The sequence below is a fragment of the Arachis hypogaea genome, chromosome 1 (genome assembly GCF_003086295.3).
Source record: "Arachis hypogaea cultivar Tifrunner chromosome 1, arahy.Tifrunner.gnm2.J5K5, whole genome shotgun sequence".
NCBI classification, from domain to species: Eukaryota; Viridiplantae; Streptophyta; class Magnoliopsida; order Fabales; family Fabaceae; genus Arachis; species Arachis hypogaea.
In genome coordinates, this window is record NC_092036.1 from 16648286 (window position 1) to 16720374 (window position 72089).

The 72089-nt window shown below is 33.5% G+C and overlaps 4 protein-coding genes and 1 pseudogene across 9 annotated transcripts; 4 read left to right on the forward strand and 1 right to left on the reverse strand.

The window, feature by feature from the left end:
* The first annotated feature begins 8026 nt into the window (after positions 1–8026).
* On the forward strand, positions 8027–11939 carry LOC112799433 (uncharacterized). Of its 4 annotated transcripts, XM_072196222.1 has the most exons (9): positions 8027–8592; positions 8749–8801; positions 8899–9146; positions 9382–9443; positions 10077–10178; positions 10325–10382; positions 10679–10750; positions 11287–11371; positions 11564–11939. In XM_072196222.1, exons 1-4 carry the CDS (start codon positions 8375–8377, stop codon positions 9436–9438), a joined length of 576 nt encoding a protein of 191 aa, XP_072052323.1. In that variant the 5' UTR covers positions 8027–8374; the 3' UTR covers positions 9439–9443; positions 10077–10178; positions 10325–10382; positions 10679–10750; positions 11287–11371; positions 11564–11939. The 4 variants fall into 4 exon arrangements, with proteins under 4 accessions (XP_072052323.1, XP_072052322.1, XP_025697474.1 ...); XM_072196221.1 differs by lacking the exon at positions 10325–10382; XM_025841689.2 differs by lacking the exon at positions 9382–9443.
* Positions 11940–15941: 4002 nt separating this feature from the next.
* Positions 15942–17762, forward strand: LOC112799470 (protein IRX15-LIKE). Its single transcript, XM_025841691.3, has one exon. The coding sequence runs from the start codon at positions 16248–16250 to the stop codon at positions 17193–17195; it is 948 nt and encodes a 315-aa protein (XP_025697476.1). The 5' UTR covers positions 15942–16247; the 3' UTR covers positions 17196–17762.
* Positions 17763–30068: 12306 nt separating this feature from the next.
* Positions 30069–35568, forward strand: LOC112799486 (homoarginine-6-hydroxylase 2-ODD-C23). 2 transcript variants are annotated; one of them, XM_025841693.2, is made up of 12 exons: positions 30069–30256; positions 30540–30655; positions 31371–31489; positions 31866–31929; positions 32130–32197; positions 33253–33311; positions 33405–33573; positions 33719–33738; positions 33850–33896; positions 34450–34530; positions 34631–34720; positions 35164–35568. In XM_025841693.2, exons 1-12 carry the CDS (start codon positions 30223–30225, stop codon positions 35293–35295), a joined length of 999 nt encoding a protein of 332 aa, XP_025697478.1. In that variant the 5' UTR covers positions 30069–30222; the 3' UTR covers positions 35296–35568. The 2 variants fall into 2 exon arrangements, with proteins under 2 accessions (XP_025697478.1, XP_025697477.1); XM_025841692.3 differs by having other exon boundaries at positions 30079–30256; positions 33253–33573.
* A 1621-nt stretch (positions 35569–37189) lies between these two features.
* On the reverse strand, positions 37190–42443 carry LOC112799522 (uncharacterized). 2 transcript variants are annotated; one of them, XM_025841696.3, is made up of 5 exons: positions 42137–42443; positions 41054–41109; positions 39476–40036; positions 39277–39383; positions 37190–38182 (listed from the first exon to the last, which is right to left on the reverse strand). In XM_025841696.3, exons 3-5 carry the CDS (start codon positions 39893–39895, stop codon positions 37414–37416), a joined length of 1296 nt encoding a protein of 431 aa, XP_025697481.1. In that variant the 5' UTR covers positions 39896–40036; positions 41054–41109; positions 42137–42443; the 3' UTR covers positions 37190–37413. The 2 variants fall into 2 exon arrangements, with proteins under 2 accessions (XP_025697481.1, XP_072052335.1); XM_072196234.1 differs by having other exon boundaries at positions 42105–42382.
* A 19851-nt stretch (positions 42444–62294) lies between these two features.
* LOC112735556 (seed linoleate 9S-lipoxygenase-2-like) lies at positions 62295–63034 on the forward strand (annotated as a pseudogene).
* Positions 63035–72089: the final 9055 nt, after the last annotated feature.

Below are 72089 nucleotides of genomic sequence, written 5' to 3' on the forward strand. Positions count from 1 at the left end.
TTTCTAAAAGCATGGTTCTGAAAATCGGACCGGACCGGCCGGTTCAACCAGAAAAACCGGAAACAGGTCAGTTAACCGGTCCGGGTAAGCTCAAAAACCGGCTAGCAAAAAACCGGTAAAAACTGGTCGAACCGGCCGGTTAACCGGTAAACCGGTCGAACCGGCCAATTTTTTAACGGTTTTTTATTAAATTAATATATTTAAAATTATTTTTAGCTTTTTTAATAATTTTATTTAATATTTAATTAAACCGGTTGAACCCCGGTTGAACTCCGGTCGAACCATTGAACCATTGAACCAGTAACCTCACCGGTTCATTGACCAGTCCGGTTCTCGCAACCTTGTCTAAAAGCTTAAGTTTGAGTTTCTTGAGTAAATATGACCCCTAAGAATATGTCTGTGATGGAGACATCAACAGACTGAAAGATGTTTAGGATTTAGTAACTTAGTCAATGTGGTAGGACTTAGTGACTAGACAAATTAAAGTTAGGCAATTTATATATATATTTAGTTAGGTATAGTATGACTTGATATTTTGTATAATTAATTGTAACTATTTGTACTTTAAATTAAATAAATAAAATAGGTAACTATTAATTAATACGTTAGTAAAATTAATAGGTAATTAATTGACGTCATGCCCAAATGTGACAGTCAGGTTAAAATAGTGTAACATGAATGATTTAATCTTTTATATTTTGCTTGATAGTCTGATCTTTAGTAAGTGCTATGAATATTAGCAATACAAATTATATTTGTACTATATCTGTTATATTTATTATCGATATTTATCTACTTGGTTTAGAATTTTTAGTAATGATTAAACACAATTAATGATTTAGACGGATTAATATGCGGGGGTAAATGTTATGGATATTGCAGAGACTACGGTTACTATTGCCATGCCGTGTGACCCTGGGTATCCTCTCGTCGGACAGCCTATTGCCTTATATTAGGGAGGTGGGATTTGGGCATGTAGTAGAGTTGAGGGATTTTATGTTTGACAATTCTTTGATCTCAGCATTTGTCGAGTGGTGGAAGCCCGAGATCCATAGGTTCTACCTTCAATGGGATGAGGTCAGTATTACGCTCTAGGATGTTGCCTATTACATTGGTCTGCGCACTAATGCAGAGCCAATTGGGAATTGTACCAGAGATTGTGATAACATGGACGCCCCACGTGGGAGTGGGTTGAGAATTTACTTAGCGCCAGGCCGCCACCATAGTCAAAGGGAGGAAAACAGATTTTTGGGGTAAGGATGACTTGGCCGAGGGACATGGTTTCATACATTCCAACTAGGGCAGCCCCGGATACACTCTATTAGTATGTCCGGTGCTACTTCATGATGCTTATCGGGGAATTTCTGTTCACGGACAAGTCTGCTACACTTGTCCCTTCGAGATGGTTGCCGTAGCTGCACATGTTGCCAGGGCGTGTCGACATGAGTAATGTAACAACTGGAATAGACCGCAGTCTCATGTACGCGCGTTAAGACGAATGCAATATGAAGTTTGAGACCATCCATCCACTGGCTCCACTTCCTTGACATTGAATACGGATGCCCTACAACTCACAGTGGATAACTCGCATCATCGACAGGCTCTCTCTGTTCTTCTTTGTAGCTGCCAATAGCCGCTGTGAGTATATCTGTCCACCCTGTAACTAAGCATGTGCTTCGCAACCTTTACGCACAAATAGCTGTTGCAACCTCTCATACGTTGCCCTAACTATCGCTGCCATCATCCTTCTAATATTTCTTCTAACTGCTTTACTTAAAGAGCTATCATCAACAGTATCCGCAGATGATTATTGTCCACCTAACTAAACTAGGTAAACAAATAATTCCAATAGATAGACATTTATCCAACGGTTGTGCCACACACTTATAAGACATATGTCCTCGTCATCACATACCTGATACTTATATCAAAAAATATAAAATATTCTCAAAACCTCGACTATATTAAAAAAATACAAAAACAAGAATCACAACATCTACAATATACTTTTTTGTAAAACAAAATGTTATCTACTTCGGTCGGATATCGGTAGTAAATTTCTTTCACTCTTTTTGTGTGTTGTTGTCCAATAGAGTGCAATATTAAATTTTTTAACATTGTTAAACTGTTGATTTTGGCTGTCATGTATGCAATCACTGGTTGAGCATATCTAAATACGATAGAACCTTCTTCATCATACTTTATTTTATCATCATAATGAATGGATAACAACGAAATTCTAGACATTATGAAGAGTTAATCAAGAAGATGAGGAATATCAAAGAGAATAATGAGCAACTCGAATTGAGATTGTGTGAGTATTTATAGAGGAAAAATTTAGAAATTTACCGAGAAATGACAAATTCCATATAACTCATAAAGTTTATTAGGGGTACGGCAAACTTTATATAAGTCATAGAGTTTGTCGGGAGTGCAGTAAATTTCCTTTAAATACCAAAAAAAATTATATTCCAAAATTAAAAATTCAGATATTTTTTTTGAGAAATAATTTTTTTAATTTTATAGTAAAAAAAATCTTTAATTTTAAATTACGGAATAAAAGTTCAACGATTAAATAGAAGCAATTGAAATTTTTAAAACGAATTTAAGACTCAAGACAAACTTTAGAAGCCGATTTAAGTATTAGCTCGAGATTCCGTCATTTTTATTTTTTATGAAAAATATTGTATTAAAGTGATTCTCAAATAAGAAGTATACGTTTTAATTTAGGGTTACTATGACTAGTATCAATGTGATTTTTATTTTTAAAAAAATACTGAATGTAGTAAATACTAATTTTGCCTTCATTGTTCATATTTTATCTAAATTTTATGATTATTGTGTGGTTTTAATTTTATCTATGATATTTTAATATATTTTAATTATACTTTTAATAAATTAAATAACATATAATGTGACAATCTTATTTGATGTTATAATATATTTAAATTATACTTTTAAGGTGGACAATATATATGCTAATATAATCTTACTTTGACCTATCACGATATCTCAATATATAATTGTCATTTAATTCCATTAATAGTATTAATTCTTAAAAACATATTTAAAATATATCTAAAGTATTAGAAATGAAATTGAAACAAATTATATGTTATATTAAAAGTATTTTTAAAGCTATTTAAAAACTTTATGCACACAGAAAATATACTTTACTTTTAAAATTATTAGCATATTTCTATTTTTTTTCTTCTAATTATTCAGTTCGTTGGTAAGAATAACTTGTGGTAACCTTAAGTTTATCGCACCAAATTAAAAGAAAGAAAAATATAACTCACAACTAGAAAATGGATAAATACAGACAGATTTACAAACAGATTTAGTCTTATTATAGATGGATTTTTGATTACTGACGAAATTACCGACGAATTTTGTCTCTCTGTAAAAGCTCTGTCAGAAATTATTTACCGACGGATTTTTTTCCGTTGAAAAATTACCAACGGATTTTTACTAGTTATCGACGGATTTTCCCTCTGTAAATTCTCTCTCCATTTCCTGAAGGCGACAAACTTACAGACGGATTTTTCGTCTGTAATTACAGGCGGATTTTCAGACGGATTTTCTGTCTGTAATTACAGACGAATTTTCAGGCGGATTTTCAGACGGATTTTCCGTCTGTAATTACAGACAGATTTTCAGACGGATTTTCCGTCTGTAATTACAGGCGAATTTTCCGACAGATTTTCTGTCTGTAATTACAGACGGATTTTTCGACAGATTTTTCGTCTGTAATTTAAACTTTGGAAAATCATACTTACAGACAGAAAATCCGTCTGTAAATCCGTCTGTAAGGTAAAATGCAATTTTTTTTACTTTTTCTAATTACAAAATAAACTTGTTTTCATACAAAATAAATATAAATTTTTATCTAATTTATATTCGAATAATTACAATATTTCAAAAAATAAACAAATTCATCGTATTAAAAATAAACAATATTTACAATAAATTATTCAATATGAATTGAAGATACAGCTGAAGTGATTTCATTTGTTCTAGGGTCAGCACTTTCTAAAGAAACGCCACAAGGATCTTCTTTAACCGGAAGGGCAAGAACATTGAGTGAGCTCCTAAAGTTTCCTATTTATTTAAAGCATCTAAAGTTTCCTCTTTAAGATCATTACTAGCTGTAATACTAGTCTTCCCAAAGCCAGACACCGCGAATTCCTTTTCAATGAAGCAAAAGATCTTCCTGGCTTGACAAGACAAATAGGCAAGGTCACCAGAGTCCAGTCTAATGCCAACTGCTTTGTATCTGCACCACAAAGCAACTAATATTTTATTTTAGGGGGTTGAGGATGCTTAGACACTATTCGAAAGCCAAAACCAGTCTGCAATCCTTAAAGTGAAAACAAGGAATGCTTAGAAACTAATCAAAGCCAAAACAAATCTGCAATCCTTAAATCAGAAACAAGAAACACCAAGGCATAATAGAACATATTAGCTAATAATGAAGGAAGTAATTCATGGAAGGAAAATAAGAAACGAATAACAAAATTGTGTGTCCAGATTAATCAAAATTAACAGGGAAAACTAACAAACCACAATATGAAACTTCTAACCAAGTATTGACAATAAAAATGAAGGGGAGGAATAATCAACTTCGGACATACCCTAACTCATTGAAAGCTAATGCAACTGCACAGAAGTTAGGGATTCCACTTTGTATGACCTGCCAAGAAATGCAAAGGTGATTATACGGAGAAACATCTAAGCTAAACTAAACCAGAAGTAATTCAGAACAGCGAGATTTGCACACAAGGATGGAACATTGCTGGCCAAAGAAATGTTGAGAGATTATCATTCCTATTTCCTGTTAGCAGGAAATAGAGATTTACTAAGAAAATATTAAATACTTACATCATAAGTGTCTACAAGGGCAAGAAAGTTATTAGGAAATGCCAATGCATATGATATGAATGCTGACAGCTCACTTTGGTTGGTCTCAGCAAAAACACCCCATAATGATTTTGAGCGCTGCAGGGTGGGAATACAACACACATTATACACTCCAGGGTGGGAACAACCGAACAAGTATTTAGAAGGGAAGAAATAGAGATATTTAAGAGGGAGAACCAATAGTTATGGTGATGCTTAACCAAATAAAGATACAGGTCTGCAAAGATAACTCAGAACACAACAATTAGAAAATATTCAACTCGGCTTGTTAATCAAGTAACTCTAAATGACTCGCCTTATCAGTGCTGCAAAAACAATTGCGGAAAATAGAAAAATTAAGTTTGCAAAGACTTGCATGGTACCTGAATTTTTCTTAGCCATGCTTGAACCAAACTAACAAAATCTTTACATGTACTTTTACTAACTTTTTTACGAAGTGATTTGTCTTTAATCTCATCAAGGGTCTGCAAATCACAGGAAAAATAAAGCACTAAGCAAACATAGCATAAAGAAAGTGAATCAAGCTATAACAAAGTATAAGAATAATGATAACATAAAACCCATAAGGATATGAACAAACTCTAGAAAGAATCTATATCACTATAATCAGATGATCTATCTTATAATTTCAAGTTTCTCTAACAACTCTATTAGTGGTATCATATATAAAAGCTCACTTTTTACTCAAATTAGACCACCACATTTGTCACTTTTGAGCTACTTTTGAGTTGTCTATTAGTGATATCTAGTGATTATGTCACCATATGCCATAACTCTTTCACGCTTAACAGCTGCTTCTTCTCTCTGATGTATCCTTCCAACAATCTCCTCCATGGTTTCAGAACCACTACACCATTCAACCTGTAATTTGATACATTAACTGAATTGATTCAAACAAGTTCATGTCTCTAGAATAGTTACTTAAAAAGAAGAAAGCAAATCCTTAAGTTACCTCCAGATCATGCAGCTTTGCCTCAAGTTTAAGCTAATTTTCTAGTTTTTTCCGCCTGATCCTGTCTTCAGTCACTATATAGATTCTTCGAGCTCTAATCTCAGTCTGTATCTTGCTCCATGAATGAAGGTAAGTTATAGCAGTATTGGCTTGCTTTTTAACCGAGTAACTCTGTGTTACAATCTGCAGTTTTATGATCCCTTTCAAGCGGCGTAGAGCCTTTCTAGCTTGAAAAGTTTAAAAGTCAGCATCCACAATAAATAAAGAAAAAACCAGCAGATGATATTCTCAAAGCTTTACCTTATAAGCCCGGAATGCAGTCTGGATTCTTGTTGCAGCAAAGTTTCAACTGACCCAATATTTTCAGCTTTAGCACCATTTGCTAAGTCACTAGAGTCTCTTCTTGTACAATCATTTGAGTTCAGTGCACTTAATTTCGCTGAAGCTAAAGTACCCTGTCTCAAGTTGTGACCACGTATGAAGATAGAATCATACTAGTTAGAATTTTCCCTCACATGATTTCAGGGGCATATTGCAGTTACAATTGCTTAACTATTATACAAGACTTCTAAACCAACTTTGGTTTTGAATTCCTGTCATCATAGTACTAAGATATATGGAAATCAATATGCAGAAACTAATTTGGTTTCTCAGTTCTCACCAAAGCATTTGAAAAGGTGATAGGGATTGCACTGTACCTTTCCTTTCTTGGGTTTTCTTTCTTTCGATTTTCTTGAAATTAATGTCTTAAACCAATCGCCTGAACCCATTCTTGATGTATGATAACTTATCTCAGATCAACATACTCCTGGGAGTATTTTTATAAATACAAGTCATTAGCATATTCCTGTGTATTGTTTGTATTCAGGTTCAGAAAAATTTTACAGCTCTCAAGACATGGAAAAAGTATGCATAAAAACATAACAGATGCTGAATTTTATCAGTATACTTTAAAAGATTAGAATAGCATAAATCACAGTTTCTTGTAATAAGCACAACCATTAACAACTAAACTATGAAACTAATACTTTGATCTAACAAACAGAACAACAAAAATACGGATCAAACAAGTGCTTGCAAAAGATATGGCATAAGTCAAGTATAAATACAATCACTAGATATCACAGGCTGCTTTCATTGCGAAGCCAATCGAATTTAGTGCTAATAAAATCAAAGTGACAATTATGTTAATATATTTAATCATCCATCACACAAAATTGAAAAGGACATATTCAGCAAAAATGAACACAAAGTTAGCGAACAATGTCAAATAGAAATATAGAATACATGAATTCACAAGCCATAAGCTACTTGAACAGAGCATAACAGAACAGATTCAATGTTCGTCCAAGCAAATGATTCAAACGAAAAGTTTCGATTGCAGAAAAAAAATCAAAATCAGAGTAAACCCGCAGATTCGAACGAAGCACAAAAGTAGAGTATGATAAACCTAAAACTGGCACAGAAAAATTGAGCCCTAAGGTTTATCACAAAGAACAAAATCACAAAATCAGGATATATATACCTGAAATTTGAGATGGTTACGAGAAGAACTGAGAAAGCGAGATGAGATTAGATGGAAGAGGTGCCAGAGAGAGCAGATGCGATGAGAGCGGCGACAGAGAGAGCTCTCTGACGATGGGAGTAGACGCGACGAGAGCGGCGGCGGAGGGATCTCGTAGGACGCAAGGGATGACAGAGAGAGATTGTGTGATGCCACTACCAGAAAAAGGCCTATGGCCACGCTTTTTTCTTGCTACGCTTTAAAAGCGTGGCCAAAAGTGGTCAATGGCCACGCTTTTACGAGGGTGGCGATAGATTAGAGATTTGGCCACTTTTTTTTTTGCTACGCTTGAAAAGCGTAGCGAAAAGTGTCTACGGCCACGCTTTTATTAGGGTGATGATTGATTCGAGATTTGGCTACACTTTTTTTCGCCACACTTAAAAAGCGTAGCCATAGAGAGAAACAGGCACGCTTTTAAAGCGTGGCGATAGAGTTTCGTTATAGTGACATTTTAAAAGCGTGGCCGTTTCATACAACTCTTTTGGCACGCTTCAAAAGCGTGGCCAAAAAGGTTAAATTTTTTTTTTCAAAATAGTTATAATTAATTAATTACATTACACACCACGTTTGAAACTCTACCTCTCTCCTATCCTAAAACTCTTCTAACCCTTTGTATTCACCTTAAAATGAAAAACTCTTCCAAAGAACCCTAAACTCTCCGCGACCCCAGCAATCCGGAAAACATCGCCGGTGCTCCCTGTTCCGGCATACTAACCTAACACCCACAACACTCCCCTCCTTTCCCCTTACAATAGCGCCGCAGCCCCACTCCCCCTTTTCCCCTCTCTGGCGCACACAACACAATACACACATGCACCACCTCACCCACGCCGAAGAGGAGAGCTCGAGGAAGGAGACGCCGCCTTGCTGCCAGCTCCGTTGAAGACCAGCCCGCCGCCGCTGTCGACTCAAACCCGAGAGAGAGAGTGTGTGCGACGATGAGAGAGGAGGTGCTGTCACCAAACGCGTCGCAGCCGCTGGAGGAGCTTCGCTCTTCGTCGTCGCCGAGGAGGGGAAAGAGGAGCTGCTCCCGTCGCACCAGTCACTGTCGTGCTTCTTGGTTGCCGATGAAGGAGCCGCGAGAACCGTTGCCGTCGCGAAGGAGGGGGACGCGCGAGAGGGGAGCCGTCAGTGTTGTCGCCGTCACAGCTGTTGAGTAAATCTTTGTGCTTTTTCAGTAAACCTTCTATCATCATTTTACTGAAACCATCTTACAAAATTTTACTAATAGCAAGTTCAAAATGGGTCTACTAATTTTCATTGAATGTTATGTGCTGTCTGAATTTATGTTTTATTGTTGAATTTTTTGTAGTTCTCAGGAAATCCAAGGAAATCCAAGTTCTGGGTTGATTCTTTTCTGGTTCAGTAAGATGAGTTCTCAGGAAAAGCCTCTTGATTGATTTTTTATGTCTTATCTTTTTTATTTCCCTACTCTGACATATCTTTTGATTTGCATGATTAGGCTGCAAGGGAAACTGGTGCACTTCAAGAAGCAAAGGACAAACTTTAAGAAACGGTGGACTTTTTAGACCTGATGAAACCAATGCTCTGCAGGGTAAACTTGATGAAACCAATGCTTTGCTTGTCAAGGAGCGAGAGAATGTAGAGAAGGTTACCATCGAAGCAACTCCAGTTATCCAAGAAAAGGAGATTATTGTTGAAGACACTGCAAAGATTGATGCACTAACAGTGGAAGTTGAGAGGCTAAATGTAACCATGTTCAACATTTCAAATCTCTTACTATAGCAAAGATTGTATTTGTTCTATTTTATTATTAGTTATTATAGCAATTGGATATATCATGGAATTAATATATTTAGAGTGACAGATAATTAAAAGAGAATGGAAAAAGTAATTAGTATATAGTTATTACTTGTTTCAATTTATGTGGAGTTTAATATGGTGAATAATTAGGGATTAATTTGATTTAATTTGTGTGATTAAGGGACCCAGAATTTGGATGGTGAAGAATCTGAAGATGCATCACTTCTACTTTCTGTAGCTAAGGCATCACTTCTTTAATATTGATGGTTATATCTAGTTTATTAACTTACTATTTTATTGTCAAACTTTTTTTTTTGGAGACTAAATTGTGAATGTGTTGAGATGCTAATTGTCCTTGCTATTTGATTTAGGTTTTGCATTAACGATCCTTGATTCTGGGGGATTGGGGGTTCTTAATCCTTTTTCATTTATATCAGTTTCATTTTGTGAAAAACTAAAGTAGACAACTAACTGAGACTTGGGCCAGATGCTTTACTGTGAATTCTTATCCAGATATGTATTACAGGTTTAGACACAATAGACAATACTAGTAATAGTTGAAAAGTACAAATTGGGAAAAGTACAAATTGTTTCAATTAAATACAAAGCTAATAGATAAGATACTCGTATTTATATGCCTAGGTGCGACGAGAAATCCCTTGAGAATTCATTTTGCTAATGTGCTATGGTCACTCGCGGATATAAAATAACAAAGTCACTTGATCCCGTTGCTGCAAGTCTCAGTAGTGATGCTTTAGCTAAAATTATTTATTCAAGGCTTTTTGACTGGTCATTTCTCTCTGTTATATGTTCTTTCTTTTAGGAGATATTCCTCACCTTTTTTTATTGAACTCATACAAATATCTCTTGTTCCAGGATTATGGACAAGGTTAACAATTCTATTGGGAAAGATCCAAATTCAAAGAACTTAATCGGAGTCTTAGATATATACAGATTTGAAAGTTTCAAGACGAACAGGTGCTTAACTAGCTAAGGAACCTAGATGCTCTGTGTGTGTGGATAATGATGTGAAACTTGATCAAGTTCTTAATTTCTTATGTGTGGATTCATATCATTAACTTTTTACTTAAAAAAATTACACTCTACTAATTGTTCTTATGCAGTTTTGAGCAATTCTGTATCAATTTGACTAATGAGAAATTGCAACAGCATTTTAACCAGGTTTAAATCTGTCTTTTCTCCAAATTTAATCACTTGGTAAAATATTTCAATTGACTTAGCATTTGTACATGCAAGATAATGGAATTTGACATAGTTACTGTGTTAATTTAGTTGTATCATGTGCATGAAGAGTCCTATTATGTGGACATAAAATTTAATCTTCTTTGGAGTGCTTGTCAAAGCTAACTCTTTAAATCTTACAACACCCCAGTAATTTTCTGGCCCAAAATGAAGAAGAGCAAGATCCATTGATGTTATACTTTAAAACTTTCATGCTCACTTCAATTGGAATGCAGGTGGGGATTTCTTCTGGAGCTGCTGTAGCAGCAGCTGCAAAGAGACCTGAGAATGCAGGAAAGCTTATTGCGGTAAGTGCATTCCCTCAAATAATAATAAAAATCAACAGATGGATGTGTTACAAGGAATTTAATCTGCCTCAAAAAGGACATATGTTTACTGAATTTACAAAAACATCATACAGATTTATATACGTATGGTTCCTTTATTGGAACGTAGTGTTAAGTATCCATATGCTTGTACGGTAGCATAATGTTATTTTTTTGCATGGAAGAATATGCTTTTGTCCTGCTATTTTGGGTGACCAAGTTTCTTTTATATTGTGTTGTGTCTCCATAACTTGCTAGTTGCAATTTTTTAGTTTTTAATTTGGGTAGAACCTTTCAACATCATGTTTTTGTGATGTTTGTCCCTTTCTCACCTTTTTTCTTTTGGTTCATATTACAAATTTACAACAACTCACTCACACTACACACTTACACACTTACACACAACCCTATAAGGGGTTTACCGTCTGTTTGTTCTTTCCTAATTTTTGGTTTATATCTAACATTTAAATGGATCTGTCAATGTGGTGTCATTTACATTATCTGAATATTTTCTGCAGAAATTTTCCATTCAAGCAAGAAAAATGAAATGCACACTAGCTTCACTCATTGTATAATTAGTACAAGAGAAAGCACATAAGTAGGGTAAGCCATAGTTATGAATTCTTTTTATACAGCTGCTGTTGTCTATGTTTATCTATTACTTGAAGCCACTATCACTTGGATTTCCTTTTCTAGGCTTGAGTTCTTCATTGGACTAATTTATGCATAAGTTAATGGTCTTTAACTTTAGAATCAATAAAGTTCTTAATTTAACAGTGTGCTTGAATTGTATAGAGTACTGTGAGAAGTATGCTAAAGCTGAAGATGTAGGAGCTGCACCAGAAGAGAAATCAAGTGATGATGAGGAAATAAGTGAAGATCAATATGATTCAAGTGATGAACAGGTTGCTGGTAAAGCAGATCCTTAGCTGCTTCAAGTGATGAACTTGGAATTGTGGTCAAAGGGGGAAATGCCCCTTATTGTTGTTCAGTTTCACGTCAATGTAAATAATGTACCATTGATTTCCTGATGCAATCTTAGTTTCTTGTTGTGGCTCTTTCAAATTGATGCATTGTGCTTTTTAGCTTAGCATGGTACTACCATAATATGCACAAATACTCTTCCTGTAACTCATTTAATGCAATGTTCACAACTATTCATCTTTTGATCTTTGAAACTTGTAGAAAAGGCTTCAAATAAATTGATTGACAATTGTTGTTTCTTGACTGTGACTTAGTCATTGTTTAAATTTTACACTTATCTATGAATTTTGTAAGATTTTATTATGAAGATTAAAAAAAAAACAACAGAACCTGAATAAACTTATAGCCACACTTTAAAAGCGTAGCCATATTGTACTGCAATCATCAAAAGCTACGCTTAAAAAGCGTAGCGATATCTCTAGCTATTGGCACGCTTTAAAAGCGTAGCGTTATCTCTTGCTGTTGGCACGCTTTAAAAGCGTAGCGTTATCTCTTGATGTTGGCACGCTTAAAAAGCGTAGCCATATCCTAGCTATTGGCACGCTTTAAAAGCGTAGCCATATCTATCACATATGGCCACGCTTAAAAGCGTGGCAATAGATAAAAGCGTGGCGACAAAAAAAGCGTGGCGGTAGATCACCAAAAGCGTGGCGATAGAGCAACCGGCACCCTTGCAGTTGTGACCCTTTCAAAAGCGTGCCGGTAGCTCAAAAAGCGTGGCAAAAAGCTATCGCTACACTTTTTTTGACTTTTGGCAACGCTTTAAAAGCGTAGCAAAAAGCTTATTTTCTTGTAGTGTGCAAGCGGCAGCGGCAGCGGCAATGGCAACGGCCGCGGCAGAAGAAGCAGAAGTAGCAGCCACGGAGAGAGAAGTAGCTCGTGCCTGGGAGAAAGGAAGAAGCTCGTGTTTGATTTGTGAATGGAGCACGAAACACAGTTTGAATTGGGGCTGCCACGGGGAGAGAGAAGGGATAGGTTAGGTTTACATTAATATTTTCAGACGGAAAATTTAAATTACAGACGGATTTTCTGTCTGTAATATTTTAATAAAATGCAGTGTTTTGCCTATTTAAATACAGACGGATTTTCTGTCTGTAATTATTTTTTATGAAAAAAATTAATTTTTCTGACAGAATTATCGACGGATTCTCTTTTCCATCTGTAATTTATGCTAATCCATTTTTTTTTTGTTTTTCGACAAAAAATTCCTCTAAAATTTTGTCTGTATTTTCGTGGGATAAAATCTATCAAAAATTTTCGTCTATAATAACAAGTTTTCTAGTAATGACTCTTCAAAAATTCATTCTCGCATTCTAGGCAGAATGAGATTAGTTTTATATATACCAACTCTGAAGTAGTTATGTAAAAATAAAAAATAAAAAAAGAAGGAAGAGAAGAAGTAAATGGAAGCAGTTGCTTACTATTCCATGAGGACAGCATTATGGTGTCCATAGTCCATATAATAGCGTCATGTGTTGACTAATTATGAGGCACGTGGCTGAAAAATATGCTTTAAAAAATCTTATATAGCGAACCTTGATGCCTTTTCGATCGGCTGTTTGGTATGCAATATAATAATAACATTTAATAATGTAAAATTGGCTAGTATAAGATCTCAAATAATTTCACCAGTTACAGGTAAAACTTTAAAAGAATAATGTTGTTGTCAATAATATTATTTCTTTAAAATATATATAAAGTATTAACATATATATAGCATACGTACTCTCCTTATGTTACATAGTATAGTATATATTTAAGATATTACTTTATAGCTTCACATATAATGGATTTTCTAATAGTGAATAAATTTATAAAAAAAAACATATTAATAATAAAAGTATATATATTAATTTAGACCCTCATACCTAATACAACACCAAATCAAATATGACCTGATATTATTAAATTATAATAAAAATATAATAATAATGTATGTACTAGAATAATCATGAGCATATATATGAATAATCAGTAGCTAAACAAAGACGATAATCATCACATGTGTTTCAATAAGGGGGAATCAATGTAGGTACTTAGTCTCATTCAATGGTAGCTATTTGTTTAAGAAATAACCAATATTCTAGGGGGGAAAGGGGGTGGGTTATTACGTAGGGAAAAAATCTCAAATCAACAAGGAAAAGCGACTTGTTGCTTGTAATTAGTTAATGGGTCGCTATGTGTGCATTTGCCTGAGTTCCAACCACCCCCCAACTCACAAGTAGTAGTCGTACTTTGTCTCTTCCCTAACCCCATTTTGGCTCAGCATAATCCATCCTTCATTAACAAATTACAATCTAATTAGGCACTAATTAAATACAAAGATATCAACCACACATGAAGAAAGGAAGACATCACCAAGAGGCAAGAAAAACATTATTCAGTCGTAACACATTTAAACATGGATAAAACAATATATATATTAGATGGATAGGAAACAAAACCAAATTTGTCTCGAGACCTTCTTTTGTCTTTATATTTTTTTTCCCGAAACAATTACTAAATAAGATTTTAATAATGATACTTGAATATCATCATTATCCTCATCATATATTATTATATGGGCACACTACACATCCATGTAATCATATAATCAAGTTGGCCCAAGTTCAAATAGAGTCACGCGCATTAATGACGAGTGAAAACAAGCACCCAAAAACTCTTCATTAATTCGGGCTCATTATGAAAAAACGTCACTTCTTTCTCAACACGAAACCGCTACACGAAACCGCTCCTTCTCTTCGAATCTCTCTCAAAATCACTCAAACTTCAGTCACGTTCTCTGCGAAAACCACTACTGGAGAAGAATCGCAAGAAGATTTGCAAGGAACAACTAGAAACGAACGAAAACAGCAACAGAGATTCACCTTCCTCCTCCTCCTCATTCTCCTCCTTCTTTTTCACGTTCCTTCTTGTTCACATGTTTTCTTCTTATCTTCATTTTTTTTGTTATTGCTGCTGTATTTTTTTTTTGTCTTTTCCTCTTTCTCTCCTTTGTGAAGAAGCAGTAGAAGGTGAGCAGGAAGAGTTTTGAATTGTGCATAACAAAAATGAAATGAAATGGCCAACTCTACTGAATTGAACATCATTCATGTGCTGAACAAAACGTCATAAATATTTAATCATCAAGAAAAATATTTCTACATGCACAAGGACTCAATTGAACACACTAACAATCAAGTAAATCAAAATGAGCAACTCCACTGAAGCGAGCAACATTCATGTGCTGAATAAAACGTCGTAAACATTCAATCATCAAGAATAGCATTTTTCCATGCAAAAGAAGTTAACTGAACACATAACAATCAGGTGAATCGAAATAGTCAACACCACTTAACCGAATACCAATCATGTGCTGAATAAAACGTGATAAGGATTCAATCAGTAAGAAAAATATTTCTGCATGCACAAGGACTTAACTGAACACATTAACAATCAAGTGAATCAAAATGAGCAAGTCCACTTAACCGAGCAAAATGTTGGTGTTGTTGGTGATGATTATAACGAAAGAATCTGCGTGCGCGAATTTGAAAGAAGAATGAGGAAGAGAAAGGGGAGGAGAAATACTATTCTTGTTGATTGAAAGTTGATCACCATTTATTCACCACATGAACATTTTTTGGTTCAATGGCCTTTTTGATTTTGATTCACCAGGTGAATGTTGTTCGATTTGATGGCCTCCTTTTACTTTGTTCAGTATTTAAGATTATTGTGATAGCATGCAGCAATCATTTTCTAACTGTCTCAACGTAATAACTTCATTCAACTGATTTGAAGTTGAATTATTCATTGTTTCCATTCAGAAGTGTAGATTGAAGAAGAAAACAAAGAAGAAGAAGAAGAACGACGGAGTTTATTATGTTGAATTCAATGCAGATCAATAATGAATAATGCGAACAGAGAAGAAAAACGCGAACAGAGGAAAACAACGAATTTTATTAGGTTGAAGAAGAAGAACGCAAACAGAAAAAAAGAAGAAGAACGAAAACGCGAGAAGAGAACAAAATTTGCACACTAATTAAAGAACCCAAAATAAAAAAAAAAAACCCAAAATTTGATTATTTGCGCACTAATTAAAGAACCCAAAATTTAAAAAAATTGATTAAAAGAATGTTGATCAAAATACTCTTATTATTTAATGACTAAGTTATAACGCAAACACTTCATTATTATTATATTTAATGACTCACTTTAATGACACAACACAAACATTTAAGCTCTAGCTTTAGTTGTTTTCAGTTCTAGAGAGCTTTGAATCAGCGTCACTGTGAATTGTAATGCAAGGTCACATTCAACAATTTTTTTTTTTTCTCCCTTTACATTACCTCAATTCCCTCTTTTGCAACCCCAAGTTTTCCACCACTTCTTTAAAACCAAACCTTCTTCCCCAATTCACCCTCAGAGCTCATAACAAAGACTCTAAAACACAAAGAAACAAGTTTCAATAATTCTAAAACCCTTCCTTCTCTTCTTCCTCAAATCTTCATTCAACACCATGAAGAACACAAACAACAACAACAACAACACAAAACTCATCCTCCTCCACCCTTACATCCAGAAACAAGGAAGCTCCAATCGTCTATGGCTCCTCGCTTTCATTTCAATCTTCACACTCGCTTTTCTCGTAACACTAATCTACACAAGAGAAACATATTCAATCACTGCCACAACCTCACACGTCATAACATCTTCAACACCAATTAGCACAATCAATGTTCCTCTTCCTTCCACAGTCATCAACACTCTTCTCCACTACGCTTCCAAATCCAACGACACATACCACATGCAGTATTCAGATCTCAAATCAATCTCCGATGTCCTCCGAAAGTGTTCTTCACCATGCAACTTCCTCATTTTTGGCCTCACTGGTGAGACTCTGCTCTGGAAAGCCCTCAATCATAACGGAAGAACGGTTTTCATCGACGAGAATCGCTACTACGCTGCGTATATCGAAGAGAAGCACCCAGAGCTCGACGTTTTCGACGTGCAATACACGACGAAGCGAAGTGAGATGAAGGAGCTTATAGCTTCGGCTAAAGAGCAGGCTTCCAATGAGTGCAAGCCGGTGCAGAATCTTTTGTTCTCTGATTGCAAGCTTGGCCTTAATGACCTTCCAAACCATGTTTACGAGGTTGATTGGGATGTTATCTTGGTGGACGGTCCCCGTGGGGACTGGCCTGATGCTCCTGGCCGGATGTCAGCGATTTTCACCGCTAGCGTCCTGGCCAGGAGCAAGAAGGGCGGGAACCCAAAGACTCATGTCTTCTTGCATGACTATTTTGGGGAAGTTGAAAGGGTTTGTGGTGATGAGTTTCTTTGCAAGGAGAATTTGGTTGAGGCAACCGAGACTTTGGGACATTTTGTGTTGGAAAAGATGGATGAGAGGAGTTTCCACTATTGCAAGAATGATAATAGCTCATCGTCTCCTTCTACTTCTTCGTAAGGCTCAGGGGATTATTTTTTTTCAAGTAAATACCATTTTCAATTTATATTTCTATAATTTGAAAATTTTTAATTGGTCTTCAACCATCTAAGTAAATGGTCTATGAAACTTCTATAAATGGTGACATATTCAAATGCGCTTAGTTCAGTAACAGAATTATTTAGACCTATTACTTGAATGGTTAGATAACAATAAAAAAATTTTGAATTATAAAAGAGCATTTTATTCTTCGATAAATGGTTAGCAACCGAAGAAAATATCTACTCTTCTTTTTCTTCTTCATCATCAAATTTAGTTTAATAATGTCTCTCTCGTCATGCACACATTGCTATAAGAAGGTGCTCGGAATCATCATGGATCGTCTTAGCCGCAAACTGGTGGATTTAAAAAAATTCTTCTGGGTATTTATGATTTTTTTTTCACTACTGCATTTTGTTACTTTCTTTCTCTGGTTAAGGCTTGTAAAAAATAATTCTTTTTTGGCATTTTTTTTTCTTTTTACCTCTTCATTTTATGGCATTGAGAAATTATATTTTCTTCAATGAATTCAAGCTTCCAAGTTCCAAATTTCACTTCAGAAATCAGGTCAGAGCATATAGTATACTTACATTAGCAAAAGGGATATGTTGGGGGGAAACAGAACTTACTTAAAAAGGATTTTGTTTTGTACTTAATCCAAAGTAACTAATCTAATAGGTTTAACTTGTACCAGAAAACAAGTAATAAATAGGCTTAGTTTTCACACCTAATGGCATGGTTAATATTTCTTGCGTAGGTGAAATATTGTTAATAGAGTATCTAACAATTTTAGGTGTCAAGACCAATCTAGATGTTTAGCTTGTGTTTTCAAAGGTTAAAAATAAATTGTGTTATTTGCACTTTTTTTTTGGCACATCCTGAATTATTTACACATTTTATTTTTGGATATAAAAATAAATATAATCAAAAAATAAAATTATTAAATACAAAACAAATGATAATTTGGAATGCACCATTATATTCTAAAGTCTGAAGATTTAAAAATAGCGTTGATATCTAGGTACATTGTATTAGTCGTGTGACTAACACGACTCATGCAAAATTAAGGTCACTTACATGGAGGTGACTTCAACAACTATGATTTTAATTTGTTTTAAGAGAACGGTGAACTTCAACCATGTACCATGAAGACTATCATCTAGAAATTAAGAGAAAGAATAAAGTAGTATTTTGATTTTTAATATTTGAATTAAATTTTAATTTTATTTTTAATGTTTTAAATATTTTATTTTAGACTTATAAAGTTTTAAAAGATACTTTAAATTTGACATGAAAAATTAGTATACTGAAAAACTAATAACGTTAAATTTTAATACATAAGTAAAATTGATCTACCAATGATCATTAATATAATTTTTTTTATTTTGGAGCATTAATAATTGATTACTAGGATCACTACAAGAAATTCATCATATACCGTCAAATTTATCGGTGAAATTATTAAAAAAATTCATCGGTCAATTTATTGGTCTCGGATTTAGCAGCAAACAAAATTAGACACTAAAATCCTTGCCAGCAACTCAGATTATAAAATATGACGGTAATTTTTGGTAAAATTAGCGACAGATTTAAATAATTTCATTGATTGGCAAAATTATGGAAGTGGTCACCGTCAAAAAATTTTTTACGGTAACTTTGACACTACAAATTTTAGTTTAGTGCCTTATTACCATCAGATTTATTCCCTTTTAAATCTAACGGTATATATTATTTTATATTAATTAAATTAAAATTTACTGACAAATTCAATCGATGATAAATCTGACAATAATCTTAAATTTTACTTTATTTTATTTTTTGAATATGTTAGAACTTGATCTACTAGTCAATAATTAATAGTCAAGTAGTATTTTTAATAAAAACAGTCAACTATAATATTAAATAACAATTATACATAATAAAAAGTCAAAGAGATAAATTACCAATATGTCAAAAAATGCAAACAAAATCCAAATCACTACGAATTTTGATAATTATCGTTGTCATCTCTCCTTAGTCCTGTTGAGACGCGGTCTAGGTGGTGGTGTCAGTTCTTGTTCTGGTGTCAGTGTAGAGGACAAGGAGCCCCCTTTATTAGTGACGCTGCCACCAGTGTGCATCTGGTTATAGTGCACCGCATCTGGTGTCGCATCCGCTAAATCTGCTCTAGCTTCTGCCTGATGGACTCTATTTTGCATCATGAGTATTCCTCTCTACCATGCATATGAGCATCTTGTTATATACCTCTTCTCAACCAGATGTAGCCGGTGACCCTAATCCTGAAAGCTCTAGGTGAGGGAGTGAACCTGCTCCCGCAAATTGACGTCTTCGGAATCTGTAGGGTTGGTGGCTGAGGTAAACAAAGCCCTCAAGGTCGAGGTGTGTATGTTGATAGCAAAGAAGAATTCTAGCTTGTAGACACAATTTTTGTATAGCTAGCGAATTCGGTCTGACACCACACTGAATTTAAAACTAATTTCAAAGCTAGCTTATTTGCCTTATAATGGCTCCGGGGAATTTTGGCTTAGACTTAAGGTCCAATTTAGGTAAACAACTTAATTAAGTTTCTTTTGACAAAATAGCTTAAACAATAAATGGCTATATTAAAAGTAGCTTATAAATAAGTTATTTTGTGTTTAAATTTATAGCTTTAAAAGTGCTCACTTTATAAAAATGTGATAAAAAGTAGTAGTATTATGAGAGAAGTCATTTTTTTTAACTTCTCTATAAGCTCATAAATAGCTTCTTAGAAAGCTGCAATTTGATTTTGAAAATTGCACCAGACATTAATACTACTACTTTTCATAAGTCAAAAGTTCAAAAAAGTTACTTTTGAAACTTTTCAAACGGGTCTTTAATATTCACCATTCTAACACAAACAGACAATTTCGAGTGAACACACCGTTCAAACAATGGTTATACTGTAGATTCTAACCGATTATAAAATCCCTTTGTCTTTATCTTAGGCTCTTTCCATACTATTAACACCGATTGCATTAAATACTGTCTCATTATATCTCTCTTGGTTACCCTCCCAATTCAGCTCTTCCATGTTCACTTTTCTGACCACCCTAATTCTCCTTTATTGACCCTCAGACCTAGTGGAATTTAGTGCGTACTGATTGATTCTGTACTCGTTAACTTCTCCGACTTTTGTCCACACGCAATATCTTTTGTTGAACCCATTACGGTAAAGGTGAAGGGTTATATCTGAAGGTTCTAACCACTTAATCAACCAACACTTATAGCATGGACACCTAGATACCCCTTGATATCTAATGTAACACCCTAATATTCAAATCCTTATGCTCGAGTCATAAGTCAATGATATTACGGTGGTACGACTCTCAGGTAGATTTTTAATATATAAATATAGGTAATTTCGACAAGAGTATTAATCGAGAAGTCTGAAAAGAGTAGAAATAAAATCACGAAGACATATTAATCACGTTTCGACAACAAAAAGATAAATCGTGAAGCCGAAAGCGATATACGGACAAGGCATAAAGAAGATTAAGAGATAGATAACAGATATATATATATATATATATATATATATATATATATATATATATATATATATATATATATATAAAATATAAGTAAATAGCCACTAGTCGCGACCCGCAAAGTTTAGGCCGGCTAGGGTACAGTATGAAAGTAGTTGACAACAGTATATCCTAATCTCTCCCAAAGAAAACATGAGAGCCTCTATAGGCAAGTTCAAAAGAGTTCAATACATAATATAATCTTTTCAAAACAAAGGTGGAGAGATTCTAAGCAAAACACAAAGTAGAGAAAATAAAGATCTTCGCCGTCTCTCTGACGAACCACAACTCACTTCTGAGCACCTGGACTTGTATCTGAAAAATAAGAGATATATAAGGAATGAGAACCCCAGGCCCATGGGTTTCCAGTACGGTAAAAGTGCCAAATAAATACAATGCACTGCAATAAAAACTCACTAAGCATCCTAAACTTCTTCCCCAATTATCCACCCTAGGTTCTCGCTAATCTATGAATAGGCAACTATCATAAGGGAGTGCTAAATCTAATTCATGTTTCAGATGTTTCCAAACTCGCTGACTCTTCCACGAATCAGACTCAGAATCGTAAACAAAACCATCACCAGTTGTTCTGCCTCAACAATTCTATATCAATACATCATACCCTCACCTGGAGCTAGTGAAACCACATCACTGCGTCTACCCAGGGAGCCCAAATTATCTCATTCAATAATCATCATCATCATGAAATCGCATCATCAATTCATCTCATCAAGAACAGCCCACAACATCCACCGACACCAGCATGAGGGGCCTCTCAGTTGTACAAACACAAGCAATACAGGCAAGTAATACACAAATAAGATACAAGTAGAACAAGTAGCATATAATCAGGTAACATAGCATATATGATGTAAAAATCCAAAACAAATAGGCAAACCCAAATAATTCAAACATATGCAAATGATTAATGCGTGCCCTATGGCTGATGATACCATCTGTCGGTTATCAAGCCTACCTGACGTGTCCAATAGCTAACCTGACGTGTCCAGTAGCTAACCCGGGCACAGTCTCTCTGTTGCGTATTAATATCATTAGAGGGAATATGTGCCATGTCACCATTAGAGGGTATATGCGCCCTGTCGCCATTAGAGGGTATCTGCGCCCTGTCGCCATTAGAGGGTATCAGTTCCCTGTCACCCTTACAACCAAAGAGAAAACACAAGCATACTCACATTCAATATTTTCCATCATTATTCATTTATCATATTCGTTCATTAATCATATATGCATTTATACTCAGTCATAATCAATAATGGTTTTGCCGTAACCCGGTAATAACTCAGTCATCCGGCTCACAGTTCAATCTAGAACTAGCCAATTTATCAACATGGCTCCGTCGTACCCGGTAATAACTCAGCCATCTGGCTCATGGTTCAATCAAGAACCAGCCATTTATCAATAAATATAGCCCTTCGGCTCATGGCATACACGGTACTTCCACCGTCATCCTCCATATCTCATATAATCATTTTTGATCATCATTGATCATAACTTTTCCCCTTACTTCATTTGCAAGTTACCACATCCCCTAGCTCCTTTCTCATTGCTAGGCATATCATAATGATTTAATACATAAGAGGTGAGATCGGAGGCTTAGAAGTATGAGATTTGGCTTTTAAAACTCAAAAATCAACTTTGGCATGAAAACAGGGCCACGCATACGCGTCCTCCACGCGTACGTGTGGATGGCCACAATGTTCATCGACGCGTATGCGTCGCCCATGCGTATGTGTGGGTGGAAAAATAGCAAACGGATGCGCACGCATCAGCCACGCGTACGCGTGGGTGCATTTGTGCCTCACGCACAAAACTGGCACAACTCTGGTATAACGCATGCGGGGGCATTCTGCTAAAAATTTTTCTAAGTTAAAAGCTGAAAAATTCACATATTAAACCCCCAATCTTTCAACGAACATAACTTCCCCGTTTTAAATCATTTTTCGCCCGTTCTTCGAACGGCATGGACACCCCGGATCCAATTTTATTTCTAAATAAGTTTGGCACAAAACGGGGATCCAGAATCCAAGTTATGTTCCGTCAAAGTATGTCCAAAAACCATATTTTTATACAAAACCACAAAGTGCCATTTTCAAAATAAGCCATTTTCAACCCTTTTCAAAATCAACCAAAGCATGTCAATTTTAACCGTTTTTGAAATCAATCAAAATATACCAAAATCAATATCAAGCCTCCTCAACTCATACATTAATACCTTACCACAATTCACAAAACCGCTATATAACCATTTTTACTCATTTCAAATAAATGGCTAAATTATAAACACAATAACATGTCATACATCCTTCCTCATTCCAATTTTCAACAATACTATTTCAAATCAACCATCATTATACATAATCAATATCATACTCACTATCACATGGTTTCACCCACAAATCAACCTTAATCATTCCTCAAGCATATATCACAACATACATATCTCTCATGCATCATCATACCATCAAGGCATCAATAATCATAATTACATATATGACCACATAATATATCTCAACCAAAACCAAACATACCTCATCTACATAATTTCACTCAAAATTACCAAATTCCATACTTTAACTCCTCAAACCTTATTATTCAATAACTAACCCAATCATTCATATATTCGTTATCTGAAATTCATCCAATCACTTGTGTCATCATACAATGCACACATCAACTTACCTTCCTTACCTCTTTCCGGTCTCCGGCCCAAAATTCATGGCCTCCGGCCCAATTTTACAATTTAAATGCATAAACCACAAATCAATACTCATTACCCAATACATCAAATTCTCAATACACCAAGAATACAAGGGCACACAATTCTCAACTCAATCATTAATTCACATTACATACCAACTATGCATATTAGCATCAACCATTTACACAATCCAAACTTAATCCTAGGGGCATCTAGCCTAGGAATTCTCACACACCACATGGTACTTAAATGAAACTTAAACCGTACCTCTTGTAGCCAAACTAATTGAGCCTCTTCTATGAAAGTCTCCACCAACCCTTAACTCCAAGCCTCACCAAAGCTCCACAAGCAACACCAACCTCCCAATTGTGCATCAAAATCACCAAATACACTAACATAACCAATTTTACATACATAATCAACCTAGGACTCATAAAATGATAAATCAGAAGGGTTTGAGTACTTCTTACCTCACCCCATATGAAGTAGGGATAGAACCCACTTAGAATCCATGTTGGAGTATCCCTAAACACCCAAAATCACAAGATTTCAATACTAACTACCCAAAAATATTTAACAGTGGAGAATTTCAAAAACTGGACAGAGATGAATGGAATACTCACCACAAAAGTTGGATAGAATTATAGAGAATGAGAAGAGCGACGCATGGCCGTAAACGGCCCGTCAATCAGAGCTCCGTAGCTCAAGTTATGGTGGTTTAAAGATCAAAGAGAGTTAGGTTTTCTCTCTTCTCTTCTCTCTTCTCAATTCAGCACCCCTCTTCTTATTTTAGGGAAAAATGAACTGAAATGCTCATAACTAATGTTTATATATGTTGGGTCTTAGGTCCACTTAGGCCCGATTCACTTATTTTTATCCGTTGGCCCAATTTTGGGCCAAAACCCTTTAAGATTAGCGCTCTAAATCGCACTTTAAATATCTCTACCTCCCTTAATTATAATTCCTCATTTCTTAATCTTATTTACTCATAATCAATTTTCTCAGCTGCAGTACCAAACAGATCTCAACCAGTACTGCCGATCAAAATTCCACAGCGCGCTTTTTACACAAAAAACTATGTTTTCTGACTCGGGAAAATTCACTAAATCCAAATATCATATTTAAATTATCAAATTTCTAATTGCCAAACCTTCCAACCATATTCGCTCCTATTTAACTTATTATTTAATTAATTTCGGTTAGACCGGGTATTACACCTAAACGGTTTCATGTTGAAGACATACACAACAAATTATTCAACCCCCTGAAAGAACTAAGGTTTTAACACTCTCCCCTCCGGTTGACCGTTGTTCCTATCATACATGCACAAACGATGACTTGAAATCATTTTGCAATAAACAAACTAAAATTTAGCCAACAACACAATTTATTAAATTTTTTAAAAATTTTGATAGAATTTTGTCTATAATTAAAATGCTCTACCAAATATAATTTTTATTTTTTCACAAACCAAATATGTCTTTAAACAATTTTAACAAAAATTCAATAGAATTTTTCCTTAATTTTGATACCTCTACCAAAAAATGTTATCAATTTTCATAGAGAAAATAGTTATAGACATAAATTAAAATAAATACACATTTAATAAAATATCAAATACTAGTCATTCTAGTGCACGTCCCTTTATTATTCCACAATTTTCAGCAAAAAAAGGGGTTCGAAAAGACACCACTAGGTAAGGGTGTTCATGGGTCGGTTTGGTTTGCATTTGAAGTGAACTTAGAATTGAACTAATTAAATTGTAATTAGTTCGATTTATTTGACTTTTTATTTTTTTTGTGTATCCAAACCAAACTAAATCGATCAAGAACAGATTAATTCAGTTTGAATAATTGAATAGCCAAACAAATAGAAATTTTAAAAAAATAGAAAAATGATAAATTTGAAAAAAAAAGATATATCTATAAATATGATAAACATGTAATATCATCTAAAAAATAAAAAATATTTTAACAATGACAAAATCCAAATAGCAAACACATGAAAATCCAAACATATTAAACCTCAAGCGCATCAAACTCCAAACATATTAAAAACTAAAAACAAAAATGTAACAGTAATAAGCCTTCAAAGTCTTCACTCTATAATCTTTTATTTCATCAACCAAGCATGTTCAATGACGTTAAATTTTTTCACTTTTCAAACTGCAAAAAAAAAACATAATAGAAACATCAGCTACTCAAAATTTTTACAATCTATACAGAACAACATAATTTGGTGATTTTTTTCAAGAACTCATAATTCGTCACTAACATGTATTTTAACAAGAACTCAAAACTTCAAATTTTAAAATAAACCAACTGAACAAAGTAAAAAGAACAACTTTAATTTCTCATAACAAACCAATTGAACTAAAAATTGAAGAGAGAGAGAGTATAAAAGAAATGAAGACTTAAAAGAAGTCTAACTCCAAAAATATCTCTACGATAAGAAAAGAGATTTTTACTGGAGTGTCCTCCATTAAATTTATTCAGGATTTGGACAAGTATCTTGGGGTCATGCTTAGCCATTCTAGGGTGATCTGTGTAACTTTTAATGATGTCATAGATAAGATTTGGGGTAGACTTGGGGTAGACTAGCAAGCTGAAAAGGGAATTTACTCAACTGAATAGGTAGACTCTGCTTGGTTAATTCTATTGTAGTTATTATTCTCACATATCAGATGTAGGTTTCTATTTTTTTAAAAGGATCATAGATAAAGTGGAGTTTATGATGAGAACTTTTTTTGAAAAGGACAGACTGATGAAAGAGGATTGAATCTTGTTAGTTAGAAGGTGTTGGTTATTCCAAAAAAAATATGAATATTTAGGGATTAGAGATCCTTATTGTGCGAATATTGCTCTTCTTGAAAAGCTAGTTTGAACTTTTTTCGATCATCCAAGTTATGGATTCAATTGTTGGATACCGAATACCGATCATCTCAAGATGACAGTTTTGGTTATACTAGGAATAAGGGCTCACATTTGGAAGAGTCTTTACAAGGCTTGAAAAGTGTTGAAGGATGAATTTGTTTGGTGTATTGAAAATTTGAATTAGAATTTTTGGTTTTTTAGCTAGAAGAGAGAAGGACAGTTATCTAATAAGATGGATTATATTCACATTTCTGATTCAAACCTCCAGATACAAAATATATGGTTAGTTGGTAGGTGGCATTTGGAGACTTTTTATTTCCTTCTATCTCAGAATCTGAAAGGTAACATTCTTTCTTATAATCCAGATGTGCAAACAGGTCCGAAAGTGGGTTGGTATTGGTTTGGAAGTCTACAAATTACACAATGGTTACTTGTAGTTGTGTAAGCAACTTTTTGGTTGGGAGAAACGGAGGAATTGGCTTTGACTTTGGCGCTAACTTGTTTCGAGAAAGCACAAGTTTTTTGTTTGGCTGTGTCTTAGGGAAGCTCTTCCTACTACAAGTTTTCGCTTTAGAAGAGGGAAGTCATCGTCGAATAGGTGCTCAAGATGCCTTTTTAGCAAGGAATCGGTTTTACATTGCATTCAGGATTTTTCAAAAGCTCAGCTTGTATAGCACATGTTGGATATTTTTTGTCATCCTTTGGATTTGAATAACTTGTTCTTGTATCATAGTAGAGAACATCTTTAGGATTTTGGTAGATATGGCGAATAAGGAATAATGACATCTTTAATTCTCATGAGACTTCGCCTCGGAAAAAATATTTTGTCTGGATTTAGCTTTAGAAAAAGAGTTTAGGAGTATTTTTGAATTACAATGTATGTCTCTTCCTTCTATTCTAAGTAATTCTTAGAATCATCCATTTATAGGTACTTTTAAGATTAATTGTAATGCTACTTATTCTGGTTCTGGTAATATTGTTGGTTTTGCTTGTGTTATTAAAATTGTAATGGGTGTTAGTAAAGAGGGTGTTTAGGAATGATTGAGAGTAATATTTTTCAAGAAAAATTGTTTGCTATTTGGAGATGTTACGTTATCTCTTAGCCTGTGTTGTGGGTCAACCGGATATTATTTGTGAGACGAATTGTGTTAATGCATTTAATCTTGTTATTAATCATCAAGATGATTTTGGGTTTATTGATCTATTAATGTTTAAAATAAAAGATATCATACGTTGAAATCGGTGTGCTGACTTTCGTTTGGTTATGAGATATGTAAATACGGTGACGAATACTATGACAAAGATGTCAGTAAGATTATAATTTTATCAAGTGAAACTTTTTTCTTTTTAAAAGAAGTTTAAAAATAGTTTTAAGTAGACTGTCTTTTATTTAAGTAGTTTTTTATTTTTTTGTTTAATTTATTTAAATAAAAAAAATTATCCTTAATGATACAATGTGTACATCAATAGTGTGTGCGGGTGGTGGAGAGGTTCTTATATCAGCATAACTTATTCTTCCGCTTACAATAATGAATGAATAATGATCTTGTTTAGAATAATCTTGTTTATGAATTATTATGTGTTTTTAATTATGAATTATTGTACTTGTTTCTATCTAAAGGTTTATCTTTTCATACCAAAGACGACAAACGTAATTGATCCCAAATACGTCAACGAATCACGCGCCCACTCCATAACATTATCTCAATGCAATAGTAATTTACATAAAGATAAACGTATTAAGTGATGGGAATGATCGATCTCAAGTAGGTATCTTTATATTCAAATATTATAATATGATCCAACAATAATGAATTTTTTTTACACGCAAAAATAAGATAAATAAAAAGAGAGGTAAATAAACAAAAGATATTGTGTTCTATACTTTTATTCCATATTAGTTTGATTTCTTATTAATAATTGTGTTAGAATAAAAATAGAAAACAATATAATGATTCATAATATAATAATACTTTATGAATAAAATAATAGTTTTTACTGAAAAAATAATTCTCCTTTCAATAAAATTTGTTAAAGAAATTATATGATAATTGATTTTGACACCATTTAAATTTGTATTTTACTCATATATAAATAGGTAAAAAAATTTGTGTATCATTCTTTAATTTGTTTATGTACTATTTTTTATTATAATAATTTGATAGTATAAGACCAAAGAAATATCAATCATTCTACTATTTCTTAATTTGTTAATAAATTATTGAGGAAAAAATTGAACTCATTATGTTTGTTCAAAATTTGTGTTTTATCGAGTTAGATGGTGGATGTGTATCTATATCTAATATAGAAATAGAAAACAATCAGTTAGGGGTGACAATCAGGTTAGTTCATCCCATTTTGTCATGTTTTATGCGGTTAAAAGTTTGTTATTAGGTGAATTGGCCTGTTTCATCCTATCTAGTGATGAGTCAATGTCGAATTCTATCTTGTCCCGCTTAACGGTAGATTAGCAAGTTGATGGGCTAAATCTGTTAATTTTTTTTGTTTTTTTTAATTAAATTTTTTATTTTTTATTAATAAATAATTAAATATTAAACAATATATATAATTTCGTAATTATTTTAATAAATTTATTATTTTTAAAGATATAAAAAATTTATAATTTTAAATTCACAAATATTAAAGTCTTTATAATTCTAAATATGTAATAAATATAATCATCAACCAAATTTTTTGAAATAAAATAATTAAATTAACATTGTAAAAAATAAAATAAACATTGTCCAAAACATATAATTAAACATCTTCAAATCTTCAATCAATCAAATATAGAACATAATCTAAATATAATTTAAAATATCTTCAATTACAAAAAAGAACGACAGATCCACCACAAAAATTTATCCCGCCAAAATTTGTGAGTTAGGAAAATTTTTAATTATAGCGATTTTAAATTTGTAACCCGACCCGCCTTTTTAACGAATTACGTAAAGCAACTCGCTGAATTTCGATCTATTTATCACCCCTAAATAGAAGTGAGCAATAAGATTAAATTTCTGTTTTATTTGACTCATTTTACACTAGTCCCTAATGCAGAAGATACCCATATTAAACCCGCCTGGATTCTAGAATAGAATACAAGTAATATTATCATATTTATAAAATAATATAATATTATAAGACTAGTAAAATTTATTATTTTTTATATTTAATTAATTATATTTTGAATTTTAAATGATAAATTTTAATAGTATAAAAATAAAATATTAATTTAAAATATATATTAATTAATATTAATAAAAATGATTAATTTTTTAGTATTTTTTAATAAAATATATTTGTAGTTTATTATTTGTGTAATTTTATTTTTTTTTAAAATGTGGTTTTATTCACTTTTTATTTTTTATATTAAATTTGATAAAAATATTTTTAATTATGAACTGTTAGAATGTTAACTTTAAATATGATATTATTTAATTTAAGATAAAAAATCAGATTTTGTTTACTTTAAAAGTATAAAAATTAAACTATCTGATTTTTGGAATAAAAAATATAAAATTTTAAAAATATAAAAAATTTTAATATTTAAATATATTACCCATTTTATTTTTATAGATGAACAAATTAATCGTTAAAAAAATACTTAATTTGAAACTATAAAAATATTTTTTATATAATAAAATTAATTATTATATATATAAATATAATTTCATTAATTTTTAATATATATTTTATATTAATAACTTATTTTAATGATTAAAAGAAGAGGACGCATGCATGATTATAGGTGCCTTTGATGTGCATTACTCCATTTGTCTCTCTTTATAATAAGCAGGCAATTGCCACCGCAAAGCTTGCATTGTATCACCGACCTCATCCGCAATTCACAGAACACACAAAAGCCAGCGATGGCTACGGACTTCAGTTCAATTCCCCTAATTGGTAAAACTTTCATACCAGTTCCATAGCCATCATTCTCGATATTTTCAACCAATCATATCTTTCGATTTCATAGCTTCATTTTGTGTATGTAGATAGAAATTAAACATAAATAATTATAATAATTTCGCTGATGGTTTTAGTTCAGTGTCCGTGAATCAAGAATTTTGAAAGTTCAATTTTCATTATAACAAGTTATTAATTATGTTACAGTTGATTCAGAATTATTTACTTCATATACTTATGAATTCAGAGGATAAATTTAATTTCTTTTTGTTCTATGTAGATGTTAGTGCCCTTTTAGCCAAGTGTGATGACCCAAAAATGGGAGAGGACCCTGGTGTTCTTGAAGTTGTTAGACAGTTGGATAAGGCTTGCACTGAGGCTGGGTTCTTCTATTTGGTATTTATCTTATATTTATTTATTTTTCTTCTTTTATTCTGTAGCTTGCTTTCTTGAAATATGAGATAAATTGGTAGGGTTCTCTACATCATAACGATTTCTGTGTTAGAATTGCTTATTTTACATTGACGGTAGGTTCAGTAGTCTTTGATGTGTAGATTCCAAATTTCTCTAGAATAAAGATTTTATTAATTGATCATTAATAATATTGCTTTGGAACTGAAATGAACAAAAAGAAAAAAACGTTTAAGCAATAGATCTCATATACTAAGTTAACCTAACCAACTTGGGTTGGTCAAGTTTTTAGTTCACTCGTCTACTTAAGCAAGTGTCAGAGAGTTAGAATCCCGCCTTGTGCATGAGCAACTCATTAGCTAGCAGCAAATCCTTAAATAAAGCTTTAATTTGCGACGGATTAGTATTTGGCCTATCAGGCTAAGTGATACCGTGGAAAACCAAAAAGGTTAATAATATAATCCCACAAGGATACATTCAAGGCAACTTCTAGTGAAGCTATTGTCATTTACAAGCATCTGAGTAAATAGAGTTCATATTAAATCAATAGAGGGATTAATTATTATTTGATTTTCTCTAAAAGTTTATTTTCTTGGCAATCCAAGGCAAGATTTTGCATTCCGGTTTTCTCCCTTGTCATCTTTAATCATTATTATTTTGGTTATTGTTTTGCTTAAATTCTATGGTCCTTGATTTACAGAAAGGTCATGGTGTTTCTGATGCTCTCCTTAAAGAAGTTAAAGACATAACTCGCAGATTCTTTGAACTACCTTGTGAAGAAAAGACAAAAATCAAAATGACTCCGGCTGCAGGGTTCAGGTTAGCCTGGATGCCGAGTTCACTTTATTTAGTTGTTAGATATAAGATCAATGTATTCGCCTTTGCCTAATAGCTTCTTCACCTTCTGGAAGTTAGTTCGTAACATGATATCAGATGTTTAGAACTTCGATGATTGATTGATCTCAAGATTGATCCTAGTTGTCATTTTCCAAAAATTGCACACAGAGTTTCAGCATATGGTTGGGTTGACCTATACCTTCTGTTCATCCGTATGGATCTTTCTTGAGGGGGCGCATCATTTTTAAAACCATCTATATGTATTTATCTAGCAGCATAAAGTTTGACATAGTTGATTTGTGACATTTTATTTATATGCATCACAGCACTTGCTATAAAAGCCTAACTTCTGATGCAGAGGTTACCAGAGGGTTGGAGAAAATATAACTAAAGGCACACCTGACATGCATGAAGCAATTGATGTAGGTATTACTAAGAATATAGGTCTATGTCAATGTTCTTTAGAGTCAATTTTGATCTTTTCTTTTCCCTAAATTAAATCTCCACTCTTTCATTTGATCATATTGTTTGAAGATAGATTCCCTCACTATACCATATCATTTTCTTTCTCTGATTGCTAAGCATAGTAGCTCTACTGATTGCTACATTTTTTCTTTGGCAGTGCTATAAGGAGGTGACAAGGGGCATGTATGGAGATCTTGGCAAAACTATGGAAGGATACAACCAGTGGTATGTGGAATCATGTTTATTTTTTATCTTTTTATTTTTAATAATGCCTGCTTCACTGCTTTAGACGAATATCATGCCCAATAGACATAATTTCATGTATGCTTTTGCTTCTAGTCGCATATATCTTATGGGAATTTCTTTGGTGAAGAATAAAGTTGGGTAAAGAGTAGAATTGGCAGTTGGGTGAAGAGCAAAGATTTTTCCTAAATTTATAGAGAATTTGTGAGAAGAAGACCGACAGAGTACCCAGTCAGGAGGGTGGATGAGATAGAAGATGGACAGGGGGTGAAAGGCAGAAGAAGACCTAGGAAGACCATCCATGAGGTGGTCAAACGAGATCTACATGTAAATGGTCTCTCTATAGACATGATACATGATAGAGTTCAATGACGTCGTTTGATCCATGTAGCCGACCCCACCTAGTGGGACAAGGCTTCGTTGTTGTTGTTATAGAGAACTTGTGCATTGCACATGATATATATTTTGTGACTTTTTCTATTATAAAGGAAGCAATCTTCACTCTCATTGAAAGGTACAATGCACCATAGCATTATCGATATCTTATTAGTCAAGATTCGAATATTGATCAAATTAGTTTCATTCTCTTAGGATTAACTTTGCATGAATGACATTTGATACATGTCTCTCATATCCAAGCAATAGAGTATTGCACTTGGGAGTACTAGCATTTAGTATAGAAGTCCTTATGTGATAATAACAGACAGTGAAGTACCAAAATTACCCATGAAAGAAAGATCATGTCACTGACAAAATCACTTATAGAAGAACACAAACTCAAAAGCTTAAAGAAAATTATGGATGAAAGATCATGTCATCAACAAAATGGTTCTCCTTTTTGGGATAGATTTGTTAAACAAATCAAGTCTATTGGATATATTGGCCACCAGATTTTTGTTCTTTTTTGGCTAACATTATCAGTAACATCTTTTGTGATAATTTTGGTACTTCGCTCATTAAAATATCACACTTATGTCTTCTTAAGCTAATATGCATTCCAAGTTCTAACCCTTGCAATTTTTTTGTCCATCATGCAGGCCTCAAAATCCTCCAAAGTTCAAAGTTATTATGGAGGAATATATTAGTATCTGCACAGGCATGCTTTCTCATCCTTTTATTTCTATTCCCATCATTTTGTTTCCTGGGTTAGAATTTTTCATTCTTATGATGATTCTTTTGGTAAGAGCAGAGCTTGCAAGGAAAATTATGCGAGGTATCGCTTTAGCACTAGGAGGATCGCCAGACGAATTTGAAGGACAGAGAGCTGGGGATCCATTTTGGGTAATGCGGCTTATTGGTTACCCGGGCTTAACCACTACAAATGGAACTCATGAAGCTATGAAAAATGACATTGGATGGTAATGTAATTATAAAATTCTAAACTGAGGTTGCGAACTACTTGCAAGTTACTAATTTAAGTTTTTCATTTCCATTACATTATTGATGTATTTTCTGTTGATGTTTACTTTTTTGTCTTTGTTTCTTTTATTTCATGAAATCCAGTGGAGCTCATACTGATTATGGTAGGATATATATTTATATATCTTAGCCTTCAATCATGATTTATTTAGATTATCTGTTAATGAGTAATTGTCAATTGTCAATTAATGATCTTAAGATGCTGTGCCTAATAGGTTTATTGACATTGTTAAACCAGGATGAAGATATAAATGCTCTCCAGGTATTCTTGTATATAATTCCTTCTTGATTTTAGATACTGATAATCTTCATTTGTTGCATACAATTCCTGATATTACTTCTGTTTCTCACTATGAGCACTCTTTTACTGAGTTATATAACCTTGAATTCAAATTTTATATGTAGTTTCTGTTTAAATGTATATGAATTTAGTTAGAGGTGATTGATTTCGTCGAAGTTTTAAGTTTCAATTTTCAACCTATGTTTACTGCTATAACCATTAATTAAATGGTTTAACTAACATGTATCCTGAAGACACATTTTAAGGTTATATATCGAGAAAGTTTTGTTATTGAAAATACAAAATATTGAAGTTTTTAATGCGTTTGTTGTGTATTTATTAAAAGAAAAATTTTTAAAACTTCTACTAATAGTAATCTTAACATGTGCCTTACTAAATCCTTAATTTAATTCTAGGTTCACTAAGGCTCTTAAATGGATTCAATTCCCTCCAAAATGAGAAAATGTGGGGTTAAGAAAACTTAAATCATGGTTGCTTTTTGTTTCCCATTGTTTATGCTATGATATTGTTGAAGGTGAGAAACCTCTCTGGTGAGTGGATATCAGCACCTCCAGTTCCTGGCACATTTGTGTGTAACATTGGTGACATGCTAAAGGTAAATTTTCACGCTTTTAATCTCTTAATCAAATCAATACTCCATGAGAATTGAGACATAGTTGAATAATATCTGATCAAGTATGGAAAAATTACGGCAGATATATTCCAATGGTTTATATGAGTCAACTTTGCATCGGGTGATAAACAACTCTCCAAAATATAGAGTCAGTGTAGTATACTTTTATGAGGTTAGCCCCTATTTTCTATACTTCGTTCATTTGAAAATATTTGTCACTTTTTAAGATGTTGGTATATTTATAACTTAAACTATAATTCAATGTATGTGTAAATATAGTATCTGGGTAATATAGGGAACAAATTTTAGTTAGCCAAAGTCAATATTAATTAAGTTTTCTTTTTCAATTCCAAAACTCATTTTTGTAGGAGCTTTAGTATTTAGAGTTTATAATTTAGGCCTTCAAGTTGAGGATTTATTGATATAGTGTCTAGACTTTTAAGATAAACAAAATAATTTTGAAAAGGTTGTTGATATTGACTAAAAAAAAGATTGGCTCCTTAGTATTACTCTTCTGAATATACCAAAAGTTAAAAGTGACCGATATTTTGAAAGAGATCTCTTTCACATGATTAATTTGCAACTGATCATAGTTTGGAATTGCTTTGTGAATAGACGAACTTTGATACTGCCGTAGAGCCTTTGGATACAATTAGAACAAGGAAAAATGGTACCAAGAAGTTTGAAAAAGCTATCTATGGAGAGCATCTAGTTAGCAAGGTCCTCACAAATTTCGTCGACGTCTAATTTTATTTCGTTGTGAATTCTTATAAGTCAGGCATCTAATTAGCTGGTTTAATTTGGACTGTACAACATCCATCTTGCTTGACTAGTTTGCAAGGAGTGACAATACTGTTTATCAGCTATGATTATGGGATCCAAATTCTCTGTATGGTGATTATATATCACGCTCACATTTTTCTATTGTTGTTGTAGGTAAGCCGTGTATGTATCAATATCTTCATCAACAAAATGTAAATTTATATTTCAATTAAGAGTTTGCAAATTGGAGTACAAAAATTGATTTTCATCCGGAGTTAATATTAACATTCCTATAAAAAATAGCATTCATAAATTTATAATTACGAAATACCAAACGAAAGTATTAAGTTTAAAATAATAGCATAAAATTGTCCTAAGAAAAAAAAGTGTGTGTATATATATATATAATCCTAACGTTGCATTTCTAAACAAAATTAATAGGAAAAATTGTATTGTAGTTATCTGCAAACTAGTATTTTAAACGTATTGTATATTGTCTAATTATTTTTTCATAAACACCGGTACATCGTTGGGTTGTGTTTAAAACTTTGAATATAAATTAGGTACACTATGATACAAAACGTAATAATAAGAATAACAACATTATTATTGTTGTTGTTGTTGTTAAAATCTTAGAAAATCCTAGAAATATTATTATAACGAGAAAAACACTTATGGTTTGTAGAAAAATCCTAAAAAAGTCTTTAAAAGGTTGAATTTTTTCTATTTTACAATGGATGAGATGTTTGAGAAATTAATAAGACCAAATAATATTTCAAATACAAGTTTGCGAGTACTTATACTACTTTTTCTATTAGTTCTGTCTGGAAATCCAACATTAGGGTTATAAATAATATGTGTAATTAATTTTGGTTTAAGAAATTTATTTAGGTAAAAAAAACTATTAATATTGTCTCGAATTATGAAAATATCAAACAAAAACCCAAAGTGTCGGATGTCTTCTAATGAGATAAAGTATCTCCATTTTTGGCGTGTTTATTTCTTACAACTGGTCCTAGATTAACATTCCTTTGTGGGCAAACGAACTTTGATACTGTCGTTGAACCTTTAAATTCAAGTAAAACAAGAACAAATGGTACCAAGAAGTTTAGGAAAGTTGTCTTTGGAGATCATCTAGTTAGCAAAGGTTCTCACGAATTTTGTTGACTAATTTTAGTTTGTTTAATACATTGTTATCTAATACATGTAGCCCTTGATCATTGAGCATTAGTATGATCTCCATTTTCTTCACACTAAAATTTGCATTATATATAACACGTAAAATCGCATAATCAATCGTGGGATCATTATTTAAAGATAGATACACATATATAGGCAAGGACAAGATCAGTCAACAGATTGAGTAAATTATCATTTTTCATCAAAAATAAATTGGATGCTGACAAATGACAATCCACAAAACTAACCACAACAAAAAACGAAGGTTATAAAAGATGAACTCATTTACAGATTATCTATCCACCTTGTTCGATGCTGTCCTCAGCATGGCACTCTCATACTTCCATTCCTTCCCTCCCTTTTCCACTCCCTATATGTCCTCCTCCCTCCTCCCTCCTCCCTTTCCCTCTTCAACCAATTCCCCTCCTCCTTCTGCCATCCACCATGCCTCTACTTGATCTGCCATTTCTGTGGATGTTGCCACCATCCTCATGGACGTTGCAGTCCAGATTGACTTCGATAAACAGCAGTTCAGCCTGCTCTTTTGATTGCTTTTTCTTCTTGTTTTTGTTTTAAAAGTAACTGTTTGTGTAATTAATAAAAAAAGAGTACAGAGTTTGACTTTTTAACAGAACCAGCAAAAGGTTAATGATTGAATATTTTTGTCAAAATGGTGATTTAATCTCAGTAGATTGGTACCTAGGCAATACCAGTGGCAATTAGCACTATCTGAATTTTAACACGTATACAACAATGTATTTTAGGCGTTCGCCACAAGAATGAAATCAAAATACAATATGGTAGGGATCTAAAAATTTGAACTATTCTCACTTGTAATCAACTATAAAAATTGTATCTAAATAATGTGGAGTCATCGTTTTGCTTGGCGACACCAACTCCACCTAAAATGTTTGATGTTTCATATTAAATTTGAACAGCAATCGTTGGTGCCCTGCTCTGTTCATCCGTTAAATCTGGACAAGTTTCCAACGGAGTGTCTTTGAGATATAGTGGAATTCTTGTACCTGTTCCTCTAAGCCGATCAACCATATCATAAAGAAACTCGAATGTCAATTTAGATTGTTTGTTTAGTTCTTCCCTAATATGAGGTTGAAGGCTGAACCAGTCTCCCAGCAATTTATGAACATGCGAGCGAATCATTCTCCATGGCACGGGGTATTTTTCGCAGAGCTTCAAATATTCCACCAGCAGATCTGCCTGGTCTAGATTTCCATCTACACCGACTCCTTCGCTTTTGGACACCCATTCAGCAGTTCGAAATCCAGCAAAGAGGGCCGGATTCTCAAGCAGTGTCTCGGCAGAAAGAACCCCTTCAACTCCTGTCTCCTCCAAGCATTCTTTCACGTCGTTCATGTGCCTTATGTTGCCATTTGCAAGGACTGGAATTCTGACCGCATCTTTCACGGCCCTGATGGCTTTCCAATCAGCTCGAAACTTCTTCCCATCTTTCTCATCCCTTGTCCTGCCATGGACAGCCAAAAGCGAACAACCAGCCTCTTCGAGCATCCTAGCATACTTCAGTGTGTCGTCCAATTTCGGGAAGAGTCTAATCTTGCATGAAACAGGAACTTTAAGGTTGAGAGACAATTTTTCCACTAGAGATTTTACAAGAGGAAGATTATCCATTAAGAAGGCTCCATAATATCCTCGCCTTGCAATGCGCTGAGGACACCTGCATAATCATAAAGAATATCAAACTCTAAATCCTATTGATAAAGTTCCTTATTATTTACTGAAAAAAAAAAAGCATTAAAGGCTTTGTATGCTGATATGCCAAATTCCTATTTATTATTATTAATTTTTTTTTTGTGGATGCATTGGATATAACCAAGGGGTGGGATTGGACGGCAGCGTGGTTATAAGGGTGTGTGTGGAATTTCATTTTAAAGGAATAGAATGACCACCAACGGAAGCAATACCGCTACAGGCCATCACAAATATGAAAATGCTTACTCCTAGACCCATGTTGAGGAGGGTCACAGTCTCCAGCATGATGCCTTTATAGTTCAAACCCTAGATCTTCAGTTTAAGATATTAACAACAATGAGCATTGAACCTAAGACCTCATGCATACTTAGCCGAACCCATAACCACCTATGAAGCACGGATACCAATATGGATACTCAACACAACATAGGATATGTCTATGTTTTCAAGATTTAAATGGTAGTTAGGCATTTACAAATGTTAAACCATCAATGCTTACTACTATAAATATTGGCATCCTTTAACACTATTGACACCAGATCCAATTTGTCTTTGAACTATTGCTAAATTAAGGAGAAAAAAAATGTTCAAATATGAAAGCACGTCAAAAATGTGTCAAGTGTGTCTACAAGTATCATTGACACGTGTGAGACACTCGACCACCAAGAGCATCATCAACCACTACTTTCCATCCTTATACGAACACTTGGATAGACTCTAAGCCCCGAACATTTGTAAACAATAAACACCACCAGTTAGCCTTTAAATGTCGAAATTACCAACTGCAAAAATTCTTATTAGATGAGTCCATTTTAAATGTTAAAACTAAAAATTGTAATAAAGCATTGATATCTTAAACATAGGCCACGAATCCTTGAAAATCATGTTAACAGGTTAAGTATCACAGAGGTATACACTATGTTCCCTCCCTGATAAAGCAGGAATAATTAATCACTCACTCCCATTTCTCTCTTATATATCAAAATTAAACCCTAAACTCAAACCAAAATAGAAATTGTATCTGAACCAGGTTGTCAACAAAACATTGAATATAATTACCCGAGATTAATATCAACATAATCACAATAAGGCTCCACCCTGCGTGCAGCTTCTAATAATACATCAGGATCATTGGCACAAAATTGGACAAACAATGGTCGATCCTCCTGCAATTACACCCAAAACTAAAGCAAAATAAATTAACAATGCACAACTGCAACATTGGAATCTAGGATTTTAAATTTACTGTTATTTTTACCTTGCAAGTGGTGAATTCTTCCTTTCTGTACTTCTCAGTCTCATTGAAGATTCGCGAGTGCAACATGGGCGTGTAGGCTGCAGACGCACCATACTTACGGCACAACAATCGAAATGGAAGCTCTGAGTTGTCCACCATGGGTGCCACTATGAATCTGGGCCGGCCCAACTTGGCCCAATAGGTCCAGGCATACTCTACCCGAGATTCTCCAGTTAGGGCCCGACCTGGATAATCCATGCATGACAGCAGTGAGTCATTCTGTTCTACTTCCTGTTGGTAGGAGCAAAGGTTGTTGTCAGGTTCCTCTGGTCGGTTCGAATCATTGGTTTGTTGGGCCATGAGGTGATAGGAGAGTGTAGTAGAATGAGGTTTGCGATGGATGTTGTGAAGAGAGAGGAGGAAGAAGGGGTTGGGTTTCATGAGCAAACGAGGGGTTTGGCAAAGAAACCCAAAGCTGCCATTTAAGTTCGTAAATTGTGGTTAGAGGTTTGTGGAGTGGGGTTAGTTCTTCTCCTCCAACTTCTTCATGGTCCCAAACCTCTTCTTTCCGTCACAAAGTCCCTAACATTACAAAATAAGAATGGTCCTTTTGTTAGGTGGCATTAAATTGACATCTTACAAAATAGCCCTAATGTGTTTTATTAAAAACATTATCCTTGAATAAAGTTATCAGAAGACTTCCTTTGCATCATTTGATCATTTCAAGATATCAAGTTGAACATTTTAAAATTTAAGAAAATAAATTGCATATGATGCAAATGTAGGGGGTAAATCATTTAATTTTCATAAAAATAAAATATTTATATCTAAACCATGTATCCATAGTGATTGACAACAAATGGCTTGAAAAGAAGAGTTGAAAATGTGTCATGCACAAAAAGGAATTTGAGCAGGTGCATTGCAGTGTTTCTCCATCTCCCATTTTTGGCAAGGTATGTAAAATTTTCTTAACGAAAACTGAGATCGGTACCAGGTTGTAATGGACAGCCCAGTGCAAAGAATCCCGAATTAAGCTGGATTTAGGGAATGGCTTCACCCAAGGGTCTAATGAAAAAAAAAAAAATTGGTGCGGATTTTAGATTTTTTTTTTAACAAGCTAAATTGTGGAAGACAAACATATGGAATACTATGCCGTGAACTCTTTACCAGTAGGCTGAGATAAAGCAACTCCAGGATTTTGTAATCTATTTCCAAGCAAACATGCATAGGTAGAAAATTCATTTCATACCTCTATCATTGCCTACTTATGATACAACAAGAAAAAATGGAGAACTCACTCCAAAAAAAAAGAGAGACAATGTAGTCAATGTACTTGTGTCTTCTGAAACCGAGAGAACATATTTTTTTGGTGTACTGAGAGAACCATATTATAGCAAATAGAACTTTTGAATACTAAAAAGCTCAAATTATAAATCTTATCCTGAGAAGTTATTAGAACATCATCCCTACCAGAGATTAATGCTTTAGTTTTCTACATCCATAAAATATACAAAAAAAACCCTGAAAATTCAATTTCGCTGTATTTATTTTCTATTCTTAAACTAAAGCATAGGTATTCTTCAAAATTTTAACACTTACTCAAGTTGGTTGTGAGGTGCAAAACATGTCACTGTTGTTCTTGTTGCATCAGAATACTGGAAAAAATAAAAAGATAAAAAAAACATGCATATTAGTATTCAAGAAAAAGTGAAAACTAAAACCCCATTAGCAAAGAAATCGATCCATTACTTGAGCATCAGGATACACAATAAAGGATAAGATACAATGAAATTTTCAATTGTAAGCATCAAATTTTAAAGAATGCTTCAGAATGCAAATAAACAACATAATGGATGTTGATTAATATGGTTGCCTAAAAGTCAAGAATGCATACTTGTGCATGGTCACAAATAAACAGATACAGCTGATGCAACTCCACAATCTTTAATCCGATGTGACCAGCATAGACTCAAACAAAAAGAACTCAAACGGAAAATGATATACATATCACAGAAGTTGAAATACATGAACTTGAGTATAGCGAAGACAAGATCACAATAACTTAAAGTGGTATACATATTACAGCGGAATTCGTTCTTTTCTTAACATGCCAAACACATGGACATGGCCTTATTACTTTTCAAGAAGTGTCTCTTTTAATTTAAACATGTGACAATAATCGAAAGTGAATAAAAATAAATAACAAAGGCAGTTCTCATTTAAAATAAAAGGATTATAATCGCTCTTAGTTTCAATGCTTAGTCAGAGTCAACTTCTAGGTCACATTTCCCCAGAACATTAGCAGTAGCATATTAAAGATGATAATAAATTTACTCCTTTGTCATGTCAAATAAGTAAGATATACAATAAAAACACTTGGGAAATCCGAAAATGGACTCGTGTAATTTAATCAACGGGCTTCAATAGCAATAGATTCAAATTACAGAAACTCAACAACATAGCAACTGATTCAACAACACAGCAGCAGCAGCAACAAAAATACACTACATTATAAAAACAACTGAGGCAATAACAATTCAACTAACAACTCAACAACACAGCAAACAGCAACAGCAACAAGAAAACAAGTCGAAGACAGCAAATTACAAGTTAACAGTTCCAGAAAAAAAATAAAGCAAAGAAACCGAACCAGAGAACAAGATAAGAGGACAGAGGAGCTACCGGAACTGAGGTAGAGACGGAGAGAAGACAGCCGACGCAGCGGACACGACGGCGTGATGGGAGATGCAAGGGAGACGGCGGAACGAAGGGAGGCGTGGGCAGAGTGAAAAGCAGCGGATGAGTGGATCAGAGAAACAGAGAAGAGAAGCCCTTTGCGAGGGAGTACGGAGAATGGGTTGGGGACGGGGGCCTGGGACTTGGCGTTAGAGACTTAGAGGATTCGACACTTCGACTTAGGGTTCGGTGCTTTTTTTTTTTTTTTCAATTACTATTTTTATGCAGCTGAGCCCGAATTAAAATTCAAAATGACTCTGAAATTTGAGGTCAGCTTTAAATTAGTCTCCAAATTTCAATTAACTCAGATTAATCGTCTAAATTTAAAAAATTAATTCACATCTAAGGGTGAACGAGAATTGAATTAAATTAGATATAGTCAAAATTTTGATCAGATTTAATATATCTATAAAATATAAAAATATTTTTAAAGGTTTATTTTTATTAAAAAAAATAATAAATTTTTTTTTCTATTTTTAATTTACTCTTAAAATTATAGTTATTAGAATCAGATTGGACCTATCAGTTCGACTGAAAAATCGATAAATCGGTGGTCTGACAGGTTCGATTTTTACTTAGGGCCAGACTTGCAGTTGATTCGGTCAACGGTGGTCAAATTCATTGAAAATCGATCAATTCGTACTTAGGACTGCTGTTGATCCGCACGGATCCACCATACACCCACGTGCCGCCGCACCATCGAAGGATCTCCACATATCCACTTCAAGCCTTTAACACTAGCAAAAATTAACATACTTTTCTGTTACTGTTGAAGCCTTCAACGACCTTCAAGCCTCCACATATTCTGATAACTATGTTTAAAATAATATTAGACATACTTTTTTTAAATAATAAAATTAAAATAATGTAACATATATAATAATTAGTTGAAATAAAACATAAAAATAATATTTACTTATTTATTTATTTATTTTTGTAGATTCGCAAATATGCGAATACCTACATAAAATCTAAAATCCGCAATATGATTTTATTAGTGTGTGGATCGAATCTATATCCATAATTTTTCAAATCAGATTTGGATAAACACTGCGAATATGCAGGCCGAATCCAATCTCTGAACACCCCTATTCATATTAGTCATTTTGTTTATCTCCATTAATATAGTGCTTAATTAGAATTGAGATTGTTCAATTCATCTGACTAAAAAATTATTATTTATATAAAATTAAGAGTAAATTACATTATATATATTGGCTAAAAAATTTTAATATGCAAATAATATTACACATGTGCACTAAGATGGGACTGTGAGGTATTATTCTCGGATGTGATGGGTCTTCTATTTCTCGCATTATATGAAAAGGGTTTAAATTTTTTTAAAAAAATTATTTCTTTCACATCTCACACTATGCGAGAAAGTTATGGAGAAAAGGGCTTGTCAGCCCATCTCGCACTATGCGAGAATTTTTTAATAATAAATTAATTCGTTCACAACGAGAAATATTTTGATATGATATTTTCGTCAGTTCGTTAAGTGTGAAAAGATTACTTTATCATATGAAATATTAATATTTTAATATTATGTTCAAAAAAATTAATTATTTTATTAAATTAACAATTAAAAAAATTAATATCTACTCTCCTCTATAAAAGAATTAACTGGATTTGTAAATGAGTTCACTTTTATTCTTCTCTTCATATTCAGACTCACTTTTCACTCTTCTCTTAACAAAATTTTCATTTCTACCCCTTTCTTCAAAATGTTTGCAGTGTGACAATTCCTTTTAGTTTTTGTTGTAAGAGTAATGAAAACTAATGTGAGTTTACTGGTATATTTTGATGGTGAAGTTATACCATATACAACTGAGGGTATAAAATTTATTTGTAAAAATCCAATTTCTTTTACTATTTCTCGCATGTTGTCATGTGAAGAGTGGAAAAATAGATTATGCCAACACATACATAGAAATATTTCAAAAAGAATTAGTAATATTTTATACAGGCAACCGGTGTTATTTTTCAGTGGTGTGATACGATTTGAATCGATGAATGTGATTGATGAAGCCATTATGCTAGAAATGTTAATGGTTTATAGACAAAATGAAGCTCATGTGCCGATCCTAGAGTTGTATGTTGAGTTCGAATAATTGGGTAATACTCACGAAGCAGATGAATCGTTGCTAAGTGAAGGAGACAACATAGACCGGGAAGAAAACAACAGTAATAGTGAAGAAGAGTTCTTAGCCAACAATGACATATTGAGAGGAAGTAACGAGGGAACGAGAGTCGTCCTGAAAGGAAAGTTCATGGTTCAATAAACACGATCGCAAGCCGATATTCATTCGATGTGCATCTTTCATGCATGCTCTGGACCTAGATGCTATGCATGCACCAGAATTTACTGAGTTTGCAAATCCAAGTATATTGCTTTATCATTTTGTAAATAATGTTAGTAAAATTTTAATTTTGTTTTTAAATAATGTTGATTATTTCAAGATTTTGCATGTTGTTACAGTAGTCGATATTAAGATTCTTTTGCACCGAAAAAAAAACAAATAAGCTTCATTATTTTGTTTGATATTGTAACTGCATGATATGAGATATAGTTTTATAGAACTTTAAAATTGTTCTTCCTTATTTGTAGGTGTTTTCTTTGTGCAAGATAGTGAATTTGCTACTGGAATGGAATTTGGTTCTCGGGAGGTTGTGGTCATGGCAATTAGGAGTTATACTCTCGCAACCTTTATTTTTCTATTTAATTGCCTCACTACCTCATAATGAATATTTCAATAATATTCATAGATTGAGAATTTTGAGCAAAATATATAATTAACAATACCGAGAGAAGTCGTCAATAAAAATGATAAAATACTTTTTGCCACCCCAAGATGGATTATCAAAAGGACCACAAATATCAGTTTGTATCAACTCAAATAGTTGACTGCTTCTTGTGGCTAGATTCTTTAAAATGATTTTGGTTTGTTTTCCTTTAATGCAGTCCACACACACATCCCAATCAGAAAAATCCAATTTACGTCAAATCTCATTTTTTATTAACCTCAACATTGTTTCTTTAGATACATGGCCCAATCTTTTATGCCACAAGAAAGCAGAAATTTCAATAAGTGCATCACATTTACTACTATTATTGTGCTCAAGATTAAATAGGGATTTAGCAAAGGTAACATCAAGATTAAAATGATATAAACCATCTACTAAAGTACCAGAACCATAATAGTAAGCAAGTTTATACAATAAAAAAGTACCATGTCCAATCTTAAAGTTAAAACCTACGTTGTCTAAATTCAAAATAGAAACTAAATTCACAACACATTCAGGAACATAAAGACACTTTTCTAGATCAAAACAACAATCACTCTCCAGGATTAATCTGTTCTCCATATATAAGAACCTTTCAGTTTCTTATGGGTTGGATTGAAAGGAATACCTGCATGATATGTGACACAAGAGTAGTGCACCAGAATCTAACGACTATGTATTATTAGACACTTCAACAAGATTTGATTCGAAACTTACTGAAACATAATAAATACCTTTCTTTTCAAACTATTTCTTTCTTTTTGAACAATCTTTTTTACACGTGTCTAGTTTTGTTAAAGAAAAAATATCGAGCGCCTTCTTCTCTTGGACATTGCCGTCACGAACCTTTAATGAAGCATTGTCTTTCTTATCCTTTTTACCCGGCATATCCTTACTCCTATTAGATTCAGCTTGAATTGTGAGATGGAGAGATTGATCTTTCATTTTCTTTTATCCCCCTCTTGAATCAGCATGGTTTTAATTTTTTAAAAATTTGATTTCTCTTTAAGAGTATTATAATTCACTTGAAATTTGCCAAATTCAGGAGGGAGCGAGTTTATGATAAAGTAAACCAAAAAAGACCCACTCACATCTATTCCCGTGGATTTCAATTTTGCTGTCAGATTAGGCATTCCAGTCACAAGATCATGAATGGGTTGTGACCAATCAAATTTTTTAGTTGTTAGTTCTATCATATGGTTGCTGATAATGAACTTATCAGTTATGTCTAATTGAGAATATTTTTTAACTTTAGCCATGAAATTCTTGGCATTATCTATCTTAGGAATAAATGGCTTAACATTTTTAGCTATTCATGTCATTCTCATCAAGTTCAAATTCAACTTATTTGACCATTCTCAAGCCTCATAAAGAGATTTGTGCTCTTTATAACTAGCCAAAGCAATCTCAATAAGTTTTTTTATATATAACTAATGCGAGGTAACACCCAATTGAAATTGAATTTTCTCAAACTAATCAACATGATTAGGTCCATTAAACTTGATAATTTCATTGCCTGAGCTAAATAAATTCATGAAAGTTGTAAATATAATGTAAATTCGTGAATTAACGATTTGAATGATCAAATAATATATCATTTAGATTTAGATAAAATATTTAAAATATATCAATATTCTCTTTTGGGTGATACATTAACATACAATAACATAATAATGCTAATTAATTTAATTTAATTTTCTTATTATACATGAGGTGGCAAACGAGATCTACATGTAAACGGTCTCTCTGTAGACATAATACATGATATAGCTCAATGACGTATTTGATCCATGTAGCCAACCCCACCTAGTGGGACAAGGCTTCATTGTCATTACTATATATACAGTGATTGAAAATATTAAATATCTTTGGATATTTAAATATTTTTAATACTGTACATACAAACCAACAATCATGCCAATTTGATGTAAGAACAACTAATCAACTTTTGAATATGATCCTTAAATATTTTATAGCAATAAACACAAAATATATTTTTACATTATCAGATTTAACCACTTTGGTGGTCAACAAATTCACTTCAGATACAAAAAAAAAAGAATTGCACTACTAGAACATTCAGACAATATTTATTTGATTTATTTTAAACATTAATTTATGAATAATCATACATTTCATAATCTTACTTTAACACCACATGTTAGTTTTTGTTTCTACCATTAATTCAGAAACTATTTCTAACAGTAATAAAAGATCTTGAAATTTATGATTATTACGTCCTAAGAGCATAACTCAAAATATACTCGGATTTATGTCCGAGTTTTTAAATGTTGTTGTTGGCTTATGGTTGTTCTTTGATGTTAAAGCCTGATTCTTATTCAAGGACCTATAGGTTATGGACACACCATGCTTCCACTACTTCTAGTGACCTGCACACCACGCTTTAACCAATTAAGCTATTTTGCAATTTTCTAATAAATTTTTAGTCTTGGATTTTTTTCTTTTTTTTTCTACTTTTTCGCTTCTTCATTGATGGCACAGAGAAAATAACTATTGTTAAGCACAAACGTTTTTCTTCTCTTATCACGTATTCTTTTTTTGAAAAAATGTAACCTCTATTTTTTTGTTATTGTTAGAAACAAGAGACTGAGAGAATAATCTGAAAAGTGTATTATTCAGTTGTGTCCAAGGTACAGTGTACAAGAGGTATTTATAGGTGCTAAATGAATCAGAGTAATAAAGGCATAGAATCCTATAATTAATATACAGATATACTGCATAAATACAAACGATACTAATTGATCCTAATTGATGCTAATTGATTCTCTAACATCCCCCCTCAAACTCAAGTGGGAGCTAAGGATACCAACTTGAGTTTGGATAACAAAGTCCGGAAACGAGTCGGGTGATGAGCTTTCGTGAAAATATCAGCAGTCTGATCTAGTGTTCCAACAGCAATGAGACAAATAGCTCAAGGTCCAATATTGAAATAATTTCAGAGGTTTTCCTTGACTTTGTCCGTGTCAACAAAAAATTCGAAATGCCTCGACTTTTTTAGAATAGGTCCGAGTCAAATCGAAAGAATTCGTGGGGAGGGGTCATTTCAGTTCATTTTTCGATCTATAACAAATAGCTTCAAGAGATGATAGAATTAAGAATACCCACTAAAAAAACTAATACAGTGTCCGGTAACCATGTATGGAAGGGTATAATCGGCAATTTTACAGCAAAAGTAAAAAGAAATCCCATATAAAATATTATTTCGAGCACCCCAGGATACGATTGATTAGTTAATGTTTTCTTGATACTTTCAATTTTTTTTAGTAGTTCGATAGAGAGTCCATTAAACTTAAGTTGATCTAGGCCATAAGCAGACCTACGTCAGGATAAGGGCTATAGCTTGTTTCCAATATTCAGCGGCTTGATCAAACCAAGCCTCAGCTCTCCTTTTCCAAAGAGTTTTTCGGATTTTTTTTTTGGATCTCGAGGTGCGTTTCTTTGGAACTGCCATGCAACTGATATATTGCTTAGTCTAGCGTTTATGGAAGCGTTAACAATTTATGGGCTGGTTGTAGCATTAGATCAATAAGGATACATTGCCGAACAAAGTGACAATCAAGTTCAATGTGTTTGGTGCGTTCATGAAAGACATCATTATGGGCGATCTGAATAGCACTGCGGTTATCACAAAAAACATCAGTAGGGGACGACTGAGGAGCTCCCAAATCTTCGAGAAGCCAACGAACCGAGACAACTTCAGCAGTGGTGTCAGCGAGGACACGGTACTCAGCTTCTGTGCTTGAGCGAGCAGTGAACGTTTGCTTCTTAGCACGCCAAGAAATGAGAGCGTCGCCAAGAAACAAACAGTAACCAGTAGTAGAACGACGATCAGTGGGATCACCAGCCCAATCAGCATCGGAGTAAGCCTGAAGAGACAAAGAGGAATGGGCAGAAAAATAAAGACCATGAAAGAGAGTGCCTTTGATGTAGCGAAGAATGCGTAGAACTGCTGCATAGTGAGTAGTACGAGGAGCTGACAAGAACTGGCTAAGTACATGAACCGGATAGGCGATGTCTGGTCGGGTGACAGTCAAGTAGACCAGACCGCCAACTAACTGTCGATAGAGAGTCGGATTATCCAAAATAGTGCCATCCATAGGGGTAAATCGAACATTAGGCTCAAGAGGAGTAGACTCAGTGCGACTATCTGTAATCCCAGCACGAGCAAGAAGATCTGAAGCATACTTAGCCTGAGAGAGATAGATGCCATCATCGGTGGAGATGACCTCGAGACCAAGAAAATAGCTGAGAGAACCAAGATCTTTCATCTCAAAGGTATGGTGAAGTGAGGCCTTGAGAGCAGAGATGCCATCAACATCATCCCCAGTGATTATCATGTCATCAACATACAAAAGTAGAAGAACAACTCCACGTTCACTTTTACGAATGAAGAGCGCATTCTCATGAGGGCTAGAAGTAAAACCAAGACTGCATATGGTAGTGCTGAACTTGTCAAACCATTCACGAGGAGCTTGCTTAAGTCCATAAAGTGCCTTGCGAAGGAGACAAACCTTATCAGAAGGACAAGGATATCCCAGAGGTGGTTTCATATAGACTGTCTTCTTCAAATCCCCATTAAGAAATGCATTCTTCACATCCATCTGACTGAGAGACCATTTTTTAACCGCGGCAATGGCAAGAAGAGCTCAAACAGACGTAAGGCGAGCGACAGGGGCAAAAGTCTCTTCATAATCAATATCATACTCTTGCGTACAACCTTGAGCAACCAAGTGGGCCTTATAATGGTCAATAGAGCCATCAGAGAGAGTTTTGATCTTGTATACCCATCTACTGCCCACAACTTCCTGATCAGAAAGAGGATCAACCAAATCCCAAGTGTGTGCTTTTTTAAGTGCCTGTAATTCTTCTTGCATTGCTTGTTGCCAATTTGGGTTTGAGGAGGCTTCTCTGAATGTCTTAGGTTCATGTTGATGAAGAAGAGTAGAAAAGCAATGATAATCAAGAAGATGAGGAGGTGGATTCCTTACCCTAGAAGAACGAGCGGGAGGAGGAGGCATGACGGTAGGAGCAGGATTATCGTCCGGTCTGGAATCATCAGGAGATGGAGAAGGCGGAGGAACAGGAGGCTGTGGAGGGTCACTCGAGAGAGAACCTGTAGAATCATCACTAGGAAAAAGATCAACATTGGGGTTAGTAAACAAAGGTGACTGAGTAGTAGGAATCGACTCAAAGGATGAGAATCGAGAAAACATGTGGTGCTCCCAAAAGACAACATGACGAGATATACGAATACGTTTAGAAAGAGGATCCCAACAACGATAACCCTTGTGTTCAGTGCCATAACCAAGAAAACAACACATACGAGCCCGAGGTTCAAGTTTACTATGTTCATGAGGCTGAAGAAGAACAAAACATACACAACCGAAAACTCGAAGAGAACTATAATCTGGGGGGGTATGATAAAGACGCTCAAAGGGAGTAACATTACCAAGAACAGAAGAAGGGAGTCTATTGATAACATGAACAGCAGTAAGAACAGCTTCACCCCAAGTACGCTCAGGACACGAAGAAGAAAGAAGCATTGCACGGACGGAATCAAGAATGTGACGGTGTTTGCGTTCAGCTCTACCATTTTGTTGAGACGTACCAGGACAAGAAAACTCAGACAGAGTACCCTGTTCTGCAAGAAAGGCTAAGAGTTTGGAATCACGGTATTCCATAGCATTATCACGTCGGAAAACCTTAATAGCTTTAGAAAACTGAGTTTTAATCATAGTAGCAAAGTTGATATAGATCTGAGGTAACTCATGGCGATTAGTCATCAGATAAACCCAAGTAAAACGGGAATAATCATCAATGAAAACGACAAAGTATCGAGCTCCGTCCATAGAGGCAGTGGGAGCGGGGCCCCAAACATCAGAGTGAATGAGATCAAAAGGAGAGCAAGCAAGAGATGAATTATTGTGAAAAGATAAAGCAGGTTGTTTGGCAGTTTGGCAAGAAATGCAGTCAAAAGATTCATTCGGAACCTGACCTAAAACACCCTGAGATACAAGAGGACGCAGTTTTCCTAAGGAGGTGTGGGCAAGACGTTGATGCCATAAGTGAAGGGTAGAGGGAGAAGAAGCAGCACAGAGATTTGGTACAGGAGGAATATGAAGACTTTCGAGTTCAAACAACCTTCCGACCTTACGTCCAGTCCCGATGATCTGTCCCGTCCGAAGATCCTGTACACGGCAACCAAAAACAGAAAAGGTGACGTCAAAACCCAGATCAACAAGTTGACCAACAGAAATAAGATTGAAGTTTAATTTGGGAATGTAGTAAGTATCAGGAAGATTAAGAGATGACTGAGATATAGAACCCTTGTGTGTTGCATGCAAGAGGGAGCCATTTGCAGTATTGACAGAAGGTCCATTTGTAGTTGCAGACATGGACGAGAAAATATTTCGCAACGGAGACATGTGATTAAAACAACCCGAGTCAAAGTACCATTTAGAAGTACCTGGAGGAGTCGATAAAGCAGTAGGGGTATTACCAGAAACAGAGAGAAGACGCTGTAGAAGAGATGCAATATCAGATAGAGAGACAGTGGTAGGTTCAGTAGTGGCAGCAACAGCAAAAGCAGACGCAGGACGTGGTGGACGAGTAGGACAGGTAGTAATCAAATGTCCCGAGAGCTTGCAATAACGGCAGAACAACTGTGAACAATGGTAGCTAATATGCCCTTTCTGGTGGCATGTGCGACATTCAACAGAGGGGCATACGGAGAAAAGGTGCCCAAAATGGTTGCAGTTTCGACAGAATGTATCCTTTCTGTCTGTGGCAACAAAAACATCCGACTTTTCCATAACAGTAGTCACACAAATCAAAGAGAGGAGAGAAACTGCAATTTCGAAGCAGAGAATGAGAAATCGGAGTGCAAAATCGGAAAGAACTCACCAAAAAACCTTAGGGAGGGTCCCACTTGTCCGCCACGTCAGCGAAGAACGACACGTGGCGGCACCGGAGAGGACCAGGAGAGACACGCTGGCAGGAGCTGGACGCGGGCCAAACTCGGATCGGGCCGGGGCGCGCGCGGGTCGGTCTGGGACGCGCGGGTCAAACAAGAAGCTTTGGGCGACACGTGGCAGTGGGAGGAGCGTCCGATCAGCGCCAAGATCCAACGGCTGCTGAAGCTTCTGGATGAGAAAAGAATGGTGGTGGACAACAACGTTTCGGCGGCGCGTGGCAGCGCGTCCGGAGGCCTCTGGCGGCGATCTTGGCGGCTTTGGAAATCTGACGGAGAGAAGAACACGATGATGCCGGAGGTGATGAACCAAAGCGTCGTTAACAGATCGAAAAACGAGAGCAAAGAGGCACGAGTGGAATCTGGAAGGAAGATCAACTTGGTCGTGGCAGCGTCTTTCGGCGGCGCGTGGGGGCGGGTCTGGCGGCGGATGGCGGCGGATCTGGTTGCGTTGGAATCACGGAGACAAGAGGAACAAGGTGGTTTTGGGGGTGACGAACCAAAGCGTCGAAACGGGAGCGGAAAAGGAGGCCAAAGAACACTGCCGGAAAAGAAAAAAACAATGGGGCTATGAACTAATATTCATGGAAAAAAAAGACAGATATACTAATTATGTAGTAATTAGGATCAATTAGTATCAATTAGGATCAATTAGTATCGTTTAGGATCAATTAGGATCAATTGTTAGAGAATCAATTAGCATCAATTAGGATCAATTAGTATCGTTTGTATTTATGTAGTATATCTGTATATTAATTATAGGATTCTATGCCTTTATTGCTCTGATACCATGTTAGAAACAAGAGACTGAGAGAATAATCTGAAAAGTGTATTATTCAGTTGTGTCCAAGGTACAGTGTACAAGAGGTATTTATAGGTGCTAAATGAATCAGAGTAATAAAGGCATAGAATCCTATAATTAATATACAGATATACTACATAAATACAAACGATACTAATTGATCCTAATTGATGCTAATTGATTCTCTAACAGTTATAAAGAAAGAGGAGAGGGATATTTTTTATTTTATTATTTAAAATCTCACTAATTTTATTCTTTTATTGAGTAACATCTAATAAGTAACAACCATCATATTTAACTCACTATAATTAGAATTAGTTTTATTAATTATATGGGTCATATTATTATTTTAATAAAATAACTTACACATACATCTACACTAACCCGAGAAAAAAAATTTTATATTACTGTAGGTTTTCAACATCTAATTTCACATCGGTAAAAAAATAATAAAAAGAATTGCTACACTAATCAATTCAAATTCCAGGATTAACAATGACAACATTCGATTCAATGTTAATAATTGAATTAACTTAATTTTTCTTAATGATCTAACTATAGATGATTCTGATACCACTTGTTGTTGGAATTTTTTGAATTCGTTAATCCCAATACCATCAATGTTAAATCATTAAAAAGATATCTAAAAGCGAAAGTGTACTTAAATTCGTGAGAATAATCGAGAGAATTTAATTCTTGTGGTTCTTTGATCTTTTTCAACCAAAATCTATCGAATTATTATTTTAGGCAAAATAGCAACCTTCTGATGGGAGAAGGGTTGCAAAGTGATTTTTGATATATTAGGGACCAAAATTCTTGAGCTCTATTTGTATTTGACTATTAGTTCCTATTAAACCCTTAGGTTGCGTTTGTTTTTAAAGACAGTACATAGAGACATGGACAGTGAATGTTTAAGAAGAGACATAGACACTGAACACATTGTCTCCAGAAAAGTTTTCATCACTTTTGTGTCCACTCTTTTATGAAGGACAATGATGGCCACGTAATTTAACAAAGTGGACACAAATTTTTTAATAAATTTTTTTCCTATTTATCCATAGATATTTTTATTATTCCATTGTTACCCTTTTTTAAATCATATCAAAAACCCTAATTTGATGTGTCCTCTGTTTCGGCGTTCTCCTCCGAGGTATCTTCTCCACGCTCTTTGTCACATCTCTTTTTCTTCCTTCTCTTGATTCTTTTTTCGTTTCACTTCCTAGATTCTTCTTCTCTGCTGTGTCTCCTTTTCATTTTTTGTTTAACTAGTTTAACTACAACATTTTAGCAGCAAATTATTTATTTGAGCTTGTCACAACTTTTGGAATTCACGTGTTCTTCTCTTTCTCACTCACACAGATATAACTCTGTCCTTCCTCTCCATGCTTCTTATTTTCGTTTGTACTTTTTTACTTTAAATTATTGTGTTCTTCTTTATCTTCTTTTATTTTTATTTGTTTATATTGTTTGTAATTTGAAAAATTGAATATGAATAGAAAAATTGTCTTTCTGATGTCAAAATTTTTAATTTATACAATGATGTTGTGAATGAATGATTGAACATATTTTGTTCTGAATAGAAGAATGAATGAAAAAAATTATGTTGAACTTTTCTTATTTGTTTGAATGCAAAAATAAAATAATTAGTTGGTTATGTTGTTACTTTTATTACTGTTGATTATTTTTAGTATTTGTGTTAATTTATAATAAATTATGATTTATATTTTTGATTTGTTGTTAGGGAAGAATGGAATCATTGGACCACTCTGATCAATTTACACGATTTCTTATTTTTTATTGTATGATTCAGACTGTGCTTGAGACAATTACAATATTAGTTATGATGTTTGCATTTTTTTTATTTGTGAAATAGGAGAAAAAGAGATTTGTCAATTAGAAATAGAGAAATTAATACTAATACCTTAAAATGGAATGTGTTAAACCACATAATAGCAGAAGGCGATAGGAATTATATTTGGAAATTCAAGATGAGTGTGGATGAATTAGGAAGACTATGCGAGGTACTTAAAGTTCAGGGTAGATTAAGAGATGAATGTCATGTAAATAAACCTGAGCAAGTGACTACATTTTTAATAATATTAGTTCATCATAAAAAGAATCGCATACTTCAAGTTAGATTTTATAGGTAAGGAGAAACAATAAGTAGGTATTTTAATAAAGTATTGTACTCAGTGATACGTTCCTATAGCATGTTGTTTGCAAAGGTTGTTCCTGTTTCAGATGATTGTATAGATCTCCGATGGAAATGGTTCAAGGTAAGTCTAGTGAAAAAATGCAGTTGTGGTTTTGTATTATATATGATTGTGTACAGAGTTAGTTTTGATACTTCAATTTCTTTGGTTTAGGATTGTCTAGGAACATTAGATGGAATATATATAGATGTGACCGTCCCTGAAGAAAATAATCACTTTACCGAACAAGAAAGGTAAAATATCAACCAACGTTCTAGGCGTATGCAATTAAGATATGAATTTTGTGTACGTACTTAGTGGATAGGAAGGATCTACATCGGATTCAAGAATCGTTAGAGATGCTATTTTACGTCATAATAACCTCAAGATACCAATTGGTATGTAATAGTTAAATTTTAGGTAAGAAAAATACTTCAAAACTTTTAGTTTATACAAATTTCTTAATCCTTATAATGTATCTCTTTTAATTCATAGGGAATTATTATTTAGTGGATACAGATTATACTAATTGCAAGAGATTTCTAGCACCATATAGGCATACTCGATACCACGTACAAGAATGGGCCTATGGTAGAAATACTCCTAGAAACTTTTGAGAATATTTTAATAATAAGCACTCTTCAACTAGGAACATTATTGAGCGTTGTTTTGGTTTACTAATGAAGAGATGGACAATTTTGAGGTGTCCTTGTTTCTACCAAATTAAGACATAAAATAGAATAATTATTACTTGTTCCTATTGTAAAACTTTATTCGGCTTAATATGGACTCCGATCCTGAGGAGAACATATTACTTGAGAATGAGCAAGTACTTATTGGAGAGGATCATGGTGATAACCAAGATGGCGACAATGAAATGATTGACAGTGTAGAGGGCAACAATGAATGGACTGCTTGCCGAGACAACTTAGCACATTAAATGTACAATGAGTGGATGCATAGCCAAATCAATTAATTGGTTTATTTATTGTATGTGTATTTTATTTGAATTATTATGATAATTTGTTGTGTTGAATTTTGTATTGTAAGACCTAATGGTGAAACTGTAATCGTTATTAATGTTGTGTTTTGACTATATGTACCCTTTTTTTTAAATATATCGTATTGATAAATTATAACAATGATGTCATCATGTGCTTAGGATGTTCACTTGAATTTTGATTGAGTTAATCGAGATAGTAGGGACAAATGGACAAACATGTCTGGACTGATGAAGAGACAGAAGTATTTGTTAGTTTTATGGAGGAGTTTGTCATTGAAGGAAGAAGCGCTGATACAGGTCAATTTAGGCTTGGATCTTTTGAGAAACTTGCTATAAAAATGAATGAGAGGTTTTCAGGAGGTGGTTTTTAAATAAGTCATTGCAAAAATAAGGTTAAGAGGCTGAAAGAGAATATCAATTTGCTACTAACATGGCAACCTGTAGCGGTTTTGGATGAGATGATCTAAAGCAATGTGTGGTTGTGGACAATAAAGAGATCCTAGCTGCTTATATGAAGGGTGGTTTACAAGTTTGATTTTGTTGAATTAATTTTATTCTACTTGACAATCTGTCTTTCTTTGTTGATTTTTTATTCTTTTTTTCTAGAAACAAGGAATAAGTTTGTATACTGTAAGAAAGTCTTTTCCCTTTTATACGCGCTTGGAAAAAATATTTTGTAAGGAAAGAGCAAAAGGAGATGCTGTTGTATGCGGTAATGACACTGAAGAAGAAGTGCAAAAGAATGGGGATGAAGAAATGGATGAAGAAGATATGGATATGTTTAACTCAAACCATGATTTTAATGAATCTCTACTCCGACAATCAAATTTTGTGGCTTCATCTTCTGAGAAGAAACAAGGATAGAAGTCTTACTCATCTAAAGCGGCAAAAAATACCAAGTTGATGAAAGAGTTAATTGACACGCTAAAATATGTGTTTGATCAACAGAAAAGCATTTGGATGCTTTTGCTCAAGCTATGGTAAACACTCGTGAGGAAAAAAAGGCTAGTGATATACATAGCAAACTTGGCTTTATCAATGATGAAGTTATTTTTATTGCACTTAAGTTCTCCACAAATTCTCAGCTGAAAAAAATATTTTGCTCACTGGAAAATAGTCAAAAAGCCATATTTATTAGAGCTATATTGCATACTTAGAATTAGAGTTCATCTCTTTTAGGGTTATCATTTTGCCACATGTTAATGCAAATTAGTATTGTATGCAGAATTTGGTATTTCAAACTTATAACATTTTGGTATTTTGGTTTAACATTAGTGCAAATAATTGTCAATTAGTTTAAGATTTTGTTTCAATTGTGTATAAATTTCTTTTATTTGTTTGAATGCATAATTTTGTTGATGTTAGTGCATAATTAGTTTTAAGTATTGGTTTCAATTATGTTAATGCAGAAACTTGTTCAAAATTACTGCATAATTAATTTTAATTTTTTGTTCAATTTGCAAATGTTTCTTTTGTTTATGTTGAATCAGAAATTTTAGTTAATTGTGCATAATATAATTTTATTTATGTTAAGTATGTGCAAAAGTACTTGCTACAAATGACAATAATAAAATCACATGATATAAAGCACACACAATATCTAGCTCTCTCATATACACGCTCAAATCTAAGGTTTCATTCTAAATTTATAGTTGCTAGCTTTGATGACCATCAGCCTATGAGATTATTAGATGACAAGCTATCCGCCAGCAACTAGCATTCCCCCAAGACCTTCACCTTCCTCAGCTTCAGCATCCCGAGCTTGAATGCTATAGGTGCCTTCACCTTAAACTACCGGCACCTTCACTTTGATAGAATTCTAGCAGTGAGCCTTGGTAGAATTCAGTATTTGTATACCATATAATCATTCTTCCAACCTTTCCATAGTATATACTAATCTTCTTGTTTGGATTTGTTGCCGTGATTTTCACTTCGAACTTGGCATATAAACTCATGTCGAAGTTGAGCCTATGGTGTCAACTGAGTAATCTAGAATAATAATATAAATCAGTTATATCCAATTGCAAAACCATCTTATGTAAAGAAAAAAATCATTTGGAAGCTGTAAACTACTTAGCAACAGTGATAAGCATACCAATAACATGCTTTTAGGAGAGAGAGCTCATAGCAAGGTATTGGCACTTTTATGAGCACAAGGGTTAAGGTTCAATCCTTGTTTCTCCACATTGTTAATATAAAATGTTTCAACACAAATTAAAATGGGCCTATATATTATTCATGTATCAACCCATAAAAGGCTGTTGAGGAGGTCTGTCACATATGAAGTCATTCATATTCCTCTACACAATAGTTTATGCTTTTGAAAGATGATTCATAATACTACGTCTTTTATTTCTCAATAACGAATTTCTTCTTCTATTGACAACACAAAAAATGTAGTGTTCCAACATGGAAGTGCTCATAAAACTCTAATCATGAAAGGCATAAAATTGGTTCAGAAATGAAAAAAAATGAATGATAGTTTAAGAAAAGCATGAATTTGTTGGAGAAGCAGCTTCTTAATCTTTTCTTTGGTGGTAAGGCATGTGAATATAACAAAAGATGAGAAGAACCGATGCCTCTGAACAACAATGTTAAAACTAACATAAAATGAGATACTAAATATACTAGTTAAGAATAAATGACCTCTTTCATTTACAAAAAACTCAAATGCAATAAGAAAGAAAATAACAAGAAAAAGTCAACTTAGGAGCTAGTAGATCTCCTTATCATAATTCATTGGATTCAGATAATAGGTATAAATCCATAATGAATTTGCCACATGCTTGATTGCTGCATATTATGTTTACCATCAATCTTGATTATGTTATATCTTAAACTCATTTTAGACTTAAGTGGCCTCTAATAGTTAACAAGACATCAAATAATCATATATAAAATTAATGATATTATAAAAATTATTTGATGTAAAAATATTTCAATAAATTGACTCAACAAAATTGCAGAAAAGATAAACTTCATCCTTGGTAATTAATTGACTAAATTAAACAATTGCTTGACTAACCTGTTATATATTATTACAGTGCCTCCTTTTATCCTTTTTATTTACAAGCCACCGAAACAAAAGCATGGAAATTAATTAACTTCACACATAGTTTTTTTATCAAACAGAAAATATATGTTAGCTTAGTTTCTTGTTTTCATTTTTATTTTTTCTTTGTTAGAGGTAGTTTCATACAAAATGTAAAAGTTAGCAAAATCAAATTAAATTGAACACCCATCATAGAAAATCAGCCCAGCATCAATCTCATTGTGTTATTCACTTCTTCTTAAATTGATTTTAGTTTTAACCGATTTGACAAATTGAAGAACCAAATCGAAGTTCAAAACAAATAAATAAAAAAATTGCACAGCAACACAGCAAAACCAGAAGCATACCAAACTAAAATAGAAAATGAAAGAGAAAAGAAAAAAATTGAAAAGAAAATAGGAGTGTAAGTGAGAAAAGAGTAACAAACCAAAAGCTACAGCGAAGAGAATTGAAATTTTAATATTGATAAAAGAAAAAGTATTCCTCTAATCCCTTCGCGATTTTTAGAAGAGGAGTTTAGCTAGGGGTGGATTTTAGATTTTTAGATTTTAGAAGAGAAGAAAGAAGTGAGACTGAGTTCATGTTTAACGAAGGGTTAGGGAGGGTGCGAGACACAGGGAGGCACTACTAGAAAACAGCAAATTACAGACAGATTTTTCCGACGGAATTTTTCTGTCGAATATACCGACGGATTTTCAACAGATTTTCTGTCGATAAAAAAACAAAAAAAAATTTCACAAAATTTACCGACAGATACTAATATCCCTCGGTAATTTTGTCGATAAAATTAAAATTAAAATTTGAAACCATCGATGACAAAAAAATCCCTCTGTAATCTAAATCTTCTAATAAATTCCTCGAAAATTTTAATTAGGTCCAGTCCTGATGAAACACACCATATTCAATGATGAAACTTCATTCAACGCAAAATCATCATTCATCTTCTCCGATCCTTCGTTTAAACTTTCTCTCCTCTTCTCTCTCTCTCTCTCTCTCTCTCTCTCTGATTCGAGTTGAAAATAGGGCAAAATTGTGACTTTTCGGTCGCTTCTGCTTTGTCGTCACTAGCGTCGCACGAGCTCCCTCCGTCACTACTCGCTTGCATGAGCTCCTTCCACCGCCGCTCGCTCGCATGAGCTCCCTCCTCTGCTGCTCGCGTTGCACGAGCTTCCTCTACCGCCTATCAGCTTATGTCTCCCTCTGCCGTTCACATCCTCATCGAGTCATCGTGTCACCAGATCTGAAACCTACATGTACGTCTTTATCTATTTTAGATTCTGGAATTGCTATTGATCTATATTTTTTGTTGAATTCAAATGTTCATACGTTATTGTTGCATCTAAAACTCGATCTCTTCCACTTTCATTTTGTTCATACGTTGTTTGAATTTTGCATTTGAAGGAACTATAAATACCAATTCATGAAATGTAATGTGCTAATTACATAGATTGAAATTACTCTGTGACTGATTAGAATGAGATTATCAACAATAATTTTGTGCCCTATCAATATTGTAAACCATCTCATAAATCTAAATACTTTGACAAATATCAGTTGATGTTAATAAACTGTGTTTTTTGTTTCAGCTTGCTCTAGGTGCTATAAATTCAGAGGTTCTTCTTGGAAGGTATGAGCTTTAAATTATTTACATGATTTTCATATGCAGTATTGAAGGAATAAGCAAAATTTTCTGCATCTATTTGTTTGTTATCTATAGATTTATTAAAGAACGAAAAGAAAAGGATCCAGATGTTGAGATTGCAGTTGCTTATTGAGTTCTACTTTCTATTAACCTTTTAGTCTACATTCATATGTATGGTTGTATTGCAACTTATCAAATGCCTTTTCTAGTTATCATTCCCCTGACAAATGCATTGTTTGTGTACAAAGTCCCCATAAGATCCAAGGAATTGGTCCTAGCTTCATCCCTGGTGTTTTGGATGTCAATTTACTTGATGAAGTTATCCAAGTAAGGCATCTATTTTTTAATTTAAATTTAAATAATGTGTGTTTAGTTTGTGTGTGTGTGTTTGTGTTTTTATGTGTAATAATCTAATGCAACTTTTCCTTGGGAAGACTAGAAGGACCTTAAATCATTACATAGACAAGGCTAGGAGTTCTGATAATTTGACCTAGCAATGTGATGTGACAGTCTTGTGTACTTTTTTTTCACTCAGGGATTGATGGTGACACATAATATTATTTGTTTTTGTAAATTTCTAGTGAAGAAGTTATTGAAACTGCGAAACTTCTAGCATTGAAAGAGGGTCTGTTGGTAAGTTCCCCTGAAAGATATTTCAAAGGGGATCCCCCTCCAAATTTGTTTAGATGCTAGCCTTTTCTACTTGCATGATTTAAAGAGAATATTTTTTAATGTTATTCTATGTTTTTTATGAACATGAATTGCAGGTGGGGATATCATATGGTGCTACTGCAGCTGCTGCAATTAGGATTGCATAGAGGCCTAAAAATGCTGGAAAACTCATTGTTGTAAGTTTGCACTCGTTCTGTTCATCTTGTATTAAAATGCAGTTATTGTAGCTGTCTTCTTAATTGGTTTTCTTGAATCAACCTCCTAGTTTCCTCATTTTATTGAATAAGGATTATTAAGAATTGACGCTTCCTGGGAGGATAGTGCTGAAATTCCTGAAGAATTGAAGCTTAGACTGGCATACAAATAATCAAGGAATAGTTTTTTATGGTAAATCTATTAGTTTCAAGAAAAATCACGCCAATCTACTTGAACTTGAAGATCGTCTCAAGAGCAGCTACGACTACGTTTAAGGTGCTTCTTACTTCCTCTTCTCGCTCCTCTTTCCATTTATTTCCCCATTTCCTTTTCAATTTTCTCTCTATAGTTTGCCTACTCTAATATTCAGCTACATAGGGAGTTATATACTAAGAGAGAAAAACAAAAGAGAATAAGAAATGCGTGTGAGATAAGGAGAGAGAGTTTTTTGAAGAAAAAGGGTGTCTTTTTTATTATTTTTTTAAATTATATTTTATCCTAGTACAAATTTGCTTAGGTATTTATTTAGGTTCACATTTGCATGGAACGTGTTCAAACAATAGATGCAATAAACACTATCATAGGGTCATAAGGTTTATTTCAGAGAAAAAAAGGTGCTTGACTTAGTCTTTGTTTGAGTTTGTGTTCAACCATTGTTCATTCCCCTTATTAATAATTACTAGTGTGGTGTAACTCTTCATTCTATTATAAACATGAACTGATCTTAGTAACATGTTTTATATTTTGGATGATTTAGAGGAATGACAGTGGAGGATTCATCTTCTCCTTATGGAATTCGTCTTGTAATAGAAGACTACCCTTATGCTGTTGATGGACTAGAGATATGGTTTGCCATTAAGGAATGGGTTCAAGATTCTGTCTCATTGTACTATCCAACAGACAATGATCTCAAAAAAGACCCTGAACTCCAAAATTTGTGGAAAAAAGCTGTTGAGGTAGGTCATGGTGATCTGAAAGATAAGCCATGGTGGCCAAAGATGCAGACAGTTGAAGAGTTAGTTGAATCATGCACAACCATAATATGGACGGCGTTGGCACTCCATGCAGTCGTTAATTTTGGACAGTATCCATATAGAGGGCTTATACTGAACCGTCCAACACTTAGCAGAAGATTGCTTCCTAAACAAGGCACTGTAGAGTATGAAGAGATGGTGAAGAGTCACCAAAAGGCTTATCTGAGAATAATTACACCGAAATTAGAGACTCTCATTGACCTTACAACCATAGAAATCTTATAAAAGCATACTTCTGATGAGGTGTATCTTGGAGAGAGGGATAATCCACATTGGACATTTGATTCAAGAGCATTACAAGCATTTCAGATATTTGGGAACAAACTGAGTGAGATTGTGGAGAAGCTAACACAGAAGAACAAAGATGGGAGACTGAGTAATAGAATTGGGCCAGTTGAATTACCATACACTCTGCTTCATCCTATTAGCAATGAAGGATTGACCTTTAGAGGAGTTCCAAACAGCATCTCTATCTAAATGCATGGAATAATATAATGAATAATAATGTGTGATGTGTTTGTAACGTGCTCGATTATATTTGAATAATCTGTTTCGGGTTTCCAATAATTGTATTAAAACAGTTGCTTATTTATAGTACTTTTGTTTCAGTTTGATAATACGATGAATTTGTTTATTTTTTGAAATATTATAAATATTCAAATACAAATTTGATAAAAAATTGTATTTATTAAATTTAAATTTATTTTGTATGAAAATAGGTTTATTTTGTAGTTAAAAAATCTAAAAAGAATTCTATTTTATCTTACAGACAGATTTACAGACGGATGTTCTGTCTGTATTTAGAGTTTGGAGTGGTTTTCCAAGGCTCTAATTACCGACAAAAAATTTGTTGGAAAATTTGTCTGTAATTATAGACAAAAAATCTGTCAGAAAATCTGTCTGTAATTTCAGACAGAAAATCTATCGAAAATCTGTTTGTAATTACAGAAAAAAAATCTGTCGGAAAATCTGTCTGTAATTACCGACGGAAAATCCGTCGGAAAGTTTGACGCCTAAGGGAAATGGATGGAGAATTTATAGAGGGAAAATCCGTCGGTAACTGGTAAAAATCCGTCGGTAATTTTTCGACAAAAAAAATCCGTTGGTAAATAATTTCTGACGAGGCTTTTACAGAGGGACAAAATCCGTTGGTAATTTTGTCGGTAACCAAAAATCCGTCTGTAATATAGACCGAATCTATATGTAAATCTATCTTGTATTAAGCAATTTTCTAGTTGTGAGGGAGGGAGAGGAAGGTATGTCTATTTTAGTCATTTCATATAATATTTTTGTCTTGTCTATGTGTATCCAAATATAATATTGGACATTACATTAGTATTTTATACATCGTATCCAAACATGATACACAAAGGATGCTTTTTAGTGTCTCTGTTATATTGTCTCTGTCTCAATGTCATGTTCTGTCATATCTCCAAAAACAAACGCAACCTTAATGCGCAAATAAAATAGACAAATGTTGGTTTTATTCTCATGAGGCCTTGATAAATCCATAATTTATGATAATTTTTATTGAAAATAGTAGAATTATCAACTTAACTTACACTTATTCTTTAAAAATACATATTTTTATGAATTTTCTCTCAATTGTACTTAATTAATTGAAACATGTTTTTTAAGCCTTTAGAATTATCAAATTAACTTCACTTTTTTCCCATTCAATATATTGATTTGTTTGTTTATGTTGTTTAAGGTTTAGGAGGTTGGAAAGATAGAGAAAAGCATGCAAAAGTGAAGATTTCATAAAGAAATGAAGAATTGGCGAAGCTGCAGAGATGCTTACACGCCATGCATGCCCACGCTTGACGTATGAACGCACCATGCATGCGTACTCATTAAATCCCGCGCGTGCCTCATTTAAAATAACACGTGACTCGCAATTTGGGGGACAGTTTGGCCCATTTTAGACAACTTTTGAGTCATATTAGAAGCAAGCTTTGAGAAGGATCAAAGACACATACACGTATACTCATTTTTCATATTTTCTAGGGTTTAGTTCATAGTTTTCTAGTGAGAAAGGCTCTCCAACTTCTCTTTAGGTTTTCTAGGATTTACTTCAATTTTGCTTCTAGTTTTGGATGTTAATCTTGTTTAATTGTAGTTTTGCTCTTATTTTCTTATTTTTCTACACTACTTTGCTTAGAATCTCTTGTTACTTTACTTTTTTTTGCCTTCTTATGAATTATGTGAATTATTTTGGTTTCTTATGAATGAATTTTATATTTTATGTTTTATTTATGTTTATTTTTGTTAGTGTTAAATTCTTACATTGATTAGTTGTCACTACAAGAGGAACGGAGGATGGCGGCAATTTTTTGCCAATTTGCGGCGGTTTAAAACCACTGCAAAACAGAACGCCAGCAGGCAGCAGATCAAGAACCACCTTCCTTAAGGGCGCGAGGATGGTATTTTGTGGCAGTTTCCATCAACCGCTGGCATAACCGCCGCAATTCATATATTTTGCGTCGGTTGTATTATCGGCGGTTTCGAACTGTCGCTATGTGATGAAAGGTGATTTCATGCAATTTTTTAAATTTATTTGCGGCGGTTTTTTATCCGCCACAATTTGATAAAACTAAAATATAAATTCCTCGTGGTTTAGAACCGCCGCAATTTAGCACACAGATTAAAAAAATAGGAGTTTTAAACCGCCGTAATCTACCGTGAAATTAGAAAATTGGTAAAATTACATGCTTTTGACCCTTTTTCTTGTCATACTCCTATTTCTTTTTACATAATAATTGATCAAATTTAAGATATTTACATTAGAAAAATACACTTAATATTATTAGAGTGAATACCCAACTCGGTCCCTGACAATTATCTTGAAAGGACAACGAGACCCCAAAAAAAAACACCTAACCCGGTCCTTGATATTTTTTTAGGACTGATTAGCCCTTGTGCCAAAAAAACAACATTGACTTTTTTTGGCACAGGGGCTAATCCGTCCCATAAAAGTAAAGCTCAAGGGCCGGGTTAGTTTTTTTTTTTTTTGTCAAAGACCTCGTTGTCTTTTGAGGTAATTGTTAGGGACTGTTTTGGGTTTTTCTCATATTATTAATATACATGCGATGAACTTAACAAATATAAGAAGATAAACATAATAATCAATAACTGATCATAAAATCTAATTACAATGTTTGAATACAAAATGAATCCATTTGAGGTCATAGTAATATTCACCTTTAAACTAATAATAAAATAATCTTGCATTGATATATTAATCACTTCGGCAAATCAATAAATAAGCTCCTTCTTCATATGCTCTAAACCAACACACTGCAATGAAAAGTACCTCATATTAGTCAATATATATAATGACAAGATACATTGCATAATGCACAAAGATAGCTCAATGCAAAGCACAAATTAATAACACAATAACAAGATTTTCATTATGATAAGCCTTGATCCAACTCCTATCCTCTATTTTATGTTATCATTTTTCTCATCTTAATGAAAATTTTCTTTTATTAAATAATAATATAATAATTCAAATTGTTTAGGTTCATGAGGAATATGAGAGTATAAGACTAATGCTAGAAGTTAAACCATGTAACAAGGAGATAGAGGTGTGTCATCCTTAAAAGAAAAAAATAAACAAATAAATATTTCTAAATTTGCTCTAACAACCACCTAGTAATGCTCTTACCACGTCAAGGACAAAGTATTTCCTTTTTTATATTTTTGGTTTTGAGAATAAAGTTTTCTAACTAAACTCATAATCTTATATGCATAATTATTTAGACTTCAGCCAGCATATGTGGATTGCTGAATCGACAATAGTGAAATTAGAATAAGAAGGATAAAGATAGAACAAGAAGATTACCTGATGATGCGTCCTAAGTAACACTTTGCGGTTGGCGTGAATTCTTGGACATGAGAAAGGGCCTTGAAAAAAGTTCTCATTCAGCTATTCATCTCTAATTACATTTATCTGTGGATAATAATAAGTATTGATAAGCAAGACCATTGTATGATTATCTTGAAATTCATTCACGAAGCCACAGTCCAACAATAGAAAAGAGATAAGTCAGTAACTTAAAACCTCTTCAAGGGAGAGCTAATAATAAAGAAAGACATTAGTGTTAAAATTTTGTAACTTATTAATGTAATCAATTAAGTTTCAGATTTTCCATCCAAAACCCTTCAGGAAATGAAAAATTAACAACATATTGCAGATAAAGTCATAATCTTGAACTTAACCGTTCTCCATCTGTTATATGAGCATGCAAGTGATGCAACATCACCAAAGATGGTTAACCAACTACATGGACAAACTGATACTTTTAACAAGTGCAATGCACATTCAAAAAGTTACATTAAAACATGCCAGTAGCTAGCTTGAATAATCATCTAATAGAAAATAGTCATATTTGAGACTGGTTGGCAGGTGACATTAGACCAGGACCTGGACTTATTTCTGCTAGTATAAGGGAAGACTATTGAAACCATGAAGATCAGTAGAGCTGTCTGGATTCTTAAGTTAAGAGCAATATCTTAAGCCACCACCTTTCATAATCATGGTATTCTAAATTCAAAACCTAGTATTCACATGTTACTTTCATTACATGGTTCATAATTTCATATTAAGCCATGTTATTAGTACTTGGTTGGTTAAAAAATTTTCTTATGATTTCACATAACTTCATGAATACACACCTGTACCATAGAAAGAGAATTGCTGCATTTGCAGGAGCAATAGAAAGGCCCATCATTCCTCCACGCAATTCATTAGGCACATACCTACAAACAAGATTATTAGAACTATTAGATCTACGATTAAGCAGATTTATAATACAAGCCTTGTTGATGAGTTTACGTGGTCCTCAATCTAGCAAGTGATGGTAAAATAAACCCGACACAAGCGTGAAACATGCTAAATATTGTCACCAGAAATCCAATTTCCTGCACATGATAAAGTATGAGAGTCAGAATCCAGACTTCCAACCCAAAAATTCTAACAAAATCATATGTCATATAATAAAGATAAAAGTACTGTACCTGATAGTCATAAGCCACAATAGATAAGAGAAAAGCCAATACAACGTATGCATAGACTAGGCAGTCCTCAGTTCTAAGTGACGATGGACCACTTGTAAGACAAAGAAATATGGTGCTTCCTAGCATCCTTGAAGCCAAAAAAGAAGAATATATCAATCCTAATTGCACCTCTCGCCCATTAGTAGAAGTGGCTAGTTGCAAGCTCGACAACACAAAAGCATGTCTAACTTCACAAATAAACTTTAGTTATACATTGTCAATTACCACAAGTTATTTGGTAACTTTTGCGTTTCACCATATAATAATTGTGTAGTGGGAAGACTTAGTGTAACTGCATTTGTTACAAGAAATTTCAAACAAATTATTAATTAGCAGGTTAATGATCAAAGAAACACCAGAACTCAAAGTAGCAATTAGACATTAACTCCAAAAAAAAAAAATTCTCGGTACACTACATATATACTTCACGTGAAAAATACAGAGCTTTAAAAAATGTGTTCCACTACATAACTCATATCATTATAAGAACAAAACAGAATTCCACAAAAAATAACAATAACAACAAAACAAAATTCTTAAAATCCTAGATTGCAATGAGAGCTTTTTTAGGGTCCTAGAATATACTGAGGATCCAAAGCTCATGTGTTTCCTAGCTACATTAGGCAGTGGATGAGAACAATTAGAAATCAAAAACAAAGATTTCAGATAAATTTATTTGCTTTTACTTAACATTCTTTTAATGTCTTCTCTTAACCCAGTTAAACATTAGGTATAATCTGAATCAATATTAATCAAATATATAGATAAAATTTGAGTCAAAATCTTTAACTCTAAACAGCCACAATTAAACTGAATTAATCAAATATATAGACAAAATCTAAATGAAAATAACCTGAAAGCATAATCTGAACCAAGAACATATTTACAAATATTGAGGAAAATAGGATTCGAATTTTGTAAGTGATCAAGAATGAAAACAAGAAAGAAAGAGCAATGTGGAAGTACGAACCAGTGACAGGGGAGAGGGCACAATAATTCAGATTCGTGCATGGTGGAAGAGAAGGGAACGGTTGCCGACGGTGAGAGGAGGACATCTGGCAGTCACGTGACTCAGAGGCGGCACAAACTCGCACGATGGATGCGAGAACAGGGGTGGGTTACGCACATCAAGGATGAGGGATTACAGGTTTCACACACTGTAGAGTAGAGGGGAACAGTCGATGATGGTGAAAGGAGGTTGGGTCGGCAGCCACCAACTATACGGTAACACAGCGGCGCACGATGTATTTGAGTACAGGGGTTCGCACGCTTCCACTCTCCTTTCGCAGGTTCCTCTTCTTTCTGATTTTGGGTAATCTGAACTGATTTAGGGTGAAATCATTATATTGGGTCGGGGTTAGCGCAGGACTTCATAGAATCGACGCTAATCCAAGTTGATTCTACGTCACAATGAAAAGATTGGATGTTAATCGCAGCTATCATGAAAAATTATGGAGAAACAGTTGGCAATCTACCGCCGCTATTCTCCGTCTCTCTTGTAGTGTATAGTTTTTATTAATTCTTGCAATTTATGATGCTTTACTTTTATGCACACTAAGTGTTTGATAAAATGTTTACATTAGTTATAGAGTAGATTTTTTTTTCTTAGCTTGGGGTTGAAAAATTAGGTGACATTGAGTCATTAATGTCCAATTTTTATTGGTAATTTAGAGTTATTGATTGATTTTATTTTCACTAACGCTAATATTTTACTAAATTTAATTAGTAAGTTGGTTAAAACTTGTGAATTAAGACCAATTATGTTTACTTGATTTTTTTTCAATATGTAGAGAGTGATAAAGTGAAATTAACTCTTAACAATTGTCATGTTTATAATTAATAACAAGAATAGTGATCTTTTTAAGTAAAATCTTTTAGCACTTGAATTTTTTCTTTTATTAATTTATTGCCATAATCATTTCTAGTTTGATTCAATTGCCTTTTAGTATAGCTATCATTTCAATTGTGCTCATTTATTCTCATGTTTACTTAGTCATTTGCTTGCTCTTTGATTTTACTTACTTGCAACTTAGTTATTAATCGCTCCTTTAATTTTTAGCCAATTTACATTACAGTAATTTATACTCAACCTTTTTCCGCATTTTCATAATCAATGATTGCACACCCTATTGCAAGTACAGGGAAAACGATCCGAGTCTAAACTTCCAATTATTATTTTAAATTTTGTGATAAATTTTAAAGAATATTAAATTTCGGTTTTGAGGTATAACAAATTTTAAATTTATGATTTTTTTTAAACCAGTTTTTAATACTCGGCCGCGCCTAATCCAGTAATTAATCTTGATTTATTCTTTTTATTGTTTAAATCAATAATAAAACCACTTTATATAAGTCATAATATAAATAACTAATACGATTATATTTATATATAAATAGACTAATAAAAAAATAAAATTTTCTAACATGATGAGTATCCAATTTAAATCATTGTTTAATTTAAAAAGATTTAAAAAAAGAATATTTAATATTTTTAGGTTGGCATCAATCTCGGTAATTTATTGGTGAGAAGGCTATTTTCTTAGGCGAGTTCTATGGTATGGATAGCGAGGGACATCCAGAGGTCTGGATCTCATGTGGACGAGCTGCTATTGGGACACGTGTGAGAGAGCAGGTTCAGCCAATAGTGGGACCTATGTCAAAAGGCTGTTAAAGTCAGGTGGGTTCAAGTAGTATGTTTCTTGTGTCAGATGATTAAAAATCTAATGAAGGATAGCTAATGCTTAATGGCACGAACTTTCTTTTTTGACTAATGAGCCTGGGAGGATGCTGTTTTTTTATTTTATATATACAGACTAAATTTTTTGGGCTGGCCAAAATATGAAGTTGTCCATGCCCCTAATAGTTATATGAGTCATGAGTGTTCAAAGTGGTATATCCAAAAAATCAAGTTGCTACCAAAAAAGATTAAAAGTTTTCTAACACAAAAAAAAAATGTTAAAAGTTTGAGACTTTAGGAGTGTGTCGAAATAATCTATTAACGTAAGTTACACAAAAAGTTACTAACAGTGACTAATTAAATAAATTATTGTTTCCTTTAATAAAAAATAACTACAATAAAATATATCATACTGTATAAAAATTAGTAATAATAATATCCAAAACATGCTAACATTAATAAGATAAAATCCTTAAGATTAAATTTACTCTAGTAAACTTCATAATTACATTTAGCATATTTCACACTAATCATAACAATCATAAAAAACTTTAAATAAAAAATTACTAAAGTAGATATCAACTTAAATAATTTTTTTATATTATCCTATTGTTTTAATTTAGATATTTGAATCATCTTATAAATTAATTTTATAATAAAACTAATATTTATTTATTAAAATAAAAATAACATATAAAAATTAACAAAATATATTTTATATTAAAAATAAGAAATATAAATGATATATATAAGAGTATTTAATTAAATATGTTACATTTTTTTAAAAATTTTAACTATTAACGTAAAAATGTTAATTTTGGATTTTTTTTACATCGTATTTTTGTTTCGTCCGACTTATGCGTATGAAGGAATGGGGATGGTACCTACAAAGACACTCCAATGCCTAAGTCAGCAAGGGGGTATAAACAGGTTTTGAGAGAGTATTGGAACTTAGAGATACCTGGGGGGTATCAGTGTATTTATAGTGGTGAACTAATAATCACCATTAGAGTAGTTCCACCTTTTAAGGAGAATAACCGTCCTTTTATCTTAGAGAAGTTGAGATATGGCCCCTGGAAGTGGGTTGAGAGATTTTAGGGGCAGTTACTTATTTGAACAAGTGTTTATCTGCTAGCTAACCTTTAATCCTAACTTCCTTGAGGTGAGGCCTGTGTCGAATCTGACCTCTTCCGAGGAGGTCGGTTGTGTGGGGAGGCCAACCTATGGGTTAAGCTTTTTTATCTGATTTGGACCTGTGCCTTAGTGTTGGGTCGGGGTATGAACACCAACGTTTATGATTTTATTAATACCTATGATTAATTTTTTATTTAATTTGTCTTTTTTTTAATGGGATCATAACCGATGTAATCCAATTCAAACCGCACAATGTGCTATAACATTATTATTTTATTATTATATTTACAATTATATTTATAACTTGTTCAGTTTTTATATATTTTTATATTATTCATGTATTATTATTATTTAATAAATATTTTATGTTCAAAATATTATTTATTTATTTTAACTAACCTATAATTTTATTTATGTTGTTATGTTATTGTTGACTTTTTAAGATATTATTGAGACTTTTTATGTCATTGTTGATTATTTAAAATTTGATGTTGAGACTTGTTATATGTATTTAATTTTTTTAATTTATAAAACTGCAAATCCAATCCAATCCAAACTGCTTGAAATTGAATCGGATCAGGTCAATTTTTTTTTTAAAAAAAGTATCCAATTCAAACTGCACCGCAAGTAAAATTAGTATTCGGATCGGATGAATTTTTT

What these genes read in the sequence shown, in the direction of transcription:
- LOC112799433 (XM_072196222.1), top strand. Translation starts at nt 8,375, where the DNA reads ATGAGAGAGGAGGTGCTGTCACCAAACGCGTCGCAGCCGCTGGAGGAG. An exon ending in GTTGATTCTTTTCTGGTTCA is followed by an intron (nt 8,802 to 8,898) that starts GTAAGATGAGTT and finishes TTGCATGATTAG; the next exon opens with GCTGCAAGGGAAACTGGTGC. An exon ending in TGGAAGTTGAGAGGCTAAAT is followed by an intron (nt 9,147 to 9,381) that starts GTAACCATGTTC and finishes TGTGTGATTAAG; the next exon opens with GGACCCAGAATTTGGATGGT.
- LOC112799470 (XM_025841691.3), top strand. Translation starts at nt 16,248, where the DNA reads ATGAAGAACACAAACAACAACAACAACAACACAAAACTCATCCTCCTC.
- LOC112799486 (XM_025841692.3), top strand. Translation starts at nt 30,223, where the DNA reads ATGGCTACGGACTTCAGTTCAATTCCCCTAATTG. An exon ending in ACATGCATGAAGCAATTGAT is followed by an intron (nt 31,930 to 32,129) that starts GTAGGTATTACT and finishes TTTCTTTGGCAG; the next exon opens with TGCTATAAGGAGGTGACAAG. An exon ending in TGGAGCTCATACTGATTATG is followed by an intron (nt 33,739 to 33,849) that starts GTAGGATATATA and finishes TGTGCCTAATAG; the next exon opens with GTTTATTGACATTGTTAAAC.
- LOC112799522 (XM_025841696.3), bottom strand. Translation starts at nt 39,895, where the DNA reads ATGAAACCCAACCCCTTCTTCCTCCTCTCTCTTCACAACATCCATCGC. An exon ending in AAGAATTCACCACTTGCAAG is followed by an intron (nt 39,384 to 39,475) that starts GTAAAAATAACA and finishes GTGTAATTGCAG; the next exon opens with GAGGATCGACCATTGTTTGT. An exon ending in TATGTTGATATTAATCTCGG is followed by an intron (nt 38,183 to 39,276) that starts GTAATTATATTC and finishes ATGATTATGCAG; the next exon opens with GTGTCCTCAGCGCATTGCAA.